This window comes from Heterodontus francisci, chromosome 24, assembly GCF_036365525.1.
Source record: "Heterodontus francisci isolate sHetFra1 chromosome 24, sHetFra1.hap1, whole genome shotgun sequence".
NCBI lineage: Eukaryota > Metazoa > Chordata > Chondrichthyes > Heterodontiformes > Heterodontidae > Heterodontus > Heterodontus francisci.
Genome location: NC_090394.1, coordinates 45,971,114 through 46,043,202, shown reverse-complemented (window position 1 = coordinate 46,043,202; position 72,089 = coordinate 45,971,114).

The window sequence follows — 72,089 nt, the reverse complement described above, 5'->3', positions numbered from 1 at the left end:
ATATTCTGTTCAAATTGTTGGAATATTACATCCCAAACCAAAGTGTGTACATGCTAAACAACATAAATTAATTATTTGTAAATTAAATGTAAATCTTAAGCATAAGATAATACAACACATGCCAAACAGTGCATTATTAAGAGTTATTGTTATAGCAGTGCTCTTAAATAGGGAATTACTGTTTGTAATGACTTCTCCTAGACAACACCTATTGTGACGGCATATCTCTCCTTACCCTTCTTAACTTCTCTGTGATGTTTAATTACTAAAGCCTTTGCCAATATCCCTCCGCCATGCACCACTTCATAGATTCCAGTCCTACATATCTCCTAATTCTTCTTCTACTCCAGTACAGTCACCTTGGAAGCATCTCCTGGCACTATCCTTGATCCCTCCTTTCCCTCATGTGCATACAAACCCTCAATGACATTGTCCATAAGCATTAGGAAAGCTTCAACATGTATGCTACTGACACAGTTCTACCTCCCTTCCAGCATCCTTGACTCCATACCCATCAATGTGTTGTCAGGATGCTTGTCCAACACCAAGTGATGGATGAACAAAAATTAACTTAACAGTGGCAAGACCAAAGCCATGCAGTTCAGGCCCAGCCAAAATCTCCATACCCTTAGCCAATTCCATCCCTCTCCCTGGATGCTTGCTTAGGCTAAAACAAATACTGCACAATTTCAATATCTTGTTTAGCTTTGAGCTGAGTTTTAAAGCCAACATCCAATCCATCAGTAAGGCTGGTTACTTTTATGCCCATGATATGATCTGCCTCCTTCTTTACACCTGTCCTACACCTCTGCAAGCACTGGGCGCATTTTTGATATCACCAGTGACAGATTTCTCCAGTGACTTTCTTAACAGTCTCCGGAGATGCATCCTACATATACTCCAAGTTGCCCAAACTCTGCTGCCCACATCAGATCCAGCACCCATGTCCTTGCCAACCTACCTTAGCTTTCTGTCCTCAATGCATTGAATTCAAAATCTCTCTGCAGCCTCACCCTATGCTACCCCCGTAATCTCCTCCATCTGTCTTTCTGCACATCCCCATCCTTCCATTCTACTATCAGTGGCACAGCCTTCACTCTTTTTTGAAGTATTTTCCAAAACTCTCCCCCTGTATGGCTCTGCCTTACACTTCTCTGCAATGCTTTTAAGTCTATTCAATAATGCTTTTGATCATCTCTCCTAACACTTCTATTTCTGCTCTGTGTCCATTTTTTATCTGTGAAGTGCCTTGGAATGTTTTACCATGCTAAAAGAGCTTAATAAATGTAAATTGTTGTTTTTGAAGCAGCAAAAATACTATCCATTTTGTTAAACAAAGCTCACTGATAATACATTCTGCACTGTATTTTTTCCCTCCAATGTACACCTTTTCACATTGAGAACTTCCCCACCAATCACCAGCTTCTGGATCCTCTTATACTGTACTTCGTGTCCTGCTTCTAATTGGTTGAGTTTTGACAGCATACTTTCTAGGTAGATACTAGGAAAGATGGAGGGGATCGTTTTTAACTCTACTATTGGTAACTTTTGTATGAATCAAGTGGAAACTGGGAAGATAAGCAGTTAAAACTGAGAAGGTTAGTTACCCGCTTGGAACTCTCCCTTCCTCACTGCCTGCGACCTGAACCTTCAGGGTTCATTGCAGCTGAGGCACATGCCATGAATTTATGCAAATAGGAGTCCTGTTATTTCAACAGAATCCCAATTACATTATAACTTAGGCTTGAATGGGGAAGCTGCCATGGGTTTGCAGTTGGATGAAAGAGGCTGTTGGGAAGAACAAAGGCATTTAAAGCTTTCCTTAGTTGGGGCCAGGAGGAGCAGGATGCTCCTTTGGGTTCCACAAGGAAAGTCAGGACATCCCCTTCATCTTATCTTGAGACTGTCTCGAAACCTTCTTTCTGCCACCTGTCTGCTGACCTTCAGCGACCAACAGCTACTGTGCACCCTCTTCTTTCCTGTTCTGGGAAGAAATTGAATCAGCAACATTTAAATGTGGCCCGGTAATTAAAATTGTCGAAGGCTGCCTGCTACAACTACGGTGGGCAGGAAATTAACTTACCGGAGCGGGTTCCTGCCAAAAACTCACTCCAGAGACAGCCACATTGTTGCCAGAAATAAAGCAGTCAGTCAGAGTGCATCATTTTCTGTGGGCTACTGCTCCATTTCTATCGGGTGGGAGGTCCCCGGATCATCCCCTTGCATTCTTATTCATGGTAATGTCATTTTTTTCTATCAGCTGCCTAATAAGGCACCTTCAACAATGCATTGAGGTGCGACCACAGATGGCAGTAGATTGGGGAAAAGCCACTCCAGAGTTTATTTTGAATTGCTGAAAATATATCACAGCTACTAAATCTATTCTAACTTGTTGCCTTCAGGATAATTTTATAAAATGGAGAATTAGATTACCAAGAGATGTTAGATTTGGATCGGAGTAGCTATATAATGGGATAGAATGGGAATGGCATTTTGGAATTTAATGTTTGTATGACAATTATATTTATCCAGACTCGATTATCGATCATAACATTCTTGTTAACTGTTCAACTTACTGTCTTTAATTTTTACACATTTATGCCCCTAATAAAACGAAACAGAAACAGGAGGTACTTGATTATTGTCAAACTCATAATGCACTGAAGAACCAAGCTGAATATAAAAAGTACAGAGGAGGACTGAAAAAGTAAATAAGAACAGAAAAGAGAGAATAGAGTAGCAGGTAACATAGAAGGGAACAAAAAAGTATTTTATAAACATATAAATAGTAGAAAGATTGTCGATGGAAGGAAAGGGCCGATCAGGCCATCTTCTTGTGGAGGAAACAGGCATGGCTGAGGTTACTAAATAAGTACTTTGTATCTGTTTTCACTAAAGGAGAGGATGCTGGCAATGTCACAACAAAGGAGGAGATAGTAGAGAAATTGATAGGATTAAAATAAAGAGGAGGTACTTAAAAGGTTGGCAGTGCTCAAAATGGAAGAGTCACCTGGCCTGAATGGGATGTATCCTAGTTTTCCAAAGAAAGTAAGGGTGGAGTTAATGGAGGTTCAAACCACAATATTCCAATCCGCCTTCAATGTGATAGTGATGCCAGAGGACTGAAGGATTACAATTATTAAATCCCTGTTTAAAAAAGGGGATATCCATAAAACCAGGCAACCAATGGCCAGTCTGTCCAATGTCTGTTGTGTGGAAAATTTTACAGACAATAATTCAAGACAAAATTAATTATCCTTTGGAATAATATGGGGTTAATAAATGACAACCAGAATTTGTTAAAAGAAAATCATGCTTGCCTAACTTGATTGAGATTGTTCATGAAGTAACAGAGAGGGTTAATCAAGGTAGTTCAGTTGATGTTGTGTATATGGGGTTTCAAAAGGCGTTAGTACAAGTACCACATAAATTTGTTAGCAAAATTGAAGCTCAGTGGATTAAAAGGGCAGTGGTGTGTGGGTGCAAAATTGGCCAAAAAGACAGAAAGCAGAGAGTAATAGTGACTGAGTTTTTTCAGACTGAAGGGAAGAGTGCTGTAGTATCTCCCAGGAACCAATTTTAGGACCATTGCTCTTTCTGATATATTCATGATCTAGTCTTAGATGCACAGGGCATAATGTCAAAGTTTGCAGTGAATAGAAAACTCAGGAATGTAGTAAACAGTGAGGAGGCTAGTAAATGACTTCAGGAGGCTATAGACTGATGAAATGGGCTGATACATAGCAGGTGCAATTTAATGGAGACAAGTGTGAAGTGATGAATTTTGGTAAGAAGAGTAAGAAGAGGCAATATAAACTAAATGGTGCAATATTAGAGGGGATGCATGAGCAGAGAGGCCTGGGGATGAACGTTCAGAAATCTTTGAAAGTGGCAGGACAAGTTGAGAAGATTTTTGAAAAAGCATACAGATCCTTGGGTTTATATACAGAGGAATAGAGTACAAAAGCAAGGATGCTATGCTAAACCTTTATAAATCACTGGTTAGACATCAGCTGGAGCATTGTATCCAATTCTGGGCATCACAATTTAGAAATAATGCCAAGATCTTAGAGAGGAGATTCACTAGAATGGTACCAAGAATGCAGGACATCAGTTACTTGGAGACGCAAGGGAATTTGGGACTGTTCTCCTTAGAACAAGAAAGGTTAACAGGAGATTTCATGGAAGTGTTCAAAATCAAGAAAGTTTTGATAAGAGTAACTATGGAAAAGGTAATTGGCAAAAGAACCAGAGTCTAGATGAGGAGAGGTTTTTTTTACGCAGCGAGTTGTTATGTTCTGGAATGCACTGCCTGAAAGGGAAGCAGGTTCAATCATAACTTTCAAAAGGAAATTGGATAAATACTTGAACAGGAAATTTTGCAGACTACAGGGAAAAGGACAGGAACTGGGGTTAATTGGATATCTCTTTCAAAGAGCACAATGGGCCAAATAGCCTCCTTCAGTGCTGTATGATACTGACTTTTCCTCTTTTATTCACAATAGCTTCCCCTGTATTTCTATGAGAGTCCATCATCTACAACAAATGATAACTTGATGATTTGACAATTTGATAAAATATTTATTGAAGAAAGTCATATATTAATCATGATCGGACAGCTTGTTTATAAAAAAGAAATAGGGATTAAAGTTTCTTTATCCTGCAATGGAGCTACAAAACGCTATTAAAAATGGCCTCACGTTTTCTAGTTTCAGCAATCCAAACATGAAAAGAAATTATTTAGTGTTGCAACACAGTTAGAAGTAAATCAGAGCATTGCTGGTCCACAGTCAGTAATTTAATGTCCTGTTCAATTTAAAATACCTTACATGAACAAAATGCTGCATACAATATTATATATGGAACTTGCCATGTAGTTCAATCTCTTAATTATCCACTTAACCAATTAATTACTTTCCCATACAGAATATTTGATGTCTTTATGATTTAACCTGAGTGCATTAAGTAGTGTCATGTGACAGAAAATGCCTCTCAGATGAAAGGTTAAGAAGGAATGCTGATTGGGAACTATTGCTACAGGAAGACAGTGTTGGAAGTGATGGCATGGGAAGTGGCAGCAATTGGAACAAAACATTGGTAGAGTTGGGAATAATGTTGTCACCAGGTAACATAAATAGTGTTAGGGAGGAAAGTATGGTTTCTGGGTGCAAATTGAGCAGCATGTTATAAGGTGATGTTGGCCGTTTCAATGATGTAGGAAAATTGACAACCTGGATATGGTACTGGATATGAGGAAATGCATCAGCAGCAACAGTATGTTCAATAGTAACAAAATAATGGCCCAGATTTTTTTTTGGGGGGGCAGCAATAGTTGGGGGTGCAGGGGGGTTGATGGCGAACTGCCATTGCCCCTTTGAAACTGACCACAACTTCAGGATGTTGGGCATGTGCAGTTTTGCACAGAAATCCTGAAGTTGCAGTCTGTCAGTGTTCCAACACAGGCTGCACTGTGGACCCCCCACCCCAAAACCAGCAAGAATGAAATCCATGAGAACTTCAACGTTCCCGCTCCCACACTGCTCTTAGAAACCCCCATGAAAAGTTACACCTTGTTCAATCAACTGTAACTGGGTTTCTGACAGCAATGTGATTAATAAAATGTGATGGACAATACAACTGGCCCTGAAAAATAAAATTATATACGTGGAATGTAAATATATATATGAATGATTAAATGGTTAAATGATTAATGAGTAGATTTTCTAAACTAAAGTTTTTAAATAATGTTTTCAAAAGTTTTCAGAATAGGTTAGAGTCTACCTTCAGCCCATGTGTATATCCCAATGTTTAACTTGCTCCATGCAAAATTTTTTTAAGTGATTTTATTTTACTGCTTTTAGTTTCCTGATTGGGTGAAAATTCTTGAATGTGATTGGCTGCTTAGACAGCCTGATGACATCACTCTGGCTTCACGCTGGGAATTCCCCAGAAAAGAACACTGCAATCAGTTGCAGTGATGCATGATGATAGAGGTGAAATTCTCTCTCAGCAAGACTTACTTCGAGGTCAGCAGCGAGTGCCCTTACTTTGCCACTGACTACAAACTCCGGATCATTATTTCATTAATGGTTTTCATGGAAGGACAAACTTTTTAAACTGCATCGGGAGTTATGTCTGTAGAGATTTTGCTTCCAAGTAATGTTATGCACACAGTCGCATAATGAGAATATAACTACTTAAATATAATCATGTCTTTTATCTTTACAATTATTTGGGGAACTCAAATAATAATTTTGCTGTACAAATAATAGATGGCTACTGTTAAGACAATCCTAGTTAATAAATTAATTGTTATAGAACCTCCTTTCTGTTGAGCAGTGGGCTGAATCATATATCAGGTCAAGAATATCTGAGCATCAATAACCTAGTTGGAGGTGGAGAAATTACAAATAAGCACATTGCCCAGATTTTACATTTAGTGAAGGAACTACGTTTGTCATTCACCATGCTGACAGCTGCTCACAGACATTTGGCGAGCTTTTGAGTGGCAACTTGTGCTATTTACATCTCATTTCCAGCACAGCGCTCTCTAAAGAGGATCTGTGGCATCTGTGAGAAAGGCAAGAATCAGCGAGACTCTTCAACCAATCCGATTGAAGACTCCTCACTGAGACACGCCAAGTATAAACCAGGAACTTTAAATTAGATTTAATTCAATGTAGAATCATGTACAGAAAGCAAAATAAAGATTGAGAAAGAAAGATAGGCTTAAGAGAGAGAAATAAAAGAAACAGGAAGAACAAGTAAATAATCCAGGTTAAAAGAAACTATAAGGAATTATAACCACTGTAGTTCAAATCTTATGGTACAATAGCACTTCAGTTTAACTTTGGTCTTTGCATCTTGATGTTCATATTTTTTGCTGTTGACAAATAAATGCAGCCAAACAAAATAAAATCACATCATTATGGATATACTGGCTGGGTTTTGCATTAAGAATAATGCTGAGGTAAACAGCACTCACTGTTATTATGGAGTAAATCGGACAGCAAATCCCAAAGTCCGCAAATGCGCAGTTAAACACAGAAATCCGGAAGTTGCTATCGTAGTTACCCATGTTCCTCCACAGGCTGTGCTACGCCTATGGCTTGCCAACAGACCTGACATTGAAATCTGAGGGCATGTTGTTGTACCTACCTACTAGTTATCCATAAGCATGGCAGAAAATGGAAAGCTGGTACATTCAGGTGTATATGAATTTAAAATGGTGTAATAATTCAGAATGACTGCCAATCTCTCTGGCCCTGAAAATTTAATTTTACAGGTGTAAACTCTCATTCCTTCAGAATGTAATTATAGTTGGACATTTAAATTTGGTTCTTACTTTTTCGTCCGATCTCTTTTATAACTCTCTTAATCCCATCTTTCTTTCCCTCTTGTTATTTTGCTTTCTTTCCATGATTTAAATCTAATTTATACTTCCCAGTTTAGACTCTGCAGACTGAATCTTTACTCCCAAAAATAGATGGGTTAGGATCATGTCAGAGGTTAAAATACATGAGACTTGAAACAGAAACCAAACCCACCTCGAACCCTACTGACTTCCGGCTTTAATGGAGGTGGAAGGAGAGGCAGCCAACCAACCCACTCACAGGAAGTGGGCTGGTTATTTAAATATTATAAGGAGGCTGTGTACCTTCACTTTAATAGTCATTCTATTTTTAACTCTGGTCAGTCAGGGCACCCCACAATCCATCCCGCAATCCACACCCACCACCCCCAGCCCTCCATGATCTGTCTCACTCTCCCAATACACCTACCGGATCTTGTAGGCTTTGGCCAAAAGGCCTCTAACCTGTCAATCAGGCTGCCTATGGGAGGAGCCCCACTTAAAGGCACCTTGCAGTTAAACTCTGCAGGACAATCGGGAAACCCATTCATCCAGGTTATCCAGGTTTCCCAACCTCACAACAGTCCCCACCCCCCCCCCCCCACACCATACAGGTTTGTATCAAGGCCGACATTCTCAGTAACACTTCTTCAATCTGATAGGTTGAAGAGGCACATTGGTACTTGCTCTGCTCATACATACCAGAGATCGCCTGCAGTGGGTATCGTGCTGGATCAAGCACCTGATGACATTAAGTTGTCGGCGAAAAACCCACAAAAGTCAGTGGGCAACTGTCAGCGTAGTAAATGATGAGCATCGTTCCTTTGCTGCTGGCCACAAAATCAGGGCCAATATAAATTATAACAAATGTTATAAAACCATAACAACATCCCAGGATCCAGTGTTTAGTTTAGAGATACAACACTGAAACAGGCCCTTCGGCCCACCGTGTCTGTGCCGACCATCAACCACCCATTTATACTAATCCTATATTAATTCCATATTCCTACCACATCCCCACCTGTCCCTATATTTCTCTACCACCTACCTATACTAGGGGCAATTTATAATGGCCAATTTACCTATCAACCTGCAAGTCTTTGGCATGTGGGAGGAAACCAGAGCACCCAGAGGAAACCCACGCAGACACAGGGAGAACTTGCAAACTCCACACAGGCAGTACCCAGAATTGAACCCGGGTCGCTGGAGCTGTGAGGCTGCGGTGCTAACTACTGCGCCACTATACCACCCAGTGAGTTTCAGTAAATCCCTCAAGCTTTGCTCTTACAATTTATGAGGTTTATTTATCCCTCTAACATTCTTAATACCTTCTGACTTGTGTGTTATCCTATTATATACAAGATACTGATTGTATGAAAATAAATCAATCAACTATCATCCAGTAAACATGCAGTGATTATACCACAATCAGTGATCCTTCAGTGTTGAATACATCAAACATCCACTACATCGAATACACTGCCCATCACTTGCTGCCATGATACCTGTCTCTGGTGCCAGAAATAAATTGAAGCCACCATCTCAAATCTCAAAGTAAATAGTGTGAATGTATTAAAAAACAGATTTCAAGGTTTCAAGCTCATGCTCATGCCATAATATCTATACATGTAAAGTTAGACTGTGGGTTATTTGTTGTTTTGCATTGAAATAAATGGTATTGCTGTTCTTTGAAATAATGTTGTGTCGTAAAGCAAGATGACAGCCAATCAAAATTCAAATCTTCAAGGGGAAATATCATTGTGTTGGGATGTTTCCAGGTAGATGCAGTTCCTGGATTATTTGCCTTGCACAAGATCAAAACCGATTTTCATTTTTCTTTTCCTCCCAGGTTTTATTTAGAGCCATTATTTTGGTACCTCTCCTTACCAATGTATGCAGTGAAGGAATGACATCATCTGGAACTAATATAATTTCACCGCCTTGTATTTATATGCCAAGTTTTACATTTTGACTTAACTGGGCTTTGCAAGATTGCATCAAGCTTTTGATATGCAGCCAAGCACATATTCAGAGACAAAATAGACAGGAGTTCCAGATTAAACAACACAGGAAGATCTCAGAAAGAAAAGAGGACACCACTGATTCCATCAATCACTTCCTACAATGATGCAATGAGTGCACAAATAATGGACTGTGGTGACATTTAAGCAATTATGCAGTTCTTAGTTTTTATTTTGATGCTTTGGAATGAAATTATGCAGAAATAGATGTTTAGCTTTTCAAATGTTTCAAAAACATGAACCGTTTTAAAACACTTGACACCAAATGACAGAATTTTTGAGTTAATTGTTCAGAATACTAATTTGATTTGTTGATTTATTATTTATGTCTTTCAAGATGACAAGAAATGATATTAGAGAAAATTTAAAAAATTACAAATTTATAAAATTGATGGGCTAAAGCTAAGCTCTTGATTTTATTTATTAACTGCTTCCCTTAGATCATTTAGCAAAGTAGGGATATGATTGAGTTCTTACCAAACATCTACATATTTTCAAAGTGATAAATTCAATTATAAGCCTGTAAATTACTATTCTGATGCTTCATGATTCATAGAATGCTCTTTTAATGATGACTTAATTATTTGAAAATTAAGGGATTAACACGTGGCCCAGGTAAATTTGAGTCTATGACTGGCAGGCAAAAATGTAATGGAGCAAACTTGTTCAGTAAAGGGAGAAGGACAAACCTGGCAATACTGGCCAGTCATTTTTACATCGGTGATGGGGAAGCTTTTAGAAAAAATAATCCAAGAGAAAATTAACTTGGACAAGCAATGGACCAACACAGGAGGGTCAACACTGATTTGATAAGGGCAAATTGTGTTTGACTGGCTTGATTAAGTTTTTGATGAGGTAACAGAGATAATAAATGAGGGCAGTGCAGTTGATGTTGTGTATATGGGCTTTCAAAGGCATTTAATAAAGTGCAACAAATTAGGCTTGTTTGCAAAATTGAACCCCATGGGATAAAAGAGGCAGTGGGCAGCATGAATACAAAATTGGCTAAGGCATAGGAAACAGAGAGGTATGGTGAATGGCTGTTTTTCAGACTGAAGGGAGGTTATACAGTCAGGATCCAGGACCACTGGTGTTTCTAATATACATCGATGACTTTGACTTGGGGGTACAGGGCACAATTTCAAAATTTGCAAAGGGCACAAAACCTGGAAGTGTAATTAACCTTGAGGATAGTCACAGACTTCAAGAGGACATAGACAGGCTGGTAGAATGGGAGGACACATGGCTGAAGAAATTTAACACAGCAAAATGTAGGTGAGACGTTCTGGCTGGAAGAATGAGGAGAAATAATGGAAGCTAAATGGTACAACTTGGAAGGAGGTGTAAGAAGAGAGACACCTGGGGGTGCTTCTGCACAAAAGTGGCATGACAGGTTAATGAAGCAGTTAATAAAGCAATAAGAGCAGAAATTGCTGGAAATACCCAGCTAGTCTGGCAGCAGCTGTGGGAAGAGAAACAGCTAAATTTTCAATTGCGTGTGGGGGAGATTTTGGGTGCAGGCGGGCCCAGAAAATTACACACTCAGGAGGCATCACTGGTTCCCAAAACCTGTGATATGATTAGATTTTCAAAGGGAGTGCAGGAGGGGGGCAGCTGGCAACCTGCATGCCTCCAATTAATTGCTTGTTGAGCTCATTGAGAAGCTTGTTAGGAGTATGGGGAGCAACAGTTAGTAATTTTCAAATGGCAAGCACAGGGAACACGAAGGGTCTGGGACACATTTGTGCATGACTGTCAAGATCACAGTGGGGGGGCCATTAGTGCTCATGACTACATGAGTGGAAAAGATGTAAAAAAGGGGAGATTTAAACTCTGTTGTTCATGCAGCAGCACAGGTAGAGCTGAGAGGCTTGATGTTGCAAGGAAGAGTGTTTAGGCTCCAGAGGAATGTGGCATCTGTGGCCACCTCTAGCCATGTCTGCTTGGACTGATCGCTGGAGCTTGTCTTCCAGATGGAGGGAAGAGTACAGCTCTCCTGTCCACCACAGCCTCAATCAGAGCCTCAACGGAGGAATCAGAAAAACATGGGGCTGCCCGGGGATGGCTGCCCAAACCCTTCTGCTCTCCCTGCTCATCTATTTCCAAAGGCAATGGCAAACCCAATCATGGTTGCCCTTTGCTTTTTAAATTATCCCTCCATGCTTATCTCCCGCCTCCTGCCCATGCCCAACACCCCGAATTGGGTGCCGATCTCAGCTCCAGGCAATTAGTGGCTGACACTTTGAAAATTGCATCATTGATGCTGATGCAGTGTGGGGTCAAGATCTGGAAATGTTCCAGGCATGGGTTCCCGACCCCAGAATGAAAACTTGGCCCGATGTTTCAGGTTGATGACCTTTCATCAGAACTGCTGAGTATTTCCAGCATTTTCTGTTTTTATTTCCAATTCCGCAATATTTTGCTTTTCTATCAATTGATAAAGCATCTGTGATCCTGGACTTTATAAACAGTGACATAGCGTAAATCTAAAAAATGCGAGTATATTCCCAGCTGGAGTATTGTGTCCAATTCTGGGCATCACAATTTGGGAAGGACTAGAAGGCTTTGGCAAGGGTACAGAAGAGATTTACCAGAATGGCTCCAGGGATGAGGGATTAGTTACATGATAGACTGCAGAATCTGGGGCTTAGAAGGGTTTAGATAGCGTAAATAAAGAGAAACTGTTTCCAATGGCTGAAACCAGAGGGCACAGATTTAAGGTGATTGCCTCTAGTTCTTTTGCCAATGTGAGGAAAAATCTTTTTACACAATGAATGGTTAGGATTTGAAATGCACTACCTGATGGGGTGGTGGATACAGGTAACCTTCAAAAGGTTACATATTTGATGGAGAAAAAAATTGTAGGGCTATGGGGAAAGAGCAGGGGACTGGGACTAACTGGACTGCTTTTTGAAAGAGTCGGTGCAGACTCAATGGCCGAATGGCTTCCTTCTGTGCTGTACTGTTCTATGTTTCTATGTTAAGCATTTGCAAACTAATACTGCCCACAGTAATTTCTAGACTATAGTTTTTAAGACCTTATTTAAGGACATTAGGCAATAGTGGAGAGAGTTTGTGTGGTTAGGAAATATATATTGCTAAATCATTTTTAAATCACATCATCAATAACTTTTGTATTCAATAATTTTAATAAATTACAAAGTAATAACTTGGAACTTAAGTCATGGAGAAAGGGCAATAAAAATTATTTTATGCCCCATCTTTGTAAATATGACATGGACTACAAGATCTAGATTTGCAATTCATCAAAATAGATGACTGCTGAAAACAAGGGAGATACAGTAAACTTAACAAGGCTTGACTTCAGTAACTGAAGGGAAGTGCAAACAGCATTTCCCTGAGTTAAATGTTAGTTTCAGAAACGCTTCTAACTTAAATGAAGAAAAGTGAGTCATGCAGCTTTGCAGGATTTTACATTTTCAAAATCTGCTGCCAGTTAATAAAAAATGCCTTGAAGAATTGCCTGAGAGAAGAACTGGGTAATACACAATTGGCAAGTTATTTGAGAGTACTACATCCATCTTCATTTTGTGGTTAAAGCTTCAAATCATATTCCAATGTAACCATTTCACTTTTCACAGCTATTCTATGCTGTAATAACAGTGTATTTCCTGAATTTTATAGTGTCCTAATAATTTTGTGACATGAAAATTTATTTTAGAACAGGCACTGTCATCACTTTGCGGCATGCTAATGGCAGCAACTTAGAACTGCCTAAATTGTTTCCGTGGTTATACTTTGTTTGGTTGTTGCACAAGAAAGTTGGACAGAAGAAAGACCAATAAACCCCTTGGGCTAGATTTTCAACTTGTCACCTGGGTGTAGAATTGGTGTTGTGATTGGCCGCCTCTTATAGAAACTGTCCATTTATCCATTCCATTAAAATCAATTGAGATCTAAATGAGATGGTTTCTTTACGAGCGGCCAATTCACAATGCCACTTACGTGGAAGCCAGTGGGAGACCAAGGGCCACCTGACTTTCTGCAGGCCGCAGCCACACTACACTTCTTGCCCATTTTAGGCGGGAAATGGACCAGTGACATTTAAATGAAGCTCGGCAGTTCAAATCACTGCCTTCTCCTGCTGCAACTGTTGGGTGGGAAATCAACTCACCAGAACTGTTTCCTCCTCCTATCAGAAAGCCACTTTGAGTTAAAATCCACTGCCATGGAAAATTGGCACTATCATGGTCTTGAGTAATCTGTTAGATGTGAACTAGTACAGGAAAAAAAAATCATGAAGGCAAAACAGTGTAAAATTTCTTTCCTTACAATTTCCCCTTCTTGATAAGATATCTTTCCAGGATATCAATCCAACATTATGATTTAAAAACAGAAAAAGCTGAAAATACAGAGCAAGTCAAGCAACATCTGTTAAGAGAGAGACAAAGTTAGTGGCTGGAATTTTATGTCGCCCCCTCCCCCCCCTCAGGAGCAGGCTGAGAGGTGAAAATTCGGTGGGAGGCAGGAATGTGGGGGGTGGGGGGCTGTTATGCTTGTTGCCTACCCACCTCCAGTGGTGTGGGAGGTGTTGGGCAGAACGCCCACCTTTAGGCTAATTGAGTCCCTTAAGTGGCCACTTAATGTCCACTTAAAGTCCTCTTTCTGCCACCACTGGTATTTTACCAGCAGAGGATGCAGTGATTGTGATCTGAAATTATTGAACTCAATGTTGAGTCCAGAAGGCTATAAAGTGCTTAATCAAAAGATGAGGTACTTTTCCTCGACCTTGTGGTGAGATTCATTGCAACGGTGTAAGAGGCTGAGGATAGTGAAGTCAGAGTGGGAGTGGAGAGGAGAATTAAAATGACAGGTGACCGGAAGCTCAGGGTCACGTTCGTGGACTGAACAGAGGTGTTCAGCAAAGCGATCACTCAATCTGCATTTAGTCTTGCCAATGCAGTGGAGACTACATCATGAGCAGTGAACAGAGTAGACTAAATTGAAAGAAATACATGTAAATCACTGTTTCACCTGGAAGGAGTCTTTGGGTCCCTGGAAGTAAAAGGATAGGTTGCATCTCCTGCGCTTGCACAGTAAGGTCCCGTGGGAAGTGGAGTGGGTGTTGGGGGTGATTGAGGAGTGGACCAGCATGTTGTAAAGATAACAGTCCCTATTGAATCCTGAAAGGAAAGGGGAGGAAAGATGTGTTTGCTGTTTGCATCACACAGGTGGTGGCAAAATTGATGGAGGATGATCTGTTGAATGTGCAGGCTGGTGGGGTGGAAAATGAGGACAAGGGGAACCCTATCGTGGTTCTGGGAGGGAGAGGACAGGGAGAGAGCAGAACTGTGGGAAATGGGATGAAAAAACCGCCACTATCCGGCTCACTGGGGTGGCGTAAAATCCCCCAACAATGGTTGGGGAATCTTCAGTTTAGGAAAAAAGATATATCAGAAGCACTAGTGTGGAAGGTGACATTGTCAGAACAGATGTACTGGAGGCAGTGAAACTGAGAGAATTGATGTGTCACCACAAGAAGCAGGATGTGAGGAAGTGTAGTCCAGATATCTGTGGGCTTAATGTAGATATCAGCCAACAACCTATCCCCAGAAATAGAGATAGAGAAGTCGAGAAAGGGAAGGGAAGAGTCGAAGATGGACCATGATCTTTTAATTGGGAACTGCTGGCATGACATGGCTGCCTCAATTTTTCTACTCTGCTCACTCACTCTAACCTACCTCCCACTGAACTTGTAGTACCCTGTTCTCTCAGGTTCAAACCCTAACAATGTCAGAAACTTGCTGATAAGGGTGATACTTCTATTGTTTCACAAACCAACCTCGACCTTGTCAGGTTGTCAGGCCCCCCTCCCCCAGGTGGGCTGGAAGGCTGCCAGATATCACTGGGCGGCCTTTCACGTCTACCAGATGCCCGCTTGCCATGGGTAAAATACCTGTGGAGGCAGGCAACAGCCCTTAAGTGGTCGTTAAGTAACCACTTAAGGGCCTCAATTGGCCTGGGGCATGCAGCCCATTTCTTGCCCCCACAGGCGGGAGTAGGCCGGGAAGGTCTCCTGGAGCCTCCCTCTCGACTTTATGCTACCAAACCTCCGCCACTATCCGGCTCACTGGGGTGGCGTAAAATTCCAGCCAATGCCTCTAATTATAAAGTCAAAGACCCCATATGCTTCGAACAAGTTTTTCAACCAATCCTGTCACTTTCAAGGATTAGTTTTTTGTAAGCTCTCACTAATTCCATACCCCATTTAAAAAATATTGCAAGAAAAGGCACAAGAGGAGAACAACTTTTTGGATGAGGACATGTGGAAACTATTGGACGAGGTGGGGATGAGGCATCAGCAGTTGCTTGGGAATGTGAGAGCAAAGGGATCCCCTCAAGGTGAGCTGGGTAACATGAAAGCAGGTGGCAAAGACCCTCAATGCAATATCCACAGTCCCTCAGGTAGCAGACCAGTGGGTGGAGAAGTACAACAATCTGACCAAGGCAGGCAAGATAAGCATTTGGCAGACAATTTGAAAACTGCAGTTTGTATAGGTTAATAAAGTAATGGGGAGGTTTTATTTGGTTAACTATTTTTTTTTGTTGAAGGCTAAGGACCAAGACAAGTGAGTCATAAAACTCAGTTTCCGTGGCAGACAGCCTTCCCAAAGTGAAGAATTTCGGAACCTAGATACAGGGGTAGGAAATTCATTTCCTTGGGCCAGTTCCATCATTTAATTAGATCATGGATGATCTATATTTTAACTCCATTTATCCATCTTCGTTCCCTACCTCTTAAAACCCTTGTTTAACAAAATTCCACCTCTTTATCTTTGCAGTGGAGCAGATTCTCTCCTCTTTTATCCATACAGGATAAATAGTCCATAATATGGAAGAATGTGTGCAGATGGATGGAATACTCCATTCCTGAGGGAGCTTACCCCCCATGAAGGCAGGACTCTGCACCTACCAGGCTTTAGCGATTATGGGGAAGCAGTGGCATCGTGGTAATGTCACTGGACTAGTAATCCAGAAACCAGGCGAATGCTCTGGGGACACAGGTTCAAATCCCTCCATTTGACCGAGTGTGGCATCAAGGAGCCCTAGCAAAACTGGAGTCAATGGGAATCAGGGGGAAAATTCTGCACTGCTTGGAGTCGTAACTAATGCAAAGGAAGATGATTGTAATTGTTGGAGGTCAATCATCTCAGTCCCAGGACACCACTTTGGAGTTCCTCAGGGTAGTGTCCTAGGCCCAACCATCTTCAGCTGCTTCATCAAGGACCTCCTTCAATTATATGGTCAAAAGTGAGGATGTTCGTTGATAATTGCACAACGTTCAGCATCATTTGTGACTCCTCAGATACTGAAGCAGGCCGTGTAGAAATGCAGCAAGACTTGAACAATATCCAGGCTTGGGCTGATAAGTGATAAGTAACATTTGTGCCACACAAATGCCAGACAATGACCATCTCCAACAAAAGAGAATCTAACCATCTCCCCTTGACATTCAATGGCATTACGATTGCTGATTCCCCCACTACCAACATCTTGGGGTTACCATTGACCAGAAAATGAACTGGAGTAGCCATATAAATACCGTGGTTACAAGAGCAGGTCAGAGGCTAGGAATCTTGTGGCAAGTAACTCACCTCCTGACTCCCAAAGCCTGTTCACCATCTATAAGGCACAAGTCAGGAGTGTGATGGAATACTCTCCCCTTGCCTGGATAGGTGCAGCTCCAACAACACTCAAGAAGCTCTACACCATCCAGGACAAAGCAGCCCGCTTGATTGGCACTCCATCCACAAACATTCACTCCCTCCACCACCGACGTAGAGTGGCAGCAGTGTGTACCATCTACAAGATGCACTGCAGCAATGCACCAAGGCTCCTTAGACAGCACCTTCCAAACCCATGACCAGTATCAGTTAGAAGGACAAGGGCAGCAGATGCATGGGAACACCACCGCCTGCAAATTCCCCTCCAAGCCACAAACCACCCTGACTTGGAACTTTCTCGCCGTTGTCATGCAGGCCCCCACCTGCCAAGAATGAGGCATATTAATTTTTATCCTATGAACATTCATTTTAAACTGTTGCTGGGAAGAAGAGAAGGCGTGTTACAAGGGTTGCCAGACACTCAGCTGAAAAACATTTGCATGCTAACAGACAGTGCTTGTGGAGACAAAGGACCAATACCTGACACATTCAACCCACAATAGAGCTTGCACAGGCACAGTGGGCCAAATGGCCTCCTTCTGTACTGTCAGTTTCCGTGGGGGAGAAATTCATTTGTGTAGCAATGCTACGCAGAAATATGTCGATCCCCCTGGTACAGGCAACGTCGCTGGCCATTACCTGTGCAGTCCACAGGGCATTCTTCAATGTCATTGGTGAGGAAAGTCACGCAGGTACAGGCCTGAGGTGCTTCCTCCCCCCATGGAATCGTCGTAGTCTGTACGAATGAACTTTTTTTTTTTAGAGATACAGCACTGAAACAGGCCCTTCGGCCCACCAAGTCTGTGCCGACCATCAACCACCCATTTATACTAATCCTACACTAATCCCATGTTCCCTACCACATCCCCACCTGTCCCTATATTTCCCTACCACCTACCTATACTAGGGGCAATTTATAATGGCCAATTTACCTATCAACCTGCAAGTCTTTTGGCATGTGGGAAGAAACCGGAGCACCCGGAGGAAACCCACGCAGACACAGGGAGAACTTGCAAACTCCACACAGGCAGTACCCAGAATTGAACCCGGGTCGCTGGAGCTGTGAGGCTGCGGTGCTAACCACTGCGCCACTGTGCCGCCCCAAACTTCTGCTCCTTTGATTCTTTGCGTTACCTGCCTATTTCATCATTCTGTCTATGTCCTCCTGATTAAGTCTACTACTATCTTCCTCACTGTTGACTACATTACTAAGCTTTGTGCGATCTGCAAACTTTGAATTTATGCTCTTTAAATCCAAGTCAGATCACTGATATATATCAAAAAATATAGTCGTCTCAATACCGACTTCTGGAGGCACCACTGTAAACTTCCCTCCAATCTGAAAAACAACCTTTCAGCGCTTCCCACTGCTTTCTGTCTCTTAGCTAATTTCAGATCCATGCTGCCACAGCCCTTTAATCCTATGGGCTTCAATCATTTGTCATAGAATTAAATAGGGAGAGAAAAAAAATACTTATTATCAACTCTCATTCTGCAAATTTATAGACACATCATTCAAAAAACAATCTGATATGGAGTTAATCAAATCTCTATTTTTAAGGAAGCTAGAAAGGCAAATAATAAAATATATGTAGATCATTGAATATATAAATAAACTATCTAATGTGCATTGAGGCTTCATCTAGGAATATATAAATAAAATACTTTGAATTTTACAGCAAACTGACTGCAGTATCAAACAGAACTGTGGAGGTTTTACTATAATAAAAGCAAAATACTGCGGATGCTGGAAATCTGAAACAAAAACAAGAAATGCTGGAATCACTCAGCAGGTCTGGCAGCATCTGTGGAAAGAGAAGCAGAGTTAACGTTTCGGGTCAGTGACCCTTCTTCGGAACTGACAAATATTAGAAAAGTCACAGATTATAAGCAAGTGAGGTGGGGGTGGGGCAAGAGATAACAAAGGAGAAGGTGCAGATTGGACCAGGCCACATAGCTGACCAAAAGGTCACGGAGCAAAGGCAAACAATATGTTAATGGTGTGTTGAAAGACAAAGCATTAGTACAGATTAGGTGTGAATACACTGAATATTGAACGGCAGCAAGTGAAAACCTGAAGAAAAACAACCTGAAAAAAACAGTGGGTAAGCAAACTGAACAAACTAAGATGAAATGAAATAAATGCAAAAAAAGATTGTAAAAAATGTAAAAAGGAATGTCAAAAAAAGGAAGAAAAAATAACTAAAAATGAAAGTAAAATGGGGGGCTGTCATGCTCTGAAATTATTGAACTCAATGTTCAGTCCGGCAGGCTGTAGTGTGCCTAATTGGTAGATGAGATGCTGTTCCTCGAGCTTGCGTTGATGTTCACTGGAACACTGCAGCAATCCTAGGACAGAGATGTGAGCATGAGAGCAGGGGGGAGTGTTGAAATGGCAAGCAACCGGAAGCTCAGGGTCCTGCTTGCGGACTGAGTGGAGATGTTCCGCAAAGCGGTCACCCAGTCTGCGCTTGGTCTCCCCAATTTAGAGGAGACCACACTGTGAGCAGCGAATACAGTATACTACATTGAAAGAAGTACAAGTAAATCGCTGCTTCACCTGAAAGGAGTGTTTGGGGCCTGGGATAGTGAGGAGAGAGGAGGTAAATGGGCAGGTATTACACCTCCTGCGATTGCAGGGGAAGGTGCCCTGGGACGGGGACGAGGTGGTGGGGGTAATGGAGGAGTGGACCAGGGTGTCACGGAGGGAACGATCCCTTCGGAATGCTGACAGGGGAAGGGAGGGGAAGATGCGACTGGTAGTGGCATCACGCTGGAGGTGGCGAAAATGGCGGAGGATGATCCTTTGGATATGGAGGATGAAAAGTGAGGACAAGGGGAACCCTGTCACGGTTCTGGGAGGGAGGGGAAGGGGTGAGGGTAGAGGTGCGGGGAATGGGCCGGACACGGTTGAGGGCCCTGTCAACCACAGTGGGGGGAAATCCTCGGTTGAGGAAAAAGGAGGTCATATCAGAAGCACCGTCATGGAAGGTAGCATCATCAGAGCAGATGCGTCGGAGATGGAGAAACTGGGAGAATGGAATGGAGTCCTTACAGGAGGTAGGGTGTGAAGAAGTGTAGTCGAGGTAGCTGTGGGAGTCAGTGGGCTTATAATGGATATTGGTAGACAACCTATCCCCAGAGATGGAGACAGAGAAGTCGAGGAAGGGAAGGGAAGTGTCAGAGATGGACCATGTAAAGGTGAGAGAAGGGTGGAAATTGGAAGCAAAGTTGATAAAGTTTTCTAGTTCGGGGCGGGAGCAGGAAACGGCACCGATACAGTCATCAATGTACCGGAAAAAGAGTTGGGGGAGGGGGCCTGAGTAGGACTGGAACAAAGAATGCTCGACATATCCCACAAAAAGACAGGCATAACTAGGACCCATAACTATGGGTACCCATAGCGACACCTTTTACTTGAAGGAAGTGCGTGGAGTTGAAGGAGAAGTTGTTCAATGTGAGAACAAGTTCAGCCAGGCGGAGGAGGGTGGTGGTGGATGGGGACTGGTTGGGCCTCTGTTCCAGGAAGAAGCGGAGAGCCCTCAAACCATCCTGGTGGGGGATGGAGGTGTAGAGCGATTGGACGTCCATAGTGAAGAGGAGGCGGTTGGGACCAGGAAACTGGAAATTGTCAAAATGACGTAGGGCGTCAGAAGAGTCACGGATGTAGGTGGGAAGAGACTGGACCAGCGGAGATAAGATAGAGTCTAGATAGGAAGAAATAAGTTCAGTGGGGCAGGAGCAGGCTGACACAATGGGTCTGCCGGGACAGTCCCGTTTGTGGATTTTGGGAAGGAGGTAGAAGCGGGCTGTCCGGGGTTGTGGGACTATGAGGTTGGAAGCCGTAGAGGGAAGATCTCCAGAGGAGATGAGGTCAGTGACAGTCCTTTGGACGGTGGCTTGATGTTCGGTGGTCCAGAGGGAGGTAGGAAGAGGTGTCTGTGAGTTGGCGTTGAGCTTCTGCAAGGTAGAGGTTGGTACGCCATACAACAACAGCACCACCCTTGTCTGCAGGTTTGATGACCATGTCGGGGTTAGACCTGAGAGAACGGAGTGCCTCAAGTTCAGAGGGGGACAGGTTAGAGTGAGTGAGGGGGGCAGAGAAATTGAGACGACCAATGTCTCGCCGACAGTTTTCAATGAAGAGATCAAGAGCGGGTAAGAGGCCAGGGGGAGGGGTCCAGGTAGCGGAAGAATGCTGGAGGCGGGTGAATGGGTCTGCTGGTCGGGGGGAGGACTCCTGGTCGAAGAAGTGAGCCCGGAGGCGGAGGCGACGGAAGAAGAGCTCAACGTCATGCCGAGCGCGAAATTCATTGAGGTGGGGGCGTAAGGGGATAAAACTGAGACCTTTGCTGAGTACAGAACGCTCAGCATCAGAAAGGGGGAGGTCAGAGGGTATAGTGAATACACGGCAAGGGGTCAGATCAGAAGGGGTGGGGTCAGAGGGAAGTGAAGCGGAAGGAGGATCTGGAGGGGCATTAGTCACCATCAGCTGCTGGAGCTTGCGTTCCTTAACACCTGAAAGGAGGAAAAAAAGTTTTTTGTTAATGCGTCGGATGAGACGTAAGATGAGATGAAACTGCGGAGTAGAACAGCTTTGAGATAAGGTGAGGCGGTGCTGCTGGAGAGAGAGGTCCAGTGTGTGCATGTGGCGGCGCATAGCACTGAGTGTCGATCTCAGGATGCGACGAGAGTAGCAGTCCGAGGAACGTTGTATTTCTCGGAGATACCTGTGATCTGTGTGGTTTCAAAGCATGATGTGGAGGTTTTACCTTTTTGTCAGTTTCTGGTACCTGCACCAGTCCAGCATATCCAGGAAAACCACAAATTTATGGCATCATTTGTTTCACAATTAAATGAGTAAATTATATGACATCATCAATTTAGCAACAGCACTCATTACCAAGTGACAGCAAACCATCTGCCAACTACAACTTAATATTCAGTGTGAGTTTTAGGAGCTACTTAAGCTGGGCAAGCAAATATCTGACAAAATACAGAAATAATGTAATCTCCAATGGCAATCAAGTTCCGTCAAACGGCAAATATTGTATTTTTCTCAAATTTTATCTCCTCCTAAAAACATAAATCACATTGAGGCTTGGTTCCATGGGTGTAGACAGCCCTCTGGCAACCAGTCTTCAACTATAAGCAAGTACTTGTGGACTATTTAATTCGGGGGCATCACAGTCAAGCCTAATGCTACCTACCTGTGTATTTTCTGATAGGAATTATTCCTGAGCATTCTGGAATAAGACACTTGACTGTTTTTTCTCTTTCATAGCCCAAAGTACAATGGCCAATTACAGGTTCTGACATTGATGGGGCAGGTTACATAAGCCGGGGGTGGTGGTGGGGGGATGCGTAAAAGTTTGGACGGGAATCTCAAAAGTTTAGATTTCCCTGAATGCTGTGGAGTTTTAACTAGTATGTGACTTTTCTCCTTGACAGGTTCCCCACGCAGAAGTCAGCCTGATTGACAGGCTTGGCTTCCAGTTAGTTGGGGAGGACTCCAGAACAGGCCGCAGGAGCAGGTAGCGAACTTGAAGCTGCTGCTGGGAGCATGGGGGGCAGGATTGGGGGGTGCAGGATGGTGAGGGATGGGTTTGATGCCCGACTCCGGGGGACCTGGTCAGAGGGAGTCTGATCCTTAACCCGAGGGGTTGGGGAGAGTCGGATCTAATCTGCCAAGCAGGTTAAATCAGAGACTGCCAGTCTCATTAAAATATTTAAAATGCCAACTCCCCGTCCTGGAAGCAGGTTCACTGTGCCAGCCCCTTGTCCTTTTTTTTATTCTTTCATGGGATGTGGGTGTCACTGGCAAGGCCAGCATTTGTCACCCATCCCTAATTGCCCTTAACAACTGAGTGGCTTGCTAGGCCAATTCAGAGGATATTTAAGAGTCAACCACATGGCTGTGGGTCTGGAGTCACATGTAGGCCAGAGCAGGTAAGGACAGCAGATTTCCTTCCCTAAAGGACATTCATGAACCAGATTGGTTTTTATGACAATTGATGATAGCTTCACGGCACCATTACTGAGTCTAGCTTTCAACTCCAAATTTTTCTTAATTAATTGAATTAATTAAATTTAAGTTTCACCAGCTACCATGATGGGTTTTGAACCCATATCCCAAGGGCATTAGCCTAGACCTCTGGATTACTAGTTCAGTGACATTGCTACTTTGCCACCATCTTCCTCATTAAATCCAGAGGTGGGTGGGTTGGAGGTGGGTGGAGTCGGATTAGTGATTATTAAAATTTAACATCTGATCCGACCCCAACCCATATCCGAGTTCCGAAGAAGGGTCACTGACCCGAAACGTTAACTCTGCTTCTCTTTCCACAGATGCTGACAGACCTGCTGAGTGAATCCAGCATTTCTTGTTTTTGTTTCAGATTTCCAGCATCCGCAGTATTTTGCTTTTATTACCCAACCCATATCTCTTTGGGGGGTTGAAATTCACCCATAGTGTCCTTGCCATCACTGTGGCTACGAACAGCTCTCAGCAAAGATAAGGAATTGGACCAACGATTTGCTTGATTTGTATGACTCAATATCAAACCAAATCATGCATTTATCCATGAAGGTGTCAGGAGAGCTCAGAAATGTTGTATATTCTTTCGCAAAGATCAACAAATCTGAAGAACAAAAACTGGACCAACTGAGGTTAGATTAACAAATTGCTGCATTTATAATTGCCGGGCAAATGCTTCAGATAGTCATTTATCATCGAATAGTTATAGAAGAATGGTTACAGCACAGAAAGGGGCTATTTGGCCCATCATATCCATGCCGGATCTCTGCAAGAGCAACTCAGCTAGTCCCAGTCTCCTGCCCTTTCCCCGTAGCCCTGCAATTCTTTTCTTTTCAGGTGCTTATCCAACTCCCCCTCGAAAACCCCGATTGAAACTGTCTCCACACACTTTCAGGCAGTGCATTCCAGATACTAACCACTCTCTGCATAAAAAAAGTGTTTCCGCATGTCCCGTTGGTTCTTTTGCCAATCCCCTTAAATTGGTGTCCTCTGGTTCTCAACTCTTCTGCCAGTGCGAACAGTTTCTCTCTACCAGAGAATAATTGAATTCACTTTGCCCTGAAGTCACCACAGGATATCCAGTAGTTATATTGCTCCTACCCGCTGCATTTCTTCCCCCCAATACTCTTGACTGCGGGGGGTGAGGAGTGCAGGTTAGGAGGTTCCACATGTGGCAGCATATCTCTGGTACATCACTCTAGTGTGCATTATCCTGGAATAGAGCTAGACAGTGATTCAAGCAGACTAATTGACTTTTAAAGGCATTGCAGCCACTTGTGATCACCATTGAGCCAAGCTCTGCACACATCCATGACCCATGTTATCTAAAAGCAAAATACTGCGGATGCTGGAAATCTGAAACAAAAACAAGAAATGCTGGATTCACTCAGCAGGTCTGGCAGCATCTGTGGAAAGAGAAGCAGAGTTAACGTTTCGGGTCAGTGACCCTTCTTCGGAACGAAGAAGGGTCACTGACCCGAAACGTTAACTCTGCTTCTCTTTCCACAGATGCTGCCAGACCTGCTGAGTGAATCCAGCATTTCTTGTTTTTGTGACCCATGTTATCTACTTTGTCACACAGGATGCTTCAAGAAACTCAGTGTTAACTTGTGAATTTTGCAATCACTTTACCCATGGAAGTAAGGCTCTGTGGTAAACTAATGGCTCAGAATTTGCTGGATCAGGGCACCTCATGACGTGTGGCAAAAATTGGATTTTTTTCTCACCCTTCAGGTTGTATATATTTGCATTGCAAATTGCTAGAAATGCAGATTAATAACAGGATGGCAAGGTCAAGGGGTATCTGGGACCTCATGAATGTCAGCTCTCATGGCCTATCTGCTGAACCAATGATATTTAAGGTTAGAGAAAGCAAAGGTGAGAATGGCTGAGAAGGAAATTGGGTGAATTAGAGTCCAATCAGATACAGAGAGATAAATGAATTGAGGGAAAGAAAGAGTGGATTAAGAAAGAGAGAAAAAAGAAACAGAAAGAACAACGTAAGAATTTTAAAATATCTTTAAATTTAAGATTTAAAAACCTCTTGGAATAATTTACAATCTGCAGGTATGTTATTCCATAGTTTCATTGTTCCCTTCCTGGACTTCCAAGGTTGAGTTTCATGTCTGACCCATAAATCATGACATTAAATAATTCTTTATGACATGAAGTACCATCTCTGAATTTCTGCAATGGATTCATTTGTATTTATGGCGTAAATCAGCAAATCTTCACACTCATGGGGACGTTGATGGCACGTTCCCATTTTTGAAACCTTAAGGGCAGGATTTTATCCTGTCCTTGGAGACAGGAATGGAGGCAGGGAGCAAACAAAATGACATGGTGTGCTATATCCAATGTTTTCCAAGCCCCCTGCCATTTTGTGCTGGACGGGGAAGGGCATGGATGGCCTTCCCACCCTAGTCCAATTGAGGCCCTTAAGTGCCTCTTCCCGCCTCCACTCCAATTTTGTGTAGGACGGAGGGGCCCACTGCCATGTGGCAATGCTGCCAGGTGAGATCTGGCAGCCTCTTAGTGGGCTCGAGGGGTCCCTTCTCTGGGGGCAAACCATGGCCCCCAGAAGGCCCCCACAATGACAATCATTGCCCCCTGGGAAGACCCCTCACCCCCCACCCTCATCAACAGCCCTCTCCATCATTGGATCTGCCTGACTGGCCGGCAGTTCTGGAGGCAGGAGCTCTTCCCTTAAAGAGCCGACGTCCCTGACAGCAGGCAGTTAATTGGCTTTCCACTGTTAAATTGCAGCAAAGATCCAATGGAGGGCTGAGACGGGTTCGCACCCACCTTCTGCCCCACCGCTGAGACCCCCTTTGCCAGAATAAAATCTGGCCCTAGCAGTGGAGTGGCACAAATTGTCCAGCAATTTGTGGTGATTTGCAACTCATGCCATATCTCTTCCTCACCACAAACTGCTGTATTATTTATGCACGAAAATAGCCTGCACTGTAAACTCACCATTATTTTTCCAATGATTTTTATTTTCAACAGCTTTGGGACTACATGCATATTTGAAAATAATCAGTTCTAATAAGGCCACAAGATTTACATTAGAACATTTGAAAAATAAGATAGCAATTCTATGAGTAATTTAGTAATGGTGGAAATTGGCAGTTCTAAACAACCAGATTCACCTGTACTCAGATTCTGAAATAACTTAGCATTAACAATCTTACTGCATGGATTGGCCCCTTTGATTGGTATAGCACTCAGGGCAGAATTTAATACCACGACCTTTATCTTTGGGAAATGTTGAAACACTTGATTTTTAACTCAGAAAGGGACATTTTATTTTTTGTATCTGGGAATGCAATATAATTGCTATTTTTATGAGCATTAGTCTTGCCTTTTATTCTGTGACTGCCAACAGCCATGTGTGAATGATGATGATTTTGATAGAGTAGTTGGAAGGCATTGGAACTGTGACATTTTATGAATGGATCCTGGTGCTGATAGAGTTCACCGGATAACAGGCTGGGTGCCAAGGTGGTGCAGGTGGGGTATGGGTGTCTGGCCAATATGGTAAATTTTTCCTGGCTCAAATGGATTTTTGCTGTTTTTTGGAATTCTGGTTTGAAGGATATAGCAGGACTTTCTCCTTTTGCTTTTCTGAAGTCATCATGTGCTTTACCGACAGGGAACTGTCTTACTTTAAGAAAAGTCTTATCTAGTCTTCACACATCAAGCTATTTTATTAGCTGCTCCAGCAGGTAGCAAGTGTATGTCGACCAGCTTTTACCAGAGTTTTTGACAGGCAAAACCTCAGTTTTGAAGTAAAACTGCATCTTCTTCTTTGATAAGGTCAGAATATCATTGAACTATTGGTCAAGTGTTCAGTTTTCAAACATCAGAAGAGCATTCCAAAGATGTCAGCAACCTTCCATAACACTCTCAAGTATAGATACAAAGCACAAAGGAATGATAAAGTCTTGCCATCAAAATAAAGCTGCCAGAAAGATTTGTGTCAGTTTTTACTGTGCCAAAATAGATCTAAACTAGAGGCCAGATCATTTATCTGGTCAGAGACTTTGAACTCCTGAAATTCCAGCACAAAATTATTCAATGCTTCCTCTCAATTAGGAATGAATTCATCAAACTGGATGAAGTGAGATTAGAAATGAAGAAATTGGAAATGAAGTGATGAGACTGTTCTGGTCTGGGTCAACTGCCACATTGATTATGTTAGGATTTGGGAAAGAGGTAATCTAAACTGATCAGGACTCACTGGAGAGGAACAAATATAACCATTCAGGCCAAAAGTAAGGTTAAAGTAAAGTAAGAATTTGGTTATGGCTGGATTTCAGAAGAAAAACTGATTGTGTTCTTCCAGGCTGCCCCTGAACTGGGAGGCCCAAGGCTTGACAGAAATTAGGCCTCAAGCCTGTAATAAAGAGATCCTCCTGTCTCCACATTGAAGTAAGTATAAAAAACTTACCTGACAGGTTGTCCGATGGCCTCCAGCAGTCCCTACTGGTGAAGCTACTGTAGATACAGATAAACATATCAAAGTTTGAGGAATTTAATCTTAAGGAATTTAAGAAATGTGTCCTGAAATGGGTGCAGACTCTCATTTCAATATTGAAATGAAGCCTGCACTCATTTCAGGTGGCAGCCAGGACCTCCTGAAAAGAAACCCCTGCCAAATTCAGCAGTGAGCCAAATGCACATGCAGATCAGGCACAAGCCAATGTACTGGTAAATTCATCATTGATACCTTCATTTTACAACCATGAAATGGGTGCAATAATGTTGAATTGATCCCCCAAATTCTTTTAACCTTTACTTTGTAGACATATTTACTTTTGTGATTGGAAAGTGAAATATCACATGTTCTGACACTGTACACATTTCATGAATGATACCAGTCTATAATGTACAATAAATATAATTTTAAAAAATATTTTGATTGCTACATTTCTTGTACTTTGCAGCGTAGTCTAAACAAGGCTTAGTGGCAATCTCTGACAAGTTAATTAAAATAAATTAGCATAATGATTGACATCAAAAGCTGTCCACGTTATATGTTGAACATCACATCTTTGAATTTATTAACTGATAAATAAAATCAGTATTTCTTTTAAAGTGCCCAGCAGGAAATAGTAATTCAAATTTAAGTGAGTTCTGTCCTTTTCATTATGCAGAAATTGTTTCTGCTGTATTGCAGCAACAGATATATCTCTATCACCAACATACCTTGGGTACCATGTATACCATATACAGGATTCAATGCAGCAACTCACCAAAGTTTCTGCTGCTGTGGAGTCTCATGCATACAGGCAGTAAATGGCCGAGTAATGAAGGACATAACCATCAGACTGAGCCTACGGCAAGTGGTGAGAGAACCAACAAGAGAGAAAAAACAACTTGACTGCGTCCTCACTGATCTACCTGTCCATAACAGTATTGGTAGGAGTGACCACCACACAGTGCTTCTGGAGATGAAGTCCCTTCTTCACACTGAGGACATGCCCCACTGTGTTGTGTGGCACTACCACCGTGCTAAATGGGATAGACTCATAACAGATCTAGCAACTCAAAACTGGACATCCATGAGGCACTGTGGGCCATCATCAGCAGAATTCTATTCAACCACAATCTGTAACCATAGAACCAGAGAACAATTACTGCACAGAAGGAGGCCATTCAGCCCATCCTGTCCGTGCCGGCCAAAAAAACTAGATGCCCAATCTAATCCCACCTACCAGGACCAGGTCCATAGCCTTGCGGGTTACAGCACTTCAGGTACCTGTCCAGGTACCTTTTTAAAAGAATTGAGGGTTTCTGCCTCCACCACTGTTCCTGGCAGCGAATTGCAGACACGCACCACCCTCTGGGTGACAAAGTTTCTCCTCATGTCCCCTCTAATCCTTCTACCCTTAATCCTTAAATCTGTGTCCCTGGTAACTGACACCCCACCCCCTCCCCCCACCAGGGGAAACAGGTCCATTCTGTCCACTCTATCTAGGCCCCTCAAAATTAACCACATGGCTCAGTATGTCCTTCACTCTACCATTACCATAAAGCCAGGGGAACAACCCGGGTTCAAAGAGGAGTGTAGGAGAGCATGCCAGCACCAGGTATACCTAAAAATGAGGTGCCAACCTCATGAAGGTACAACACAGGACTACATGACGCTGTATGTTATAGACAGAGCTAAGCAATCCCACAAGCAATGGATCAAACTTATGCTCTGCAGTACTGCTACATCCAGTCGTGAATGGTGGTTGATAATTAAACAGCTTACCGGAGGAGGAAGTTACATAAGCATCCCCATCATCAATGATGGGGAGCCCAGTATGTCAGTGCAAAAGACAAGACTGAAGCATTTGCAACCAGAAGTGTCAGGTAGATGATCCAACTCAGTCTCCTCCTGAGGTCACTGGTATCACAGATGCCAGTCTTCAACTAATTTGATTTACTCCACGTTATAACAAGTCTCATAAAAACCACACCTGCCAGAATGAGACATGTTGGTCTCGTCATATGGAACAATAATTTTAAACTGTTGCTGGACTGAAAGTGGCTTGGTTTAAAAGACCACTGGAGGCAAAGCTGCACATTTGCCTTTTAAACGACAGTTGCCTGGAGAAGACAATGGAACTGCTCCCTGATTCAATTAACCAGATGGATTTTGATCAAAAGACATTGAATGTGTAAAAATCCAGCATTCCATCCCCTACTAAGATAGAAAAGGCACAAACCTCGCCAGGCAGGTTGTTCCAAATTAAATGGTCAGTCACATGACCAACCTGCTGGCCAACTTGGAGTTTTGAATTGTGTTGACAGAACAGTTGGAAAGAGACTGCAATTTGAAGACAACAGAAAAAGGTCTCTCCCTCTATCTCTCTCTCACGAAGTTCCAGGGGATCCACTGAAACCACTCAAACCTCAAGAAAGAAGACTCCTGCAACTAAACAAGTTTGAAAGTGTGGACCGGACCCCAATGAGAACTGCATGAAAACTGCAATCCAAGAATTTACATCACACCCAAAAGCCAGTAACTGAACTCCAGCTATTACTTTAAACCTTCCACCTTTTTCCCCATCCTCTGTCTCTACTTGCGTATGTGTTTATGGCGTATGCATGCTAGTGTGGTCGCCTCACGTATTTCTAGTAGTTTTAACCAAATTCGAGTTTTAAGGTTAATAAACTTACACCTTTCTTGTTTAAATCTAAGAAAACCTGTCTGGTTGATTTCTTTGCCATTACAATTAGAAAACGGTGAACAAGGATTCACTGAGGGGAAGCTTAAAACACCGTGTTTTAAAAGTTAAAGCCTGTTACGGTCAAACCAGGCAAAGGCTGAGAGGGAGCCCCTAGACCCCTTTCTCACCTGGTCGACATACAAGAAACAGCTAAACACACTGAACACAGCAAAGGCTATGGGCCCTGATAACATCCCAGCTGTAGTACTGAAGACTTGTGCTCCAGAACTTTCGTGCCCCTAGCCAGGTTGTTCCAGTACAGCTGCAACACTGGCAACTACTCGACAATGTGGAAAATTGCCCGGGTATGTCCTGTCCACCAAAAAACAGGACAAATCCAATCTCGTCAATTGCCCCCCCATCAGTCTACTCTCAATCATCAGCAAAGTAATGGAAGGTGTTGTTGACAGTGCTATCAAGTGGCACTTACTCAGCAATAACCTGCTTTCTGACACTCAGTTTGGCCTCTGCCAGGGCCACTCAGTCCAGACCTCATTACAGCCTTGGTCCAAACATGGCCAAAAGAGCTGAATTCTAGAGGTGAGGAGCGAACGACTGTCCTTGACATCAAAGCAGCATTTGACCGATTGTGGCATCAAGCAGCCCTAGCAAAATTGAAGACAATGGGAAATCTTTCCACTGGTTGTCATTTTTATTTATTTATTTTATTTATTTACAGATACAGCACTGAAACAGGCCCTTCGGCCCACCGCGTCTGTGCCGACCAACAACCACCCATTCATACTGATCCTACATCAATCCCATATTCCCTACCACAACCCCAGCATTCTCCTACCACCTACCTACACTAGGGGCAATTTACAATGGTCAATTTAACTATCAACCTGAAAGTCTTTGGCTGTGGGAGGAAACCGGAGCACCCGGCGGAAACCCACACGGTCACAGGGAGAACTTGCAAACTCCACACAGGTAGTACCCAGAACTGAACCCGGGTCACTGGAGCTGTGAGGCTGCGGTGCTAACCAAAGTCCCAGGACATCGCTTCAGCATTTCCTCAGGGTAGTGCTGTAGGCCCAACCATCTTCAGCTGCTTCATCAATTACATTTCCCCATCATAAAGTCAGAATTTAGGATGTTCACGGATAGTTTCACAGTGTTCAGTACCATTGAAGCAGTCTATGTCTATATGTAGCAAGACCCAGACAAATTTAGGCTTGGGCTGATAAGTGGCAAGTAACATTGACACTACACAAGTGCCAGGCAATGTCCATCACTAACAAGAGAGAATCTAGCCATCTCCTCTTGACATTCAACATCATTACAATCGCTAAGATCCCCCCCTCCCCGCCCCCCCCCCCCCCCGCCCCCCCCCCCCCCCCCCCCCCATCAACATCCTGAGTGTTATCATTGACCAGAAACAGAACTGGACTAGCCATGTAAATACTGTGGCTAAAAGAACAGGTCAGAGGCTGGGAATTCTGCAGCAAGTAACTCACCTCCTGACTTCCCAAAGTCTGTCCACCATCTACAAGGCACAAGTCAGGAGCGTGATGGAATACTCTCCACTTGCCTGGATGGGTGCAGTTCCAACAACACTCAAGAAGCTCGATACCATCCAGAACAAAGCAGCCTGCTTGATCGGCACCCCATCCACAACCTTAAATATTCATTCCCTCCACTGCCAGTGCACAGTGGCAGCAGTGTATACCATCTACAAGATGCACTGCAGCAACACATCTAGGCTCTTTTCAAACCTGCAACATCTATCACCTCGAAGGACAAGGGCAGCAGATACATGGTTACTCCATGGTCTGCAAGTTCCCCTCCAAGCCACACACCATCCTGACTTGGAACTATATTGCTGTTCCTTCACTGTCATTGGATCAACTCCCTTCCGAACAGCACTGGGGGCATACCTACACCACATGCACTGGAGTGCAGCAGCTCAAGGTGGCAGCTCACCACCACCTTCTCAAGGGTAGTTAGGGATGGCCAAAATAATGCTGCCTGCCAGCGACACTCACATCCCATGAATGAATAAAAAAATTGCTCCTAGAGATTCTTAAATTTTACAGTCGGAATCTTTTAATTTTTTCTTACTTTTCCTTTCTGTCCCTTTTTTTCCCCTGTCTTAATCCAATGCATCCCTCTCTTTATTCTCTTTCTGAACCTAATTTGATTCTAATACAGATTATTTCCTTCTCTGTCATTCCTCTGTTTCTTTCTTTGTCCTTTAATCTTATTGGTTAAGGAGATAGACTGTTGGGTCCTGTTGTTCACAAAAATTCCAGATTCCCTCATTGTCAGCCCACACTTCCAGCAACTCGTGGCCCAAATGTTTTTTCGAGCTGAAGGGTGAGGAAAAAGATCTAAGAAATGGGGCATGCCATGAGATGCCCACTCCAGCAAATTCTCAGCCAATATTTCCAGTCAGTCATCAGCTCAACGCTATAGTCAAGTAAGTGCTGGACCAGACTACAGTGTTCCCATGTCATCTCGCATCATGTTAAAGTGCCACATTCGTCTGAAAATGAGAACACACTAAGTACAATAGCAGCAGTTATCCAGTTAACTTCTCCTGGATTCAGAAATTAAATATTAAAAGCAAATGTTTACTTTCTTTTACAGTTGTAATTGATATGAGACTAAGTCTCACAATAATTTCTATAAATTTTCTCAGTGGTAAACATATAATGCTAATTAGTTTTTGATTACACTTGGGAACATTGTGACAAACTAGTATTGTCATGTGACCGATAGGGCATCACAGCACATTCTGACCAACTGGATGACCTAATAGGCATTCTTTGGTAAATAAAGAACACAGTATGTTGTGGTTTAAACTCCTTTGATATAATATATTGTAAATGTTAATCATTATACCTGTTTCTTTAGCGATGTGCTTTCACTCCCAGTCTGTACTCTTTCCTGTCTTAATTATCGATGTGTCACATAAAATGGAATGTACTGTAACTGATGCAAAGGTTGCATTGATCAGAAAATACATAATGGAATACATCTAGTGGTAATAAGAGATATTTAAGGATTCATGGATGAAAATGAAAATATAGTTGACAAATAAATAGATTATGGCGCTTGTGGACTGAAATGATGCAAATTTAATAGGTGTCAATGAGAAGTTTTGCCTGTGTAATTGAGTTCTCTTCGGTGATTAAATAAAATGTGGACATTCCATCACATTGCAAATTGCATATGGTCCATTAGAAACAGCAGAATCGATATACTGAAATTATTATTTTTCCTTGAGAACATGATATCCATTCTTGCTTTTGAAAGTCATCAAATTTGAATGATTCCTGAGCATTGGAGTTTTACAAAGATGAAAAATTGATGTATATGACTTTTTCTCATAAGCTTTATGAATTGATATCTTAAGCCTGCTTGTAACATAAAACAAAAATTGATTATAATCTTGAAAGCAAATTACAGTAGCATCTCAATGCACCTTTGTTCACCTCTGTGACCCTTATGTTATCAATTTACTACTTTAGACCCTTGATATTACTGGATTTATTTTCAAGCACTGTGCTTTCTCTACCAATTATATTTACGATTTCAGTGCAAGAATATAGACAAAACCTTGTAGTGTCATGCATAGAAGGAGCCATGATGAAATAAACAATGAAATGGAATAGTTATGAATTTAAAAAGTCAACTGTTAAACAAAATCACAATAACATGGACACTTATACACAGCCAACAATACAGTAGCAGCCATGTGACCCCTCATCTACTGGAAATCCACAAAAACGTTTGCAAAAATGAGGTTCGTTAACCTCATCTGAAATAGCTCTGGGGAGAATCCCTTTGAAATTGAAAGGAGCTATTGCATATATTAATAACTCTGATTGTCATGAATGGACTAACAGAGGATACTGGAGACTGGCTCATAGCCAAACTAAGGTGAATAAGGTGTAAAGCAGCAGCATGATTCCCATTCAAACATCAAACAATGACTATGGTCATTATATCTTGGCTCATTGTGTGGTCATAACAGGGGAGAGGAACATGCTTCTCCTAACAGAAACTCCAATGTCAGAGATTTTTAGCTTAAAAAGGTAGCTCTCTGGAGAGAGAGAGGGGAGATCAAGCCAACATCACAGAAAGCCTGTGAGAAGGTCCAGCAGGCAGAAGAGAAGCCTGCTGACCAAGAACAGCTACCACAGCAGAGACATCACAAAGTGACTTTGAGACTAACCATCTGTGAAGGTAACAAACTACACACCACCAGCTTTGGGCTGTATTACAAAAACCAGAGCTCTACAGTATCTCTGCATGTTCAAGACTGCAAATAGTCAGGCGTACAACTTTAAAAAAAAGACTTTTCCTCCCGAGAAGCCTCAGTAATCGTCTGTAAACCAGGAACACTTACCTAACTTGGGACTTGAAACTACCGCTTACCCTTTTCTCTCTACCTATCTATTCTTGTGTATGTATGTATGGGTGAATGTGTGTGTAGTGAGGCTGTGATCATTTTGGGATTTGTTTAAAAATAATGGGGTTTTTTTTACTTACGAGAAAACCTGTCATTTTTCTGTTTATTTGACCCAAAAGACATTCAGGGGCTAAAACATCATGTTAACAAAACGTGATTTTGGTCAGTTGGGAGGTGAACACATACCCCTTATCACCTCTCTATAAAAGTAGCAAAACAGAAACTGTGGAACATTCAGCAAAAAAAGATCTTGTCGCATTTTGCACTGGGTGATGACTATACCAACAATATCATAAGATGCCAGAGCTTAAAAGAAATAAGGAAATATAGTTTAGCAGGTCTGGCAGCATCTGTGGAAAGAGAAGCAGAGTTAACGTTTCGGGTCAGTGACCCTTCTTCGGAACTGACCCGAAACGTTAACTCTGCTTCTCTTTCCACAGATGCTGCCAGACCTGCTGAGTGGTTTCAGCATTTCTTGTTTTTATTTCAGATTTCCAGCATCCTCAGTATTTTGCTTTTAATTAAGGAAATATAGTTGATGTTCCTTGCCCAACTTTGTGCAGCTAATGACAATAGTCACAAAGTAGCACTTTGTTGCACCAGAACACACTTTTATGTGAAAATCTCAATTCCTTTATTACAGCTCCTGTTAGCTTATAAAGAATATGGTCCAATGAAGTTGTTTGAAATAATACACTGTTTTATTTTACAATTGTTGTCCAGATATTGTGCTGTATTTTTCTATCTTAGATTGAAATCTGTTACACCTCAAATCAATAAAATAATCATATGAGAATTGAACTTAATGGTGGTTAAAGGGCTGGAACCTTGGGCTTGAGACTGGGATAATTTTGTTTAAAGACATTGGTAACTTAAGGAGACAATCTTTGCTCCCTGACAATTAGTAAAGAAAAGTTATATTTTAAATATAACCTTTGCACTATTATCAGTAATCCTTCTCTGCTTACTTAGGGGTTCCCAAGTCCTGGTTCTGCCAGCCTGCACCTAAGCTCTGTAAGCATAAGCAAATATGTTGTGTCGCTGTGGGGAGAGAGTGTGCACTGCAAATTGAGCAAACAGAAACCCTCCAGGACATTCTTAAATGTAGTATAAAGATGTAAAGGGTTAATACCGAAGACAGTGAGAGAGACCCCTACCACTGTGCGAGCGATGATGTAACAGTCACATAAGATAGGCTTGAGAAGAAGGCGGCATAGCAGCACGAAGGATGCTAGCTTAGGTGGCTTGTGGAGAGTGTATATAGTAACAGTAAATAATACAGTTGTACCAAAGTCTAAGACTTTCTGTAGAATGCGTTACAATGCTACTAATACATACCTGACAAACCCAACTTAATACATCAAAGGATTTTGCATGAATCAGACATCTGCCACAAAAGAAATGGTCCAAATTTCACTACATTGAAGTCAGAAAGAAAGACAGAATGAGTGAAAATGAAGCTTGCATTTAAACAACACCCTTCATGTCCTTGGAACTACTTTTGCAGAGTAGTCAGTACTGTAATGCAGGCAAACACAACAGACAATGTGTGTACAGAAGAGTCCCACAAACAGCAATCATATAAGTTATCATGTAATCTGTTTTCTATTCCTCGTGAATAATCACCCTATCTCCAACCTCCCTTTCCACTCCATATTTTGTCTCCTTTCAAATTCATTTCTAAATCTCTCCAAACAAATTACAGACCCTGCTGAGCTCCAAAATATCCATAACCAAAGTCACATTCTCTGTGACTATGACCATGATGGATTATCCCTCCTCCTCGTCCTTAACCTCTTCTCAGAATTTGAAAAGTTCAACTCCACCATCCTCCCCCAATGCTTTTCTGTCATTGTCCAGCACAGTTGTACTGCCTTTGTTTGATTGTACTCTTAATAATCCAATTGTAGCCAGAGCTTCTCCAGCGGGAGCTTCTCTTTCTAGCCCTGCACAGTTGCTTCTGGAAATCCCCCAAGGATATTTTCTTGGCTTCCTCCACTTCCGCATTCACATGCCACCTTTTGGCAACATCATCTGAAGACATACTGCTTCACTTTAACTGCTCCTCCATAACTTTCCCACTGATCAGGGAGAATTAAATTAATCGGGCTGGATTTTAAGATCCCACTGCCGATCTCGGCGGTGAGCTCAGAAAATGGGTGGGCTGCACACCAGAGCGCTGCGGCAATCTCCTGTGGGGCGGCTCATTTAAATAGTGTGAAGGGGCCGGGCTATCCGTCCCTGGCAATGACGTCAGCTACCTGTGCGCAGGCGCTGGCTACATTATTAAAGGGCAGCCACCCCTACCGGCATATTTACATTTTTAAAGAAATTAACCCCCAAAATTAACTTAATAACTTTATAACGTCCCTTTCCCACCGCCCCCCCCCATAACAATTGCATTAACTATTTGCCCTTCCCTCCCAGAAACACCTGACCTCCCTGCCCCCAAACTGCACAAAGTTTAAGGTTCAATCCTTCCCACCATCCCCTACACCCCATTGCGTTTATTTGACCCCATCCCCCCTCCCACACTGACAAACTTACCTCATCCTCCCTCAACACCAGTGTGGCGCCGCATTTCCCCGGACAGGGATCTGAAGGCACTGCCGGCTGCCATGCCGAAGATCGCAGCGGGCTCTCAAGATCGCAGGTAAGTGTATTTAAATGTATTCATTTTATTGATTTGAATACGTTAATTGTGGTCCCATCGCTCAGCAGCAGCGGTGGGGGGGCGGGTGCCACCATGGAGCCTCGCTACCGCCTGGAGGATTGGGCCGGGCCCTGCCAGTATCGAGGTCAATGGCGGGCCTCATCTGGAGCCATCATCAGGCCCCCCTGGCCATGGAACCCGACGGCTGGGGGAAACAAAATCCAGCCCATCCTGTGTATACAGAGGACAGAGAAATTACAGTGTATAGATCACACAGATATCCTGGCTTTTGTTTTGTGTTCTTTAAACTTCAGAAAGTATTAAGGTCAGGGAGAAGTAGAGAGAGTGAAAGAGACAGGCAATGGGATATAAAGCAGAGAAAGTGTGGCTTTTCTTAATTCTAATGCCAGTCTTGACTTATTTCTGACATGGAAGGTTATAGATTTAAGCCCAACTGCAAACATACAGGGCTGGATTTTATGTGCCCGCTGTAAGGAGAACAGTCCCAGTTTCTCCAGTGTCTCCACATAACTGAACTCCTGTACTCCCCTACTCCAATGCCCACATCTCTGTCCTGCGATTGCTGCAGTGTTCCAGTGAACATCAACACAAGCTCGAGGAACAGCATCTCATTTACCGATTAGGCACACTACAGCCTGCTGGACTGAACATTGAGTTCAATAATTTCAGAGTATGACGGGCCCCGCTTTTTATTTTTAGTTATTTTTGATTTTTTAAATTATTTTTTATTTGTTTATTTTATTTTAGTTTGTTTCATCATTCATTTTTTTTTATCATATGCCTGCCCACTTTATTTTCATGCTTGTGCTTTGGGCCAGGTCAATTCATGTTTCTGTCCATTAACATCCTCTCTGCACTAACGCTTTGTCTTTCAGCACACCATTAACATTACTGTTTGCCTTCTGGTCAGTTATTCTCTGTGACTCTCTGTCCTATCAACATCTTCCCTTTTGTTATCTCTTGCCCCACCCCTGCTTTATTTGCTTAAAACCTATTACATTTCTGATGAAGGGTCACTGATCTGAAACGTTAACTCTGCTTCTCTCTCCACAGATGCTGCCAGACCTGCTGAGTATTTCCAGCATTTCTTGTTTTTCAGATTTCCAGCATCTGCAATATTTTGCTTTTATTATTCTGTATCCTTGTTGCCATTCAACTCAACGTCTTCTGCACCCTCGGTAGGATTTTGACATCTTTCTTAAAGTGTGGTTCCCTCAATTAAACACAATACTCCAGCTGAGGCCTAATAAGCGTTTTATAAAGGTTTAGCATAACTTTCTTGCTTTTGTACTCTATTCTTCTATTAATAAATCCAAGGATCCCATGGGCTTTTTAAACAGCCTTCTCAACTTGTCCTGCCACCTTTAAAATTGTACCATTTTGTTTATATTGCCTCTCATTCTTCGTACCAAAATGCATCACTTTACACTTCTCTGCCTTAAATTTCATTCACCATGTGTCTTCCCATTTTATTGCTGGGTCAAAATCCTGAAACTCCTTCCCTAACAGCACTCTGGGTGTACCTACACCCAGCTCACCACCCCTTCTCAAAAGAAATTAGTGATGTGCAATAAATGTTGGCCTGATCAGCGATGCTCACATCCCAAGAACAAATTTTTAAAAAACAGTCTGTCTACATCCTACTGAAGTCTGTTCCTCATTGTTTACTACATTTCTTAGTTTTGTCCCAAATAACAAAGATTTTGGGAAAGTTGTAGGACTGAAGGTGGTTACAGAAATACTGAGGGACAGGACTATGAAGGAACTTAAACACAAGGATAAGAATGTTAAATTTGAGATGTTGCAGGTTAGGGAGCAAAAGAAGATCAGCAAGCACTGCTTGTGGGCCAGGAGGAGCTGAAATGTTTCCTCTTAGCACAACAAGCTTACCTCTAAACACACATCCCCACTTTCCCACTGTGATCTATCTGTTCCCTCACCTACATGATCGGAACCCTCCTGACCACCATCTCCATTCCAAATGATCTCTCCCCTGATTATGACCTCGCTCCCCTGACTACCATCTCCAACTCTCCTGTGATCTCTCTCCCGGCCATGGTCTTGCTCCCCCAACCACAATCTTCACCCCATCCGTGATCAGAACCCACCCCCTTTGATCACTATCTCCCCCTTCCCGATGATCTCTGGCCCTGATCACAATCTCATTCCCGCTGAGCGCACTCACCACCACCATCTGGACTGCAGAACTTGCAGGAAACCTGTACTTCCAAGTTTCCTGTCCACAACGCCTCCCCCACACCCAGCACTGAACACATCTCCAGGACAATATTGGGCCTAAGTTACTTAGTTGTCAGCTATTAACTGAAATATTACAGGCATGTTTAAATGGATTAAAGCCTGAGCACTCGATTGGTATACTCGTCAGTTTTTCTTAAAGGGTACGTGACCCACTCATCATTGTGTTCTCCTCTTCTGGTCCATGCAGGCCGCACAACTGCTGTTGATAGAGCAGGCAGCTGACCTATTTGAGGGTGTTCACTTTTTCTGCTTTTCAACCAGTTGCAAGAAGTACTTGCGAGCAGACAGCTTTGAGTTAATCCTCCAATTGGCCCTCATTCTCAATGGGGAAACGTTCAATCTCCACATAGCTGTTTTTACAGTGTGACTCAGCAGTATGGGGAGAGGATGGATCAAACCTGAAAAATATTTTTTAAAAGTCATATTTTCTTGGAAATGGAAAAAATTGACACAAGAATGACCAAATCAATAAAAATGCAATGCATGGAATTTTGTTCCGGTGATAATGTTTAAGGTTCATCGAGAAGCGAGGAACTGATCTGATCCCACCTAAAATAGAGGTTGCTATGGCAGTGTCATCTAATAGAAATTTGTGATTAGCCACAGGTGTGACTATGATGACACCATTTTAGCCACATGCACTAATATTAGTAGAAAATGCCATTCACATAATACAGGTGCATACATATTTACTTAATAAGCATCATTGAAACAAGTTATCATATTAGTAATGCCTAGTGGTTAATGCTCCATAAATACTTTAAATTATTTTAATCATTTACTGTTCTGTTTCTACTCACCAAAGAGAAAGTCCCTTATCAGGTTTAAGCATGATCTTAATTGTTGCATTTTTAATCTTTAAGACAATAAAAGCATGTGCATATTCAGTTAATCAGAGGCTGCTGAAAAATCCTTCCTTCAATGACACTATCAAATTCCACTTCAGTAGCATCATGACTTGGAAGAGTTGGGCAACAGTCCCAGTTCACAAAGGTATCAAAACAGATGTCACTGTCTGAAGTCTATTCAACATATTGCTTCCCAGGCAGCTTCTGATGAATGTTTTTTAACTGATGGAAATGGGGAGGTGGGGGGAAGGATCAACTGAGATGCCAGTAATGACACAGATACTTTCCTCAATGGGCAGACTAATATATTTTCAAATAAAAAATATTTTGATATATGCTGTCAATTTGTCCTCACCCAAACTATACCTTTTTATTCATTCCTAGTAACATCATTTCCATATTCTAATCCATCATTAACCCAATCAATTTGACTTGTACTCTATGACTTTGTTGTGTCTATTTTAGCAACAAGATTCTAGACAATTGTTATAAATAGCAGGTCAACATTAAGCAAGATGCTCCTGCTGTGACCTAGGAACTTAAAAAGATAAGCAAATGGGTGAGCAAATACCCTCAATTTTTACATCATTTAAAATAACATTAAGGTTTTCCATGTTGGAATATGGAAAAGAGTATCAGTTTGGAAGGCTCTTATAGTATCATGAAATGATATAGCACAGAAGGAGGCTACTCGGCTCATTGGTCCTCTTCATTAGAGCTATCCAATTAGTTCTACTGCCTACTCTTTCCCAATAACGATGTACAATTTCTCCCTTAGGTATTATCCAATTCCCTTTTGCTACTATTGAATCTGCTTCCACCACCCTTTCAGGTAGTGCATTCCAGATCACAACAATTCGCTGCCTATTTTTTTTTCCTCATTTCATTTCTGGTTCTTTTGCCAATCACCTTAAATCTGTGTCCTCTTGTTATCAAAGTAATTTTAAATTAATTTTAGAAACCATAAATGGTTGGTCATTGAAGAAAATTATCAGCATCTTGGAACAAGTTTTTGGCATCTGACCGTACTAGTCAAACAATAATAGTCTGGCAGCTAACAACATTTTTATCAATTTATTTTGAGCTATTATGTGGGACACAGACTGAACTACATCACAGTCTCAACAAATAAAAATGGAGAGTGCTGGAAATACTCAGCAGGTCAGGCAGCATCTGTGGACAGAGAAGCAGAGTTAACGTTTCAGGTCTGTGACCTTTCATCAGAACTGGCAAAGGCCAGAAAAGTACTAGGTTTTAAGCAAGTGGGGGGGGGGGGGGGGAGGGGGGGGAACAAAAGGGAAGGTGTGTGATAGGGCAGAAGGCAAGAGAGATTAAATAACAAAGATGTCATGGGACAAAGGCAAAGAGTGTGTTAATGGTTGTGGTGAAAGATAAAACATTAGTCCAGAGAGAGTGTTGATGGCAGAATAATGAGCAGCTCTGTCCACAAGCACAACATGAAAAACAGGCACATGGATAAAAAAATCAAATCAAATCAAATAAAATATTCTTTTAGAAAGAAATAAAATAAAAGGCCAGTCATGTTCTGAAATTGTTGAACTCAATGTTGAGTCCACAAGGCTGTAGAGTGCCTAATCAAAAGATGAAGTGCTGTTCCTTGAGCTTGCGTTGATGTTCACTGGAACACTGCAGCAGGCCAAGGACAGAAATGTGGGCATGCGAGCAGGGTGGTGTGTTGAAATGGCAAGCAACCGGAAGCTCAGGGTCATGCTTTCAGACAGAGAGGAGGTGTTCTGCAAAGCGGTCACCCAATCTACGTTTGGTCTCCCAAGTGTAGAGGCGACTGCATTGTGAGCAGCAAACGCAGTATACTAAGTTGAAGGAAGTGCAAGTAAATCGCTGCTTCACATGGAAGGAGTGTTTAAGGCCTTGGATGGTGAGGAGAGAGGAGGTAAAAGGGCAGGTATTACACCTCCTGCGATTGGGAAGGGGACGAGGTGTCGGGGGTGATGGAGGAGTGTACCAGGCTGTCATGGAGGGAATTATCCATTCGGAATGCTGACAGGGGAGGGGAGGGAAGATGTTTTGAGTGGTGGCATTACGTTGGAGGTGGTGGAAATGGTGGAGGATGATCCTCTGGATGTGGAGGCTGGTGGGGTGGAAAGTGAGGATAAGGGGAACCCTGTTGCGGTTCTGGGAGGGAGGGAAAGGGGTGAGGGCAGAAGTGCGGTAAATGGGTCAGACAAGGTTGAGGGCCCTGAAAACCACGGTGGCGGTGGGGTGGGGGGGGGAGGGGCGGGTGTGGAATCCTTGGTTGAGGAAAAAGGAAGACATGCCAAAAGCACTGTTGTGGAAGGTTGCATCATCAGAACAGATGCATCGGAGACAGAGAAACTGGGAAAATGGGATGGAGACCTGACAGGAAACAGGGTGTGAGGAAGTGTAGTCAAGGTAGCTGTGGAAATCTGTGGACTTAAAATGAATATTAGTGGACAGCCTATCCCCAGAGATGAAGACAGAGAAGTTGAGGAAGGGAAGGGAAGTGTCGGAGATGGACCACGTGAAAATGTGAGAAGGGTCGAAATTGGAAGCAAAGTTGATGAAGTTTTCCAGTTCGGGGCAAGAACAGGAAGCGGCACCGATACAGTAATCAATATACCAAGAAAAGAGTTGGGGGAGGGGGCCTGAGTAGGAGTGGAACAAGGAATGTTCGACATATCCCACAAAAAGACAGGCATAACTAGGACTCATGTGGGTACCCATAGCAACACCTTTTACTTGAAGGAAGTGAGTGGAGTTGAAGGAGAAGTTGTTCAATGTTCTAAGAATAAAAGCCCCAATTTTGCAAGTTGATCTTTGGATTTTTATTTGCTCATACCAGGCAAAACCTAATAATCCTGTGTTATACCCTTTCTAAAGCCAAATGCTATTTACTGTACTCTAATTGATGTATTATTAAAGGTGTTATATAGGCTTAACACCAGGCCTTGGGTTTTATATTCTTTATCTTTCATGATAAAACCTAGAATTTCATCAGATTTACCAAGCTGAGGCATTGCCTTCAATGTCCTGTGAACTTATACCCCCAATTCCCTCTGCTCTTCTACAGCACAGAGCCTACTTCCTTTCAGAGTATAATTATTGATGTTATGTTAGTACCAAAATAGATCAACTCAATCTTATTGACATTGAATTATTAACTTTGTAACCAAGTCTCTATCTTATCGTTATCCCTTTGCAGCTTCATTTGATCTTCTACAGAATTAGCTATACTGCCTATTTTGGCAATAATAGCAAATTTTGGCCATAATAGCAGATGAGAGCTTACATAAATGGGTTAATATCTCCCATAAGTAGTGGACAGAGGCATGTCATATGAATGTGTTTGCAGGCTATTAACAGTAATTTCGAGCCTTATATTCACTCCACAAGAGGTTAAAATATCAACAGACTAAAATACATGTTAGTTTGTTTGTTACACTATATATTTTCCCTGGGTTCAGCAGTGCTGGTTACTTCCATAAGGGATCTTCACATCTTATACTTAGCAGTGTGCCTGTGCTGCCCTATATCCATCTAATCGCACAATAACATAACCCAGGGGTGTAACAATAGGACATCTTAGTGACCTGAACTGGATATCATGTTTTCACACATGGTCTTACATGCACTTCTCCAATCTTTTGGTAAGTGGACTGATAACACTTCAGTGAGACGAGGCCAGATACAAATCATTAAGACAGCAAGTGAATGTATAGCGTTGCAGTTATAATCAAATCTCAGTTAATCAAACCCAGCTTTGTGAAGAAAAATAATAAACCATGTCACCTTTCCCTGGGTTATTGGGCTGACTACTACTTGCTTTTGGTCAGTACGCTATTGAAATAGACTCAAAGCTGACACAAGCTTGGTCATTACTAGTCTTACTATAAATTGCTTAGGCCGTACTTGGCTTTCTCTCAGAAGATTGACCTTGAACCTTTCTCTGCTTTTTGTTAATTCTGACCAGAGAAAATGGTGAGATGTTGGGGTGGGGGGAGGGGGGTGGGGGTAGTGTAATGGCTGTCCCTCTAACTACTTCCCCATTTAATCATTCACCAATGGGTTTATCAATAAGGCTGCCTATCTTCTCCACCAGTACTTGATTCTTGACAGACATTCCATTTTGAGCTCAACTGAATAGGGCTATTCCAATAATTGATGAGAATGTTTGTAGGAAGTCTGAAATGAGAATGAATGAATGATTCTTCCATGTCATTGAATGACATATCTAACTATTAACATACATACTACGTTTTACCTTAGTGGCTGCAGCGTATGGCTGTAAGATAAATTTCACACTTGTGTAAATCAACTTTAATTTAAAACAAACCACTTCAAGGTAACTCATTTCCAATCTTTTCTGTCAGAAATCCTAAAATATGACAGAGTTCCTGAACACCTTCAAATTGCTAAGTTCATATCACAATTAAAAATATCTGATAATTTCTCTCGGCAACAGACTATTTTAGGAGCTTGTGTTATGGTTCTTTTGTTTTCATGGGAAAATTATAAACTGTAAACTGTTATATTAGTATACAGTACCTCATGTGTCAAGAACTGTTATCAGTTTTTCAACAATGTCATGAGGCAGTTTTAAATTCAGTTTGCCCATTTCAAGACAAAAAAAATTGTGAAGGAATTTTCCTTGGACACTGGTAAACGGGTAATTGGAACCATAAACTATACCGTGTAACTATATTGTATACACCATTACTTGGATGGAAATAAATTGTGCAATACTTTTGCACATTTTTCCTGAAAGCTGCATTAAGTAGCTCTATTCGCAAATGAACCAGATGCTGTAAGATCTTTCTATCTGTTTACATGGCAGTTGCAACTCCATGTATACCGGAAATCAGATAAAATGAAAATATCCGATTGGTAGCACAGACTCCGCACTCTGAACTGATTGCAGCTTAAAATCTACCCACCACTGCTTCATGTTGACCAACTCATGGTGCATTAATGCAGAAGAACTACTCAAGAGATGGATTTGCAAATTGCCACAAGATGCTTCCTGTTTATACAGTGAGGTTTAATTCATGGCAGTCGGAAAAGAAAGACCACTGTGATGCATTGCTGCAGGGGTTCTTCTGTTCATACTCTAAGTTTGGTGGAAGAACTGTGGAAACCTTGGAAGAAATGCATAAACACTGTTGTTTTTAAATCTTAACTATGGGCAGAATCTCAACTGAACAGATCCATATGGAACGGGATTGGGGACCCGTTTGCAATTGAGACAGACTTTAATGTGGTTCATTAACTGAGTCAGGGCATTAGCATCCTGCTTCCAGGTTTCCCGACCAATTAGAGAGGGCCAGTGGGATGATGCGCCGAATCTGTCAAAAGAAGGATTTCTAGTTAAAGGGACGCCACCAGAATGCTAAACCGTACATTGATTCCTGTGGCTTCAGCAACCACAGAAATGGAAAGGAGGGCTGGTAAGGCTGACCCCCAAGGAACCCAACCCCCCACCACCACCCAAGGTCTCAGACTCCTACCTGGAGGTCCTGCTGCGAGATCTGAGGGACTGAAGTGAGGTGATGTTTGCCAAGGACGAAAGGAAAAAACCAGCCTCTCCAACCAAGCAGGCATGGATGGAAGTGGCTGAGGAAATGAGTAGCATGAGTGTGGTCCCTCGAACCTGCAGACAGTGCCCCAAAAGGAACAAAAGCCTCAGGAGAGCAGGGAGAGCGAGTTGCATAACATTTTCAGGTGCCAACTCCCACATTCTGACTTTCCCAGCATTCCCCTGCACAACACTCCTCAGACCAACACACATTGGAGCTCCATTCATTCTTCTCTGTCTGGGTGCCTTCTCACATTCCCATCTAAACACCCACACTCACACCAATTTTAAGCTTGTGCAGGTAAGGAACGAAGTGAAAAATGGAAGGTAAGTTAACTGATGATCGGGTCGGGCGCGGGAGAAAATGGAAGGACTCGGGCCAGGTTGGGCTCAGGGTGGGATGGGGGTTCTGTCGGGCTCGAGTCGGGTCTCATTTGCACACCTGGGAAGGCCTTTAAGGAGAACTCCCTGCTGTGCTCTCACCTGGTTGACCCTGGCGAGTTGCAGAGATTTCAGGAAACCCATGTGCTGGCTGTTAAAACCAGAATGCTGGGTTAACTTTAAAGTTAATTGCCTGTTGACATATTGTAATGATTTACCAGACAACTGCACACTGGTTCCCTGCTTGCCTGGAAAACTGCCTGGGTTAAACTTGGAAGTGGGCAGGATCACGTCAGGTTCCTAACCCGACGCCACTTTTTGGGGATTTAACCCCTCCCCCGCACCCGAACCCACCTCCACTTGGCAGGTAAGATTCTGCCCTATGTTATTGGGTATTGTCCCTTTCCCAATGGCTGAGGGAGATATACACAGACAAATGAGACCAAATTGTTTTGCTTGCATATGTAAGCTGATTGCTTAGCCTGAAAGTGACCAAAAAATGGTTACTTCTGCCAGCACATAGCAATGTTTATATTACCAGCTGGGATAACAGCTACCCCAGAGGTGCTGGGGGAAAAAACACCTCTTTTGCTGAATTTCAGACTTTCCAGAGTTTGATGCACTGCTTCATTTGATTTCTTCTGCTAGAACTCAAGAACTGCCACCAGGAACAGGACTGTTACATAAATATCACACTTGGAGTACTGAAATATTAATAGTCACTAGGTTTATAACAATGTCTACAGCATTACACCTAACAAATCCACCCCCTTGCATCGTTATCTAGCTGCCTCATTTCCTTTATTCTCCTTTGCCTCTTCAAGGAATAAATACATTATTTTCATGAGATAGTATGCGGAATGTGAATGTAAGTGCGACCAGATCAGAGAACTCCTCTACGCTGATGATGTTGCGCTAGGCGCTCACACGGAAACTCAGCTACAAAGACTCATGGACTGTCTCTCCCGTGCCTGTAACCTGTTCTCCTTCACCATAAGTGTCACAAAAAACGTGGTCATGGGACAAGGTATCCCAGCCCTGACCACACTAAATAACACACCACTGGAAGTGGTTAACAAATTCTGCTACCTTGGGTCCACGGTGACAGATAATTTGTCCCTTAATACAGAGACCGATACACGCATAGGGAAAACAGCCACCACCTTTGACTGACTTGTGAAACGTGCTTGGGATATAACCAAGCTGACCCTTAGGACCAAGCTGATGGTTTTTAAGGCCTGTGTTCTCAGCACCTTGCTGTATGGCTGTGAAACATGGCCGAATTACAGCTACCAGGAAAAGAAGCTCAATAATTTCCATCTTCACTGTCTGCGGTACATTATGGGTATATCCTGGCAGCAGAAAATCACAAATGTGGCAGTCCTCTCAAAGGCAGTGCTCCCAAGTGTGTTGGCACTAATCAAACAGAGGTGGCTTCGGTGGATCGGACACGTCCGGAGGATGGAAGACGGTCACATACCCAAGGACCTTCTGTGTGGTGAGGTAGCCGGGACCAGACAACGAGTGGGGTGCCCAAAGCTCCACTTCAAGGATGCTTGCAAGTGTGACATGAAGGCCCTAAATGTTGACGATTGCAGCTGGGAGTCACTAGCTGGCGAAAGAGGGAAATGATGATACATCCTGTGGATTGGAGTACACTACCACGGTGACCAGTTGCTACAGCAGCTTGGCAACAGGCTCCAATGTCAAAAACATCAATTCACAGCGTCACTTGGCAGCTTCACTTGTGGCAGAACCTGCTGCTTAAGGATTGGCCTTCACAGCCAACAACAAAGGTGCGTCAAGAAAAGACATTCCACCTAAATGGATTGTTTACAGCGTGTCCGTCGTCTTTCGTAGATGGAAGGATGCCAACCAAGTACAAATTTTAGTTTTATAGATACACTGAAAATCTTTAATTTTTGCTATCTTATCTACAGGCCATTTCTTAGCCTAGCACCCCTAAGCTTACAATAGTAGAGGTTCGTAAGATTTCTGACTCAGCTATGAGACAAAGAACGTAATGCTGACAGTGACCATGGATTGGCAAGCCCCGTGTAGCTATTTTGATTTGAAGTCTTAAGTTGAGGGGTCTCTGGGCTTTATGCATAGCTTGCAAAGTAAAATCAAAATGTTAGCAAATTTTCTCCCACCCTCTTATTCCCTGGCTCAGCTTAAGGCATTGACCTTGAATCTGACCTGACTTTGTATGGATATCACATTAAGCTATGCATAGCTAGGTATAACAAGCAAAGTGCTTGCAGAATAATATGTGGTAGCCTCTAGTAAATTATCTGTTTGCAATCTTATGTTAAGTCATGTGCAGTGCAAAAAAGTACAGCTTCTAGCTTCAGCCTGGAGACAGTCCTGAGCATGTGCCTGGATATAATATGAAATACAGTATACCAGCAGAGTCCCGCAAAACATATGCGATCAAATTTGTATCTCGATTGCAGCAATACTTCTGTAAATACAGGATTTTTAGTTATTCTTTCACCAAAGTCTTTAATAGGATCAAAACTTCTCTCTCACTCTGGAAAAAACTACATAAAGCTGCCCATGTGTAAAAACAGGCCTAGGAATATAAATACAAATTTTGTCATGAGTTTGGCCTTGTTATAGCCATAGAATATGAAAGACAAATTGGAAACTGTTTTTTCCTGAGTTGAAAAAGCAGGTTTACATCTGATTGGCTCAATATTATTCGAAGAATAAGCACGCTACTTCCTTGAAATCTGTCTGTTATAATTTCACGATCTATCATCGAAAAAATCCCAGCTTCCTTACTACCAATCTTGTTCCATGACAAAACCCTTGTTTAGGATTCAAGTTTTGTCGCAACATTATAATTGTTCCTTCCTTGAGTCTAAGTTTGTGCGGTAGCATGGCCATTGGAGTTAGACTGTATAGAAACTCTGGAGGGTTTAGACTGTTATCATCGTCAACTATAGAATCAACATTAATGTACTCTTTTACTTCATCTGACAGCTTTTCTAAAACTGTTTCATTCAAATCTAGTGAATCTTCATTTTTTGCACAAAGAATAGCTTTCGAATAATAAGTTGCATCAAATAATTGTGCCCACCATTTTGCCGCAGTTAACCAATTCCATCATTTCATTCACCCTGCCCATGCCACCCATTGAATGCCATCCCCTCCATCCCATGCCACTCCATCCTTCCCATCTCATCCCTCTCATGCTATGCCTAGCCCATTCCTTCCATCAGTTGCACACATGTCATGCGATCCAGTCATCTACGTGCCCCACATGCCTCCACATGTACCAAGCACTGACCACCAAATAAACCCACCAACAGATGCACCGCTTAAACTGACCAATCAAAATAGTCTGGACAGATAAAAACTGAATATTGTTATTACAGATTCTGTCAGGAAAGTAAACACTTATACTTAGAATGATGTCAAACATAAAATTGGATAAAGTACCACATAATAAACTAATTCACAAAATTGAGTCCATAGGATTAAAGGGGCAGGGGCAGCGTGGATATGAAATTGGCGAAGACACAGAAAGCAGAGAGTAACGGCAAAAGGTTAGGAACTTAGAAATATCAATTAGACCATTCAGCTGCTCGAGCCTGTTCCGGCATTCAATTAGATCATGGCTGATCTGTATCTTAACTGTATCTACCTGCTTTGGTTCCATACCCCCTAATATCCTTGCCCTACCTAAAATCTATCAATCACAGTTTTGAGACATGCAATGGACCCAGCCTCAACAGCTTTTAGGGTGAGAGAGTTTCACATTTCCACTGTGGAGAGAGAAACAGAGTTAATGTTTCAGGTCTGTGACCTTTTGGTAGAACGGAGTCTGATGAAGGGTCACAGACTCAAAACGTTAACTGCTTCTCTCTCCACAGATGCTGCCAGACTTGCTGAGTATTTCCAGCACTTACTCTTTTTATTTCAGATTTCCAGCATCCACAGTATTTTGTTTTTATTCACATTTCCACTACCTTTTGTGCAAAGCAGTGCTTCCTGACCACCCTGAACTGCCTAGCTCTGATATTGAGAGTAATACCCCCTTGTTGTGGGCTATCCCACCGAAGGAAAAGTTTCTCTCTATCCATCCTATCAGCTCTTTTAATCATCTTAATTATCTCAATTAAATCACCCCTTACCCTTCGATTTTCAAAGGAATATAAACCTAGTCAATGTGACCCGTTCTCATACTTTAAACCTTTTAGCCCCAGTGTCATTCTGGTGAATTTGAATTGCACTCCCTCCAAGGCCAATATATTCTTTCTGAGGAGTAGTGCTCAGAACTGAATGCAGTACTCTAAATGGGATCTAACCAGAACTTTATGTAACTGTGACATAACTTCCATCCTTTTGTATTCCAGCCCCTTGACATAAAGGCCAACATTCCCTCAGCTGTTTAAATTATTTTTTATTCCTGTCCACCAGCTTTTAGTAATTTCAATGCATGGACCCCTAAATCTCTCTGCTCCTCCACAGTTTCTTGCCATTTAGAAAGTACTCTAACCTATCTTTCTTCAGTCCAAAGTGGATGACCTCACATTTCCAAACATTGAACAGTTTACTCACTCACTTAATCCATCGATGCCTCTTTGCAACATCCTACTCCCATCTGCATTATTTATTGTACCATCTCACTTGGTGTCGTCAGGAAACGGCTCTCTATTCTCTCATCTACTTCATTTATATAGTGGAAAGCTGAGGCCCCAGTCCAGATCCTTGGTGAGGCTGGGGGTTGAGGAATACACCACTAGTCATATCCTGCCAATTTGAGTGCATTTCCATTATCCCTACTCTCTGTCTCCTGCCATCTATCCAATTCCCTATGCCCATCAAGAGGTTGCCTCCAGTTTCATGCACTCCTATGTTTGTTACCAGTTTCTTATGTGCACCCTTGATGAATGCCTTCTGGAAGTTGCTTTTCATACTGGAGAGAAGTATATAGTCATGTACCCCAGTGGTTGGTATTAGGACCATTGCTCACTTTGACATGTGTTAAAGGCCTGGACTTGTGTATGGGGGCATATTTTAAAGTTTGCAACTGCCACAAAACTTGGAAATGTAGTAAACAGTGAGGACAGTGGTAGACTTTAGGAGCATGAAGACAGACCGGTTAGCACATAGCAGATGAAACTTAATGTAGAGAAATGTGAAGTGATGCATTTTGGAAGGAAGGATTGTTCTCAGCTGGAGCATTGTGTCCAGTTCTAGAGACTATACTTTAGGAAAATGTCAAGACCTCAGTGAGGATGCAGAGAGGACTTACTGAAATAACAGCAGGGATGAGAGACTTCAGTTATATGGAGAAACTAAAGAAGCTGGGATTGTTCACTTTAGAGTGGAGAAGGTTAAGGAAATTTAATACAGGTGTTTAAAGTTATGAAGGATTTTAATAAAACAAATAAAATAAACTGTTTCCACTGGCAGGAGGGTCAGCAATCATAGGACAGGATTTAATACAATTGGCCTAAGAATCAGAGGGGAGATGAGAAGGTTTTTTTTTACAGTGAGTTGTTGTGATCTGGAATGCAATGCTTGAAAGGTTGGTGGAAGCAGATTCAATAGCAAATTTTAAAACGGACTTGGATATATTTTTCAAATGTACAATTTGCAGGTCTATGTAGAAAGAGCAGGGGCTAATTGGATAACTGTTTCAAAGAGCTGGCACCAGCACAATGGGCTGAAGCCATCTTTTGGTGCTTTATGAATCAATAATAACAATGTCAAACATATAAGCCTGGCAAAGACCCACTAAAAACATAAGAAATCAGAGCAGGAATAGGCCAGACAGCCCCTCGAGCCTGCTCGGTCATTCAATAGACCATGGCTGAACTTCTACATCAACTTCACCTTCTGCCATATTCCCATATCCCTCAATTCCCTTATTACCCAAAAATCGATCTATCTTATGTGATAAATCTAGACATCCATGCAGTAAACACAAACTCACAAAGCCAAATTTCAACATTGGTCAAGTAGTCTGATTGAGACACATTTGTGGGCCCAATTTTAACTCACTGAAAACCCATTCACTTACACAGTTTAAATCGGGTTTACTGTTGGTTTCCATTCATTGGCTTATCTAATAATCATAACAATAGCTGTGCTAACATAAAAGGCTTGTGTAATTAGGGAAGATATTTGTGTCCATTAAGCTCATTCATCTAGTTGGATGGTGTCACACATACTGGCAAACTAATGTTTCCATCCAGTTCTCTATTCCTCATAATCTCACCTGCAATTTTGTTCAGATTTAAGCTAATATCCATCCATATCTGATTATGGATCAGTGCAGCTAATTTTTGATATAATCTGTATTCACAATAGGATTATTAATTATCAATATTTTGAGTGGGATTAATGAGGGATTTTGAAAACCCTTTCTTGGCTTTCTTTGGAATGTTAATACAAGCTTTTCAGTTTTCTTTATTCTAAACAAAAGAAGTTGTAACAGTGTTTGAAATGTTTGTACTAAGCCAGTGGCTCTGATTTTAAAGTGGTGGGGGGGGGGAGCAGGCAGGTATGGTACACACAGGGCCCACATTAGGTGATGCGCGCAGGGAGTTCAACAGGAAGTGTTAACGTTGGGGTCAGTGTCCTTATCAAAGACCTATCAAAAAAAAGGAACTTCCATAATGTCTTATAAAGGATAAGAAACTCAAAGCCACTGGTTTATCTTAAAACTGAGGTTGAAAAGGTAATAGGAAGAGGCAGACAGAGGAAAGCAATGACATAAAAAATCATTTTTTTTTATCCCTAACCTCTAGAATTTTAAAGAATGAAACGCCTGTTTCAGTGCTGGATGTGAGTTCAAGGCCACTCTGATCATTTGCAAGGCATAAAAGATAATGGAATCGATTTTTCTACATCACAGCAGCAGTGCAAACTTATACCAAGTTATGCTCTATCACAAAACAGCATTTTCATTTTGACTTTGAAACGGAGAACAGGTCTTACAGCTGCATATAAATTACATTTGTCTCATTGCTGTCACATTTTAAGTGGTGAAATGTATAAAACCATCATTTAGGCTTTATTACATATAGATTATTGTTGTAACATAACAGAATGGTATCAGATAAAGCTATTATGTGCCATGTCACTTCTGGTATCTTTCGATTATGTATATAAACAATGCAAGTGCCGCTTTGATAGGCATGATGGACCGAACAGTGCTGATATTTCTGATTCTATTGAGGTAGAAATAATTGCTGTCAGCACATACTACTAAAGCGTTAATGTTTCCTTTCCCCCATTTAAAAAACTGTTCAAAATTTACTTTATTGCTTATAAAAGGTGATTTTTTACTTTTGCACTCTTGTCATTTAAATGCTATTAGTTTGTAACAAAAGTGTGTTTCCTTTATAAAAGCATGTTGATTTATGGCTTATTGCTGTCACATCAACACTAACCCCAAGTAAAATGAAATTCCATAATATATTTCCTTCCAAAAAATGCCTCAGTAAAATTCTCGTTCAAGGCATTAGTGGTGCAACATATGTCAAACTGATCTGGCACCCATGCAGGCGCATGCACCAGTGTTAGTTCCTAGCTCTCAGGCACAAGTAAAATGAAATGCTTTTCATTTGCCATTGAGACATCTCTTTTTCAATCTGCAGCTGGTACAAAATGCACATGCATGAACATTAATAGTGCAATGGCATAAATTAGTGGCAGGAACCCTAATCCTAGTTATTGTTAAGAGACAGTTGCATTAATTCTTAATTGATTTAAATGATTCTTAAGTTTAAACATCTAACAAGGTTAAAGGTTCAGTTTTAAAATGTGAGTCACAGTTCAAACAGACTGAATTCTAAATGTTAGACACCCTTGCAAGATTTCAGCTCCGCTCACACCTTTGTCTTTCAGAGTTGCCATAAGTGACCTTTACTATTTATTCCTGCATTGAATTCAAACTTAGCAGCCCAGAGATTATGATTGTGTTTTCAACCATTGAGTTAAACCTGCAGACATTGTAAAACATTATAGAATCATAGAATAGTACAGTACAGAAGGAGGCCAGTCAGCCTATAAAGTCTGCGCCAGCTCTTTCAAAAAGCAGTCCAATTAGTTCCATTATCCCCTCTTTGCCAATATCCTTTCTTTCCCTCACAGATTTGATCTGATTCACTTTTGAAGGCTACTATATATCTGTGTATATCTATCAGGCAGTGCATTTCAAATCCTAACTACTCGTTGCATTAAAAAATCATTCCTCATGTCACCTATTGTTCTTTTACCAATCACCTTAAATCAGTGCCCTCTGGTTACTAAACTTTCAGCTATTGGAAACAGTTTCTCTTTATTTATTCTATCGAAACCTTTCATGATTTTAAACATCTCTATCGAATCTCTTCCTGGTCTTCCTTGCTCAAAGGGGAACAGCCCCAGCTTCTCCAAACTATCCAAATACCTGTAATCCCTTATGCTTGGAACCATTCTTTTCTTTTAATTAATTCGCGGGATGTGGGTGTCGCTGGCTAGGCCAGCATTTGTTGCCCATCCCTAATTGCCCTTGAGAAGGTGCTGGTAGGAAGCAATGGCAGGGACGTGGCTCTCAGTTGGCTCCCCATTCCTGATGCTGGGTCCCTCGTTCAGACACTAAATGCCTTTAAACGATGCTACCCCGGAGCCAGGAAGCAGCCCGTACGGTTTTCCATGCCACGCTTCCTGTGCGGCGATAGGGCCACTCGCCGCTTGGCTAATTGCAGCTGTGGCAGGAAAAGGCTCTTAATTGGTGGTTAATTGTCCAGTTAAGGGCCTCAATTGGCAGTGGGGCAGGAAGGCCGTTCACAGGTTTGGAGGCGGAGAGAGAATAAAATCAGGAAGGGGTGCCGCGACCATCCCATCTCCGCCAAAATTTAGTCCGGGGCAGGAAGACCTGTGAACAGCCTCGGACTAAATTTTGGCAGAGATGGGATGGTCGCGGCACACCACATCCTGATTTTATCCTCTCTCCGCCTCCAAACCCGCCGCAGGAGAGAGCATAAAACAACACCCCCCCCCTTTGTCTTTACCTATTTTTTATCTCATCCAACACTCCGACAACCTCCTTGTTTATCATTGCTTTGGCAAAGTCCTCGTCCTTGGTAATCACCGTGCAAAGTATTCATCTAGTACCTCAGCCATGCCCTCTGCCTCCACCAATCAATCGCTGTTTTGGTCCCGACTTAACCCCACTGCTCCTTTGACAACCCTTTTTACTGTTAATATGACCAGTGAAGACCTTTGGATTTCCTTTCATGTCAAGCACCGATCTATTCCAGTGCCGTCCCTTTGCCCATCTTATTTCCCTATTCACTTCTCCTTTGTACTTCTTAATATTCAGCCTGATTCTCCCTTGTATAATCAAGCTGGAATTTTTCATACACCCCTTCTTTCCAGTTCATTCTACTGTCTAACTCCTTTTATCATCTACAGAGCTCTTGCTTTGTTTGCCCTCTCTTTCCCGGAATGTATTTCGACTGTACCCGAACCATCTCCTCTTTAAAGCCCACCTATTTCCACGTTACATTTTGCCTGCCAGTCTTTGATTCCAAGGGGGAAGATTTTGATGTGTTGGAAGTAGGGTAGTTGGGGGTGGGAGTGGGGTAAGTGGAGGTGGGGGTGTTGGTAGTGCACAGGAAGTGCAAATGTCCAGGTTTCCAGAGGCCTGAGAAATCCAGCCAGCCACAGTTAATCCAGCAAAACAGGTTAAATCTGAGGCTTCCAGCCTTATTAACATATTTAAAATGCCAACTCGACTCTGTCTCTCCCAGTGCTCTGCGCACCTTGTTTCTACTTTCTCATACTACATCTTGTTGCCCAACCTGCTGTCCAATTAGTTTAAACTCTCCCCCATAGCACCAGTTAACCAGTCCATAAGGATGTTTGTCCCAGCTCTGTTCAAGTACTAAATGTCCATTTTGAACAGGATCCTCCTGCCACAGAACTAGCCCCAATGTCCCATGAATCTGAAGCCTCCTCTCCTGTGCTACGTGTCTAGCCAGGCATTAACCTGCCCTACTCTCCTATTTCTACTCTCATCAGCATGTGTCACCAATCCAGAGTTTCTACCTTTGAGGTCCTGCTTTTTAACTTACTCCCCAGCTCCTTAAACTCTGAATGCAGGACCTTAATCCTCTTCCTCCCCCCTCCCCCCCCATGATGTTAATTCCAACATGGACCACAACCTCTGGCAGATGCTATGCAATTAGAGGGCCACTCTGAAAACAAAACAACAAAAGTAGTAAGAGTTTTGAAAGAGGATTGCTACTTTAGGTCTGCATAATATATACAAAATAATAAAGTCATATTGCAGGGAATGCACTCTGCTATATTCCTGCAAACCCTCACTGACTTTACTGTACACTGAATTAATGGATGTACTTATCCGTTAAACAAACCAGTTCGGCCAGGCCAGTAAGATTGTGGAACAACCAAAATTCTGCTACTTTAGATTCTATTAGATAATAAATTAAACAAAATAAGAAAGCACCAAAATGTTGATTACACAATGCAAAAGCAAAATGGGCAATGTGTGAAATCCAAAGCTTCCCAAAATGACTATGGCAAACAATTTCCAGATTTATTAGAAAGTTCAATTGAATAAGACATCAGTGCACACAAATTACAAGTTATTTGCCCATCATATGGGACCTTAAAATTTCTATAGCAGTTAACCAGATCAAGTACTTATTCTTTCTTTTTGGTATTTTTTCATAACCCCCCGCCCCTGCCTCCTTCTTTAGGATAAAATTAAACTTCTTGAACTGGCAGAGGTTGCAGAGACCTATAACTTTCAGTGCTAGTATCCTTGTGCTTCTCTCAAGTACAAAGTAGTGAAATAAAATGGTCAGAAATGGATTTGATTGTAGAATTTGCCACTGCAAGGATGCTTAACAGAACAGCCTCGATCAGGTTAGCCTGTGGGCCCTCCACTTCTTCGTTGAATGGAGGCCCAACCAGTCCCCATCCACCACACTGTCCTGTTCTTACCTGGAACAACCTTTTCTTTGACTCCTCTCATTTCCTCCACATTAAAGATGTCAATATGGGAACACATATGGGTCCTGGCTATGCCTGTCTTTTCATAGGATACATGGAACATTCTTGGTTCCAGTCATACTTAAGCCCCATCCCTCACCCATTTCTTTGGTACACTGATGACTGTATCGGTATCATTTCCTGTCATTGCTGCAAACTGGAAAATTTCATCAGTTTTGCTTCGAATTTCTGTCCCTCCCTTGCCTGAAAATGGTCCATTGTGACTCTACCCTTCCCTTCCTTGACTTCTCTATCTCAATTTCTGGGGATAGGCTGTCAACAAATATTCACTTTCAGCCCACTGACTCCCATGGCTACCTTGATTACATTTCCCCCCACCCCGCTTCCTGTAAGGACTCTATTTCATTCTCCTAGTTTCTTGTCTCTATCACAGCTGTTCTAACGATGCCACCTTTCACTCAGTGTTCTGATATGTCTTCCTTTTTCCTCAACTTAGGATTTCCCTCCACCACAGTAGACAGGGCACTTGACTGTGTCCTTTCCATTTCCCACACTCTGATCTCACCCTTTCCCCTCCCTCTCAGAACCACAATAGGGTCCTCAGCTTCCACCCCACCAGACTCCTAATTCAATGGATCATCCTCCTCCATTTCTGCCACTTCCAGCACAATGCCATCACCAACCATATCTTTCCATCTCCTCCCCTTTCAGCATTCTGAAGGGACCATTCCTTCAGTGATATCTTGGTCCACTCCTCAGTCATCCCAACACCCCCGCCCCTTTGCCAACTCGCAAGCAAGCAGAAAGGATGTAACACCTGCCCTTTCATCTCCTCCCCTCCCACTGTCCAGGTCCCCAAACACCCCTTCCAGGTGAAACAGCAATTTACTTGAATTTCCTTCAATTTGGCATACTGTATTCACTGTTCATGATGTAGTCTCCTGAACATTGGGCAGATCAACTGCAGACTGGGTGACTGCTTTGCTGAATATCTCCATTCAGTCCGCAAGCATGACCCTTGGCTTCCAGCTGTCCTGACTCCTACTCTGAATTCTCTGTCCTCGGCCTCTTACACTGCTTCAATGAAGCTCAACAGAAGCTCAAGGAACACCTTATCTTTCAATTAGGTTTCAAGGGCTGTAAAGTGCCTAATACCAAATTCAATAATTTCAGATCGTAACCACTGCTCCTATTTTTTGGACAGCAGTTGCTGGTGATGATTCTGCTGTTGTTATTTACAGCTCCTCTGGACACACCTTTTCATTCTTTACTTATCCCATTACCACGACCTTTTGGCTTGCACCATCAACACATTTTGTCATTCAAATCACTCCTGCCTTGCTCTTTGTCACACACCTTCCCTTTTGTTCTTTCATCCCCTCCCCTACCCTTTCCATGTCTCTGTACTTGCTTAAAGCCGGTTATATCTAACATTTTCCAGTTCTGATGAAAAGTTACAGACCTGAATCGTTGTGGGGGTATTTTTACTTGCAGCAGCAAGTGTGTCTGGGAGGGGGTGGGAGAATTAAAAGTGCTGAAATTTACAACGTGTCGGGATGCAGTCTCCAACCTGCTGACTTCTGCATTTAACTGCAACGTACTAGGTTGCATGCGAGCAACCCCCTCGGGAGAGGCAGCTTGTTAATTTCAATGTTAATATCTCATTAAAAGCAATTTTAACAGGGGTTTTTGAATTGAACTCTGGGTGCACAGGTCTCCCAGCCTCCTGGAACTCATCAATGAAAGTAAGGTGAGAACACAGCAGCAGTTAAGAGGACTGAAGAAATTAGTTAAACATTTCCATAAGCACCGAAACCTCAAATCTGCTTCCTTATCATATTGTGTGAAAGACATTTGCTCACAGTACTTGTTCTGAGTGGTTACTTGGTGCATCTGATCTCTGCTTTGCAGCTGTGATCTATCAGATTAGCATGGGTGACGGTTATGCTGTATCAACTTGAAGCTCAGATGAGGAGCAAGATGACCAGCAGCATCAACAGTACCAGCAACAGCAGGAAAAGCACCAGCAGGAGCAACAGCAGCCTTCTCTCCACAGACCTGCTGCTCCACAAGAGAGAGAGGATGAGCAAAGAGAGGTGATACTCGCAACACAAGATGTACATGCAGAGATGCTGCCAGACTACTGAGTATTTCCGGCATGTTCTGCTTTTATTTCAGATTTCCAGTATTTTGCTTTTGTACAGGCAGAGGATAAGCTTCCTGGACATGATGGAACACCAGTACCTTAGGAGACTTGGCGTCTTGCGTCAAGTGGTGGCACATTTGATGGAACCAACTCTGCTACCAAGTGGACCTGATGGCCATGCTTTACCAGTAGCTTCTAAAGTCACCAGCACCCTCAAATAAAATTTGATATCAGTGATCAAAGAGTTAGGTTTCAAGGAGTGTCTTACAGGAGCAGAGAGAGGTTTAGAGAAGGAATTCCAGAGCGGAGAACGTAGGCAGCTGAAGGTACGGCTGCCAATGGTGGAGTGAAGAAAAAAGATTGGCGATGTGCAACAGGACAGAATTGGAGAAGTTGGAGAAGCGCAGAGATCTTGGTGGGCTGTAGGGCAAGGGGAGGTTACAAAAATAGAGAGGAGGAAGGAATGAGGCCATGGAGGGATTTGCAAACAAGGGCTGGATTTTAAGAGATCGGCAGCAAGCTCAAAAATGGTGGCCTGCCCCTGCGGGCCACACGCCAAACAGCCATAGAACCATAGAAAAATTACAGCACAGAAGGAGACCATTCAGCCCGTCGTGTCCATGCCAGCTGAAAAACTAGCCGCCCAATCTAATCCCACCTTCCAGCACCTGGTCCGTAGCCTTGCAGGTTACTGCCCTCCAGCTGCATGTCCAGGTAGCTTTTAAATGAGTTGAGGGTTTCTGCCTCCACCACCAATCCTGGCAGTAAATTCCAGACACCTACTAACCTCTGGGTGAAAAGGATTTTCCTCATGTCCCCGCTAATCCTTCTACCAATCACCTTAAATCTGTGCCCCCTGGTAATTGACCTCTCTGCTAGGAGAAACAGGTCCTTCCTGGCCACTCTATCGAGGCCCCTCATAATTTTGTACACCTCAATTAAGTCACCCCTCAGCCTCCTCTGTTCTAAGGAAAACAACCCGAGCCTATACAATCTTTCCTCATAGCTGCAACTTTCAAGTCCCGGCAACATTCTTGTAGATCTCCTCTGTACTCTCTCCAGAGCAACTATGTCCTTCCTGTAATGTGATGACCAGAACTGTATGCAATACTCCTACTGTGGCCTAACCAGTGTTTTATACAGTTCCAGCATTACATCCCTGCTTTTGTATTCTATACCTCAGCCAAGAAAGGAAAGCATTCCATATGCCTTCTTCACCACTGTATCTACCTGTCCTGCCATTTTTAGGGACCTCTGGACATGCACGCCAAGGGCTCTCACTTCTTCTACCCCTCTCAATATCCTTCCGTTTATCGTGTATTCCCTCGCTTTACTTGCCCTCACACTTCTCCGGATCGAATTCCATTTGCCACTTTTCTGCCCACTCAATCAAACCATTGATATAATTCTGGACTCTACAGCCATCCTCTTCACTATCAACTGCATGACTGATTTTTGTGTCATCAGCAAATTTGCCAATCACGCCTCCCACATTTAAGTCCAAATCATTAATATATACCACAAACAGCAAGGCACCCAACACTGAACCCTGTGGAACGCCACTGGAAACTGCTTTCCATTCACAAAAACATCCATTGACTACTACCCTTTGTTTCCTGGCCCTGAGCTAATTCTGGATCCAACCTGCCACATTCCCCTGTATCCCATGGGCTTTCATTTTACTGACCAGTCTGCCATGCAGGACCTTGTCAAATGCCTTATTAAAATCCATGTAAACCACATCCACTGCACTACCCTCATCAATTCTCCTTGGTACTTCCTCAAAAGATTCAATTAAGTTAATAAGACATGACCTTCCCTTAACAAATCCATGCTGACTACCATGATCAGCCCGTGTCTTTCTAAATGGCAGTTTATCCTGTCCCTCAGAAATGATTCTGATAATTTACCCACCTCTGAGATCAGACTGACCGGCCTGTAATTATTTGGTCTATCTCTTGCACCCTTTTTAAACAATGGTATAACGTTCACAGACCTCCAATCCTCTGGCACCTTGCCCTTATCCAGTGAGGATTTGAGGATCCTCATCGCATCCACTATTTCCTCCCTGGCTTCCTTTAACAACCTGGGATGCAATCCATCCGGCCCTGGCGATTTATCAACTTTCAAGGATGTCAGACCCTCTAGTACTTCCTCTCTCATTATGCTCATCATATCAAATATTTCACACTCCACCTCCTTTACACCAATGTCTGCATCATCCCTCTCCTTTGTGAAGACAGAGGAAAAAAACTCATTAAGAACCCTGCCCACATCATCTGCATCCACGCATAAGTTCCCTTGTACATCTCTGATCGGCCCTACCCTTTCCTTAGTTATCCTCTTGCTCTTCATGTACTGGTAAAACATCTTTGGTTTTCCTTGATTTTTTCATTTTTCATCTTAAGCACGGCTGCTCATTTAAATAGACGGGATGTGCCACCTCCCCCCCAATCATGTGGAGGGGGCGGGCTGTCCGTTGCCGGCAATGGCATCAGCTGCCTGTGCACAGGCGCTGGTGCCATTTTTAAAGGGCAGTCAGCCCCCTGCTGGCATATTTACATTTTTGAAGAAAGATCCCCCAAAACTATATAAATAAATTTCTTATGCCCCTTTCCCACTCCCTCAATAACAATTACAGTAACTATTTGCCCTTCCCTCCCCAAAACACTTACCTTTTACATCTGACCTTCCACCCCCCCCCCAAAACTGCACAAAGTTTAAGGTTCAACCCTTCTTACCATCCCCTACACCCATTACATGTTTTTGACCCCCCCACCCCACTGATAAACTAACCTCCTCCCCCACTCCCCACCAGTGTGGTGCCTCATTTCCCCCGATGGGGATCTGAAAGAGTGGAAGTACCAGCCGCCGCGCTGAAGATTGCGGCAGGCCCGCAAGTTCTCAGGTAAGTGTATTTAAATATATTAATTGTCTTAATTTACATATTTAAATTGTAGTCCCGTCGCCCAGCGGTGAGGGGGACCTCCACAGAGCCTTGCTGCCGCTGGGAGGATCGAGCTGGGCCTGCCAGCGTCGATGTCTGTGACGGGCCTCACCCAGAGCCATCTTCAGGCCCCCACCGCTGACCACAACGTCGAGGGCTTGTTAAAATCCAGCCCGAGGATGAGAATTTTAAAATTGAGGCAGTGGCAGGTTGGGAGTCAATGGATGTCAGTGAGCACAGAGGTGATGAGTGACTTCATGCGAGTTAGGGTATGGCCAGCAGAGGTTTGGTTAACTTAAGTTAACAGAGGCTGCAAGATGGGAGGCCAGCCAGGAATGCGTTGTAATAGTCAAGTCTAGAGGTATCGAAGGCATGGATGAAAGTTTCAACAGCAGATAAGCTGAGGAGGAAGCTGAACGGGAGTTATTATGGAGGTGGATGTAAGCAATCTTGGTGATGGCAAAGAGCCAACAAGATTATATTGTGGAAATCATGGAGACTCCAAGGCAGAAAGTTTGGTAAATCTCAACCCCAGCTTTTCACCCAGGAGTTAAAATTCATGCGTAAATACGAACAACAAATTCCAATATCCCGTTAAAATATTTCCTCTGGGATCCTGCCTGGAGCCAACATAATAAAAGTATGTCCTTCATTCCATATTTGTCAGACTTTAGTCATTACCTGGGAGTCTTACTGGGATGAGTATGCTATGGAAGCAAATAGGTGAGTGTGGGAGCCTGTTCACAATGTTCGAAGATCAAAACTTTGACTATTCCCATTTGTCTAAATTTATGTGACCATATTGTTCGCATTCCAATCAACTTGTGCTGCACACACCGGTATTTTCTGTATTTTCAGAGTTGACATTAGACAAAATATTCTTCCCTTAAATCACATATAAAGAGTGGGATAAACAAAGCAGGTTATCAAGTAAGAGCAGGGAATGAGGAATTCCCAAAATAGTCCTGGAAAATCAGACAGAATTGAACTCTCCAGCCAAAAAGGATTTATTGAAATTTGACAGAAAATGCACAGCAGTTCAGTTAACATCTAGAGAAGAAGCAGCAGGTTGACATTTCCAAATGACTTCTCATCAGAACCGAGTGGGGATGAGGAGATGGAAGAAAGGGGAAATGTGGGTACGAGGCCGGATTAGATTGGACAAGGAGCATGTTTCCAGCAATCACAATTGTTGTTTGATTCTGGTTTCTGGTGAGAGGACAGATGATAATCTAACCCGCTGTGCAATCCCAACATGTTTTTTTCTGTCTAAATGCAACAGTACATTTAACCTGTGCCCTGGGTTAGTGAATTCATTTTACCTTTGAGTTATTACCTATCCTTTTCTCTCTCTCCCCCACACCCACCAACACCACCAGCTCCCCCATCCCAGCCCCCACCCACCCACATGCTTGAGTTATCATGTAATCATATTAGAAAATACAATCAATTATATATGAGGATTAAATGGTTTCAAAATACTGTCATCTTTAGAACCACAATGTTTAACTGTTAAACCACTCAATAAACAAATACATTGTAACATCCTATTAGCCGTGATTTTTTTTAATAAACTGTTTGAGGTGTAGTGATTATGAGTAGAGTCATTAAATACTGGAGGAGAACTCTTTTTGCTGGCCTCTTAAAAGCTAATTTGTCCATTATGAAACATCAGACTGCACATTACTGCTGTTATTATCTGATTGGAATGGCAGAATCTTTCCATTTACATTAATTACAGGCAGTCAGTTTGGATCTTGTATTTTGAAGCAGCAGCCAGGCCTTATGTTGCAGAAAAGATTGGCATTGAAACTATTCACCCAAGTACAGAACCACACAATCACTGGTACTCTGCCCTCTCTCTTGCAAGAGAAGATTGCCCATAAAACCAAGGAGAGGCCGAAGACTGGAGGTGCTTGGGTGGGCGGGGGGTGGTGGGTGAGGTGGTGGCATTGGGGGGGGGTGGGGGGTGAGGGGGTGGGAGATCTCCACAAATCCATCTTGAGCCCCAGAGCAGATGGTGCTATGCATCAAGGGGTCAGAGGCAACGTAGCCCGTGGCAACTGATGCAGCAGCGGCTGTCTGGGATGACAATAAGTGATAGCCTTATGCCCCTTTTTCTACTCCCTCGTTCTTCAGATGCAGCAAATAGAAGCTGAAGATGATATGACCACAGAACTCCTGCTTTTCTCCCCACCGCACTTCATTGACCCGAATACACCCCTTCTGTTTGTATGCTTTCAGATAGAGGAGCTGCGGCCTAAACAGACTCACCAGAGGCAGGAGGAAGAGAAAGAACTACCCTACAAAAATAATGTGGATGCGCCGTCACTTGATCCTACACTTGCAGACACCAGCTCAGGTGCTGGCACTGTGAAGACCTTAGCGTAGAGAGTCACAGTCAGCATATGATGAGACTGGGCTACAGCCAGGCCACAGAGAAAGGGCAGCTCATGTGCCAGCTCACTGGAGAGTGAGTTCTGCTGCAGGGGACTCAGATGAGGACTTTCATCAAAGGGGAGACCTACAGGAGAATGCTGACGATGATATACACCGAAATGCTTGGGGTATTGGCAGGCGTGTCAAACAGCCTCCTGTCACTGTCTAGCAGCATGGAGGAGTCCAGCTCCAATGTAGCAGAGGTAATCACGCAGAGCTTGGGACCCATCCTTTCCACCTTGGAAATGGTGCCCAACTCCTTGAGAGTACTGGTGGATCAACCCATGCTGGAGCATTTAGTGGCCGCTGTCTCAGGGCTGCAGTGGAAGCTGAGGTGAAGGTCATGCGATCTATTACTGCTGCCATGCAGGCTCAGACTGCTGCCACTGTGGGTGCAGATCTCAGTGCTCAATGGACATGCAGGCTCTCACAGCAGGGTCACCCAGTGGAAGTGGCAGTGCCTCCATGGAGTATGAACCTGCTGTCTTCTCTCAGAATGACAGCATTAATACTCCCACCCCTGCCACTTCATCAGTGCCCTTCCAGTTGACTCTCAGCCAGCCAGCCCAGACTGCTGCCGCCCATACTGAGTTGGTGCACTCCGAAGCTATGCCTTCTTGTGCTGGAGCTTCTCCTCATGATAGAGAGAAGGTCATTGATGAAGCAGCTGAAGGTGGTTGGGCCTAGGACACTATGCTGAGGAACTCCAGAAGTGATGTCCTGGGACTGAGATGATTGACCTCCAACAATTACAACCATCTTCATTTGCGATAGGTATGACTCCAACAAGCGTAGAGTTTTCCCCCGATCCCCATTGACTCCAGTTTTGCTAGGGCTCTTTGATGTCACACGGTCAAATGTTGCCTTGATTTCAAGGGCAGTCACTCTCACCTCACCTCTTTTGTCCATGCTTGGACCAAGATTGTAATGAGGGCAGTAGCTGAGTGGCCCTGGTGGAACCCAAACTGAGTGTCAGTGAACAGGTTATTGCTGAGTAAGTGCCGCTTGATAGCACTGTCGACGACACCTTCCATCACTTTGCTGATGGTCGGGAGTAGACTGATGGTGGGGGGGGTAATTGGCCGGGTTGGAATCGTCCTGCTATTTTTTTTTTGTGTAGAGGACATATCTGGGCAATTTTCCACATTGTGGGGTAAATGCCAAAGTTGTAGCTGTACTGGAACAGCTTGGCTAAGGGCACGGCTAGTTCTAGAGCAGAAGTCTTCAGTACTATTGCCGGAATGGTGATAGCCTTTGGACTATCCAGTGCCTTCAGCCATTTCATGACATCACGTGAAGTGAATCGGATTGGCTGAACACTGGCATCTGTGATGCTGGGGACCTCAGGAGGAGGCTGAGGTGGATCATCCACTGGGCACTTCTGGCTGAAGATGGATGCAAATGCTTCAGCCTTGACTGTTGCACTGATGTGCTGGGCTCCCCTCTCTTTGAAGATGGGGATGTTTGTGCAGCCTCCTCCCCCCGTTGTTTAATTCTCCACCACCATTCACGACTGGATGTGGCAGTACTGCAGAGCTTAGATCTGATCCCGTTGGTTGTGGGATTACTTAACTCAGTATATTGGGTGCTGCTTCTACTGTTTGGCATGCATGTAGTCCTGTGTTGTAGTTTCACCAGGTTGACACCTCATTTTTACATAAAATAAAAGCAAAATACTGCGGATGCTGGAAATCTGAAACAAAAACAAGAAATGCTGGAATCACTCAGCAGGTCTGGCAGCATCTGTGGAAAGAGAAGCAGAGTTAACGTTTCGGGTCAGTGACCCTTCTTCGGAACTGACAAATATTAGAAAAGTCACAGATTATAAACAAGTGAGGTGGGGGTGGGGCAAGAGATAACAAAGGAGAAGGTGCAGATTGGACCAGGCCACATAGCTGACCAAAAGGTCACGGAGCAAAGGCAAACAATATGTTAATGGTGTGTTGAAAGACAAAGCATTAGTACAGATTAGGTGTGAATACACTGAATATTGAACAGCAGCAAGTGCAAACCTGAAAAAAAACCTGAAAAAAACAGTGGGTAAGCAAACTGAACAAACTAAGATGAAATGAAATAAATGCAAAAAAAGATTGTAAAAAATGTAAAAAAGAATGTAAATAAAAGGAAGAAAAAATAACTAAAAATGAAAGTAAAATGGGGGGCTGTCATGCTCTGAAATTATTGAACTCAATGTTCAGTCCGGCAGGCTGTAGTGTGCCTAATTGGTAGATGAGATGCCGTTCCTCGAGCTTGCGTTGATGTTCACTGGAACACTGCAGCAATCCCAGGACAGAGATGTGAGCATGAGAGCAGGGGGGAGTGTTGAAATGGCAAGCAACCGGAAGCTCAGGGTCCTGCTTGCGGACTGAGCGGAGATGTTCCGCAAAACGGTCACCCAGTCTGCGCTTGGTCTCCCCAATGTAGAGGAGACCACACTGTGAGCAGCGAATACAGTATACTACATTGAAAGAAGTACAAGTAAATTGCTGCTTCACCTGAAAGGAGTGTTTGGGGCCTGGGATAGTGAGGAGAGAGGAGGTAAATGGGCAGGTATTACACCTCCTGCGATTGCAGGGGAAGGTGCCCTGGGACGGGGATGAGGTGGTGCGGGTAATGGAGGAGTGGACCAGGGTGTCGCGGAGGGAACGATCCCTTCGGAATGCTGACAGGGGAAGGGAGGGGAAGATGCGACTGGTAGTGGCATCACGCTGGAGGTGGCGAAAATGGCGGAGGACGATCCTTTGGATATGGAGGCTGGTGGGATGAAAAGTGAGGACAAGGGGAACCCTGTCACGATTCTGGGAGGGAGGGGAAGAGGTGCGGGGAATAGGTCGGACACGGTTGAGGGCCCTGTCAACCACAATGGGGGGAAATCCTCGGTTGAGGAAAAAGGAGGTCATATCAGAAGCACCGTCATGGAAGGTAGCATCATCAGAGCAGATGCGTCGGAGACGGAGAAACTGGGAGAATGGAATGGAGTCCTTACAGGAGGTAGGGTGTGAAGAAGTGTAGTCGAGGTAGCTGTGGGAGTCGGTGGGCTTATAATGGATATTGGTAGACAACCTATCCCCAGAGATGGAGACAGAGAAGTCAAGGAAGGGAAGGGAAGTGTCAGAGATGGACCATGTAAAGGTGAGAGAAGGGTGGAAATTGGAAGCAAAGTTGATAAAGTTTTCTAGTTCGGGGCGGGAGCAGGAAACGGCACCGATACAGTCATCAATGTACCGGAAAAAGAGTTGGGGGAGGGGGCCTGAGTAGGACTGGAACAAAGAATGCTCGACATATCCCACAAAAAGACAGGCATAACTAGGACCCATGCGGGTACCCATAGCGACACCTTTTACTTGAAGGAAGTGCGTGGGGTTGAAGGAGAAGTTGTTCAATGTGAGAGCAAGTTCAGCCAGGCGGAGGAGGGTGGTGGTGGATGGGGACTGGTTGGGCCTCTGTTCCAGGAAGAAGCGGAGAGCCCTCAAACCATCCTGGTGGGGGATGGAGGTGTAGAGTGATTGGACGTCCATAGTGAAGAGGAGGCGGTTGGGACCAGGAAACTGGAAATTGTCAAAATGACGTAGGGCGTCAGAAGAGTCACGGATGTAGGTGGGAAGAGACTGGACCAGCGGAGAAAAGATAGAGTCTAGATAGGAAGAAATAAGTTCAGTGGGGCAGGAGCAGGCTGACACAATGGGTCTGCCGGGACAGTCCCGTTTGTGGATTTTGGGAAGGAGGTAGAAGCGGGCTGTCCGGGGTTGTGGGTCTATGAGGTTGGAAGCCGTAGAGGGAAGATCTCCAGAGGAGATGAGGTCAGTGACAGTCCTTTGGACGGTGGCTTGATGTTCGGTGGTGGGGTCATGGTCCAGAGGGAGGTAGGAAGAGGTGTCTGTGAGTTGGCGTTGAGCTTCTGCAAGGTAGAGGTCGGTACGCCATACAACAACAGCACCACCCTTGTCTGCAGGTTTGATGACCATGTCGGGGTTAGACCTGAGAGAACGGAGTGCCTCAAGTTCAGAGGGGGACAGGTTAGAGTGAGTGAGGGGGGCAGAGAAATTGAGACGACCAATGTCTCGCCGACAGTTTTCAATGAAGAGATCAAGAGCGGGTAAGAGGCCAGGGGGAGGGGTCCAGGTAGAGGGACAATGCTGGAGGCGGGTGAATGGGTCTGCTGGTCAGGGAGAGGACTCCTGGTCGAAGAAGTGAGCCCGGAGGCGGAGGCGATGGAAGAAGAGCTCAACGTCATGCCGAGCGCGAAATTCATTGAGGTGGGGGCGTAAGGGGATAAAACTGAGACCTTTGCTGAGTACAGAACGCTCAGCATCAGAGAGGGGGAGGTCAGAGGGTATAGTGAATACACGGCAAAGGGTCAGATCAGAAGGGGTGGGGTCAGAGGGAAGTGAAGCGGAAGGAGGATCTGGAGGGGCATTAGTCCCTGGAGCTGGAGCTTGCATTCCTCATTTTTACATATGCCTGGTGCTGTTCCCGGCTTGCCCTCCTACAATCTTCATTGAAGCAAGGTTGATCCCCTGTCTTGATGGTAATGGTAGAGTGGGGGATATGCCAGGCCATGATGTTACAGATTGTGGTTAAATACAATTCTGCTGCTGCTGATGGCCCATAGTGCCTCATGGATGCCCAATTTTGAGTTGCTAGATCTGTTTGAGATCTGCCATTTAGCACAGTGGTAGTGCCACACAATGGAGGGTGTCCTCAATGTGAAGATGGGACTACGTCTTCACAAGGACTGTGCAGTGGTCACTTCTACCAATACGGTCATGGACAGATGCATCAGTGGCAGGTAGATTGGTGAGGACGAGGTCAAGTAGGTTTTTCCCTCTTATTGGCTCCCTCACCACCTGCCACAGACCCAGTCTAGTAGCTATGTCCTTTAGGACTCGACCAGCACAGTCAGTAGTGGTGCTACTGAGCCATACTTGGTGATGGACATTGAAGTCCCCCACCCAGTGTACATTTTGTGCCCTTGCCACCCTCATTGCTTCGTCCAATTGGTGTTCAGCATGGAGATGTATATCAGCGGGTTATATGATTACTACAAATTACAAGTAGGATATCATGATGTTACACCTATTACTATGTTAACATGTGAGACTATCAGTAATTGTATTACTGTTGGTTATGAGGGAAATCTGAATGTTACAAGTTATCAGTGTAGTTTTAGTTAGTTATTATTAGTTACTGGTGGAGTCAAAGTTCCTCCTTCTTCTGGTTTGCTCTTGGCAAATCGCTCCCCAACCTTTGGTTCCCCCTCTTCTGTGCTCTCGGTTTCCCTTCTTTACCTGTTGGTGGCATTCTGATTCTTGGAACTTGTACAACTGCTGCTGGCACACCAAAACCACAAGCAAAGATTTTCAATTGCAGGAACCCAACTTTAATAAGGTAAATGCAATAACATTTTCAGATGTCACATGATCAAACTTCATATGATCAAACATGTCAGATGTCACATGGTCAAACACCATGTGGTCAAATGTCACATGGTCAGACATTGGGCTGAATTTTCGGTGGTGGGCAACAAAAACAGCGGCCCGCCCGCACGGGCCACATGTTGCGGAGTCGCAATCATCTCTGTGGTGCCTCATTTAAATAGCCAGGTCAGGCCCCCCCCACCCCGATCACGTGGAGGGGGCGGGCTGTCTATCCCTGGCAATGGCGTCAAGTACCTGTGTGCAGGCGCTGATGCCATTTTTAAAGGGAAATGACACTGAAATAAATAAATCTATCTCTTTTGCCCCTCTCCCACACCCAATAACAATTAAATTAATTATTTGCCCTCCCTCCACAAAAACACTTACCTTTATCATCTGACTTTCTTCCCCAAACTGCACAAACTTTCAGCTGCAACCCTTCCCACCAACCCCTACACTCATGATGCTAATTTGATTTCATGCCACCCCCACCACCCCCTGCACTGATAAACCTACCTCCCCCACCATTCTGGTTTGCCCAGACGTGGGTCTGAAGGCGCAGGAATGCCGGCCCCCGGGCCGAGGATCACGGCAGGACATCAGAAGGTGACGTGAGATAAATTAATTAAATTATTTTAATTTATTTAAATATTTAAATTGCGGTTCCGTCACCCAGCAACGGGAGCGGGGGCGGGGGCTCCATGAGGCCTCGCCGCAGCCGGTAATATCGGGCCGGGCCCTCCCTGCACGGCAGCCCTCTTCCGGCCACTCCCTCCCCCGCCGGCCACAAAACCAGACGTAGGGGGTTCAGTAAAATCCAGCCCAATTATGTGGCCTTAATGTTACGTGATCAAGTCTCCAATAATGTTTTCTAGCAATCCTACTGCTGATTGAAATGTATAAAATAGATTGAAATGGATTATAAAAATTAAAGAACATGAATCTAGATTAGGATAAACCAGAGTTCTCTTTCAAACACCTTTTGTTAATTTTCTGAGTAAATAAGAAAATGCTTATCAGCAAGTGTTCAACAAAACGATATGAAGGTCAAGTACATCCACCTCCTGACATTAAGCATTTTCTGAAGAAAATCTCATCACTTTTAGTCAGGACTCAAGTTTGAGCAGATGCCAGTAAAAGAAAATACTTGACATACACAGTAATAAAGTGATGCCTATCCCAACAAGATTTACTGTCTCGTAATGGCTCCTGACGCCTTCATCTAACATTTAAAGGTAAACGCTTGCACTGGAGAAAAATCTGAGCACCAAGCAAGATAACACTTTTCAGGGTTATCCAGCATGAAATGTCACACTGTGATATTTTTCAGCATAGGCTTAATTCACAGGCCGACAGGCATTTCTAATTAGTCAAAAACAGCAACCAAGGTTTTTGGATTATTCTGATTGAGATCATAAGGAATAGTGACATAGTGACATGCTGCATAATAAAGCAGTCTTCTCTAATTCTAACTAACAGGTGCTGAAGTAGGAAACCTGTTCTCATTTCTGCTTTTAAAGAGAGCAAACCATGCAAATGGAGCTGTAATTTAGAGGTAAGAAAATAAGATTAACATGGAAAACTAAAATGTGAATACTGGGAATTGACTCCAAATTTATATCCCCTCCCCCTAATTTGATCAGCGTGAATTATCAGAACAAAGCCAAAACTTTCCTTTGTGCAGGT